This window comes from Antennarius striatus, chromosome 18 (genome assembly GCF_040054535.1).
Source record: "Antennarius striatus isolate MH-2024 chromosome 18, ASM4005453v1, whole genome shotgun sequence".
In the NCBI taxonomy this organism is placed as follows: Eukaryota; Metazoa; Chordata; class Actinopteri; order Lophiiformes; family Antennariidae; genus Antennarius; species Antennarius striatus.
This window is the reverse complement of record NC_090793.1, coordinates 20,291,567-20,358,031: the sequence shown is the minus strand read 5'-3', so window position 1 is coordinate 20,358,031 and position 66,465 is coordinate 20,291,567. Positions and strand designations below refer to the sequence as shown.

General features: G+C 44.0%; 8 protein-coding genes across 15 annotated transcripts; 4 read left to right on the top strand and 4 right to left on the bottom strand.

The window, feature by feature from the left end:
• The first annotated feature begins 8,528 nt into the window (after window positions 1–8,528).
• Window positions 8,529–14,110, top strand: bcl6ab (BCL6A transcription repressor b). 2 transcript variants are annotated; one of them, XM_068341593.1, is made up of 9 exons: window positions 8,529–8,654; window positions 10,255–10,426; window positions 10,504–10,725; window positions 10,996–11,775; window positions 11,869–11,975; window positions 12,052–12,219; window positions 12,310–12,440; window positions 12,526–12,663; window positions 12,883–14,110. In XM_068341593.1, the coding sequence occupies exons 1-9, from the start codon at window positions 8,624–8,626 to the stop codon at window positions 13,030–13,032; spliced, it is 1,899 nt and encodes a 632-aa protein (XP_068197694.1). In that variant the 5' UTR covers window positions 8,529–8,623; the 3' UTR covers window positions 13,033–14,110. The 2 variants fall into 2 exon arrangements, with proteins under 2 accessions (XP_068197694.1, XP_068197695.1); XM_068341594.1 differs by lacking the exon at window positions 8,529–8,654 and adding an exon at window positions 8,687–9,861.
• A 149-nt stretch (window positions 14,111–14,259) lies between these two features.
• On the bottom strand, window positions 14,260–18,993 carry cmpk (cytidylate kinase). Of its 2 annotated transcripts, none has more exons than XM_068341603.1 (6): window positions 18,746–18,993; window positions 16,854–17,000; window positions 16,571–16,723; window positions 16,400–16,476; window positions 16,079–16,175; window positions 14,260–15,089 (listed from the first exon to the last, which is right to left on the bottom strand). In XM_068341603.1, exons 1-6 carry the CDS (start codon window positions 18,887–18,889, stop codon window positions 15,048–15,050), a joined length of 660 nt encoding a protein of 219 aa, XP_068197704.1. In that variant the 5' UTR covers window positions 18,890–18,993; the 3' UTR covers window positions 14,260–15,047. The 2 variants fall into 2 exon arrangements, with proteins under 2 accessions (XP_068197704.1, XP_068197705.1); XM_068341604.1 differs by having other exon boundaries at window positions 16,854–17,095; window positions 18,746–18,882.
• A 143-nt stretch (window positions 18,994–19,136) lies between these two features.
• Window positions 19,137–22,458, top strand: fam78ba (family with sequence similarity 78 member Ba). Its single transcript, XM_068341601.1, has 4 exons — window positions 19,137–19,751; window positions 19,860–20,259; window positions 20,404–20,683; window positions 20,755–22,458. The coding sequence occupies exons 2-4, from the start codon at window positions 19,925–19,927 to the stop codon at window positions 20,995–20,997; spliced, it is 858 nt and encodes a 285-aa protein (XP_068197702.1). The 5' UTR covers window positions 19,137–19,751; window positions 19,860–19,924; the 3' UTR covers window positions 20,998–22,458.
• A 155-nt stretch (window positions 22,459–22,613) lies between these two features.
• On the bottom strand, window positions 22,614–31,621 carry slc35a3b (solute carrier family 35 member A3b). 6 transcript variants are annotated; one of them, XM_068341600.1, is made up of 9 exons: window positions 31,470–31,595; window positions 28,969–29,133; window positions 26,927–27,158; window positions 26,615–26,769; window positions 25,162–25,284; window positions 24,911–25,082; window positions 24,192–24,310; window positions 23,926–24,059; window positions 22,614–23,394 (listed from the first exon to the last, which is right to left on the bottom strand). In XM_068341600.1, the coding sequence occupies exons 3-9, from the start codon at window positions 27,126–27,128 to the stop codon at window positions 23,301–23,303; spliced, it is 999 nt and encodes a 332-aa protein (XP_068197701.1). In that variant the 5' UTR covers window positions 27,129–27,158; window positions 28,969–29,133; window positions 31,470–31,595; the 3' UTR covers window positions 22,614–23,300. The 6 variants fall into 6 exon arrangements, with proteins under 6 accessions (XP_068197701.1, XP_068197697.1, XP_068197700.1 ...); XM_068341596.1 differs by lacking the exon at window positions 28,969–29,133 and having other exon boundaries at window positions 31,470–31,621; XM_068341599.1 differs by lacking the exon at window positions 28,969–29,133 and having other exon boundaries at window positions 31,451–31,603.
• A 1,366-nt stretch (window positions 31,622–32,987) lies between these two features.
• Window positions 32,988–34,677, top strand: imp3 (IMP U3 small nucleolar ribonucleoprotein 3). Its single transcript, XM_068340781.1, has 7 exons — window positions 32,988–33,219; window positions 33,478–33,585; window positions 33,799–33,873; window positions 33,942–34,021; window positions 34,143–34,194; window positions 34,277–34,349; window positions 34,475–34,677. The coding sequence occupies exons 1-7, from the start codon at window positions 33,083–33,085 to the stop codon at window positions 34,499–34,501; spliced, it is 552 nt and encodes a 183-aa protein (XP_068196882.1). The 5' UTR covers window positions 32,988–33,082; the 3' UTR covers window positions 34,502–34,677.
• Window positions 34,678–34,821: 144 nt separating this feature from the next.
• On the bottom strand, window positions 34,822–37,083 carry sec22ba (SEC22 homolog B, vesicle trafficking protein a). Its single transcript, XM_068340780.1, has 5 exons — window positions 36,863–37,083; window positions 36,045–36,154; window positions 35,805–35,965; window positions 35,587–35,733; window positions 34,822–35,511 (listed from the first exon to the last, which is right to left on the bottom strand). Exons 1-5 carry the CDS (start codon window positions 36,935–36,937, stop codon window positions 35,357–35,359), a joined length of 648 nt encoding a protein of 215 aa, XP_068196881.1. The 5' UTR covers window positions 36,938–37,083; the 3' UTR covers window positions 34,822–35,356.
• A 4-nt stretch (window positions 37,084–37,087) lies between these two features.
• On the top strand, window positions 37,088–41,188 carry zgc:55943 (uncharacterized protein LOC406337 homolog). The gene is made up of 6 exons (XM_068340783.1): window positions 37,088–37,425; window positions 38,665–38,784; window positions 39,427–39,506; window positions 39,804–39,877; window positions 39,956–40,019; window positions 40,411–41,188. The coding sequence occupies exons 2-6, from the start codon at window positions 38,697–38,699 to the stop codon at window positions 40,447–40,449; spliced, it is 345 nt and encodes a 114-aa protein (XP_068196884.1). The 5' UTR covers window positions 37,088–37,425; window positions 38,665–38,696; the 3' UTR covers window positions 40,450–41,188.
• A 24-nt stretch (window positions 41,189–41,212) lies between these two features.
• Window positions 41,213–42,470, bottom strand: tsen15 (TSEN15 tRNA splicing endonuclease subunit). The gene is made up of 4 exons (XM_068340782.1): window positions 42,312–42,470; window positions 42,163–42,244; window positions 41,768–41,903; window positions 41,213–41,692 (listed from the first exon to the last, which is right to left on the bottom strand). Exons 1-4 carry the CDS (start codon window positions 42,351–42,353, stop codon window positions 41,521–41,523), a joined length of 432 nt encoding a protein of 143 aa, XP_068196883.1. The 5' UTR covers window positions 42,354–42,470; the 3' UTR covers window positions 41,213–41,520.
• Window positions 42,471–66,465: the final 23,995 nt, after the last annotated feature.

Here is a 66,465-nt window from a genome sequence, read left to right as displayed (position 1 = left end):
TCTGCTGCCAGTGGATATGATGTTCTTTAAAAGTTTCAAAGCAGCCATCTGTGTGACATTAACACAGGTTACACATTAACGATCCTCTGCCGCCGCAGCCTGTCAGTTCCACGGGCAGATGTTCTCTTCTCAGGACACGCAGTGAATCAGAAGTGGATGGAGCAGCTTATGAAACAGCCCAGACCTGGAGATGACTTCTCCCTCCAAGAGCTGCCATGAAGGACTGACGTGTTAGAAAATAGATTCTTTCGCCCCGTGACAAAAGGTGAGGGTCGTTCTGCAGCAGACGGGCTCTGAATCACACCGGTCACCGATGTTAAGGGTTCCACAGCGACAGATACGTGCAGCGGTCGCTAGGAGACCAGGACCGACCCTTCTGCATGCTGCTGAGCTGACAGCTCTACGTTAGCGTGGCTCAGGCTACCAATGCTAACCCGGGCTTAAGGTCAGAGGTCAGATCGGTGCCACGGTCAGGTGTGAAATGTGTCCCCTCGTGTTCCCAGGAACAAACTGAAGTAGAGTCATTACTATAAGCAGAGGACACTGCTTATAGTTTAATGTAATTATAAGGGTCTTTATCCTGACACACTTTTGTCTTTTTTTTGTTTGTTAAGATTTACAATCACCAGAGTTTTTTTGTTTTTTTTCTAAAATGCTTTCATGATTGCTAAAAACTTTTTTTGAATATTTTTCTCTTGCTGTAAATTGTTTAAACGCAGAAGTACAGCATAATAAAAAGTCACATTGAGAATAAATTGGGAAAAAATTAATTTATTTTGGGGCTTTTTGAATTTTCTTCGGTCATCTGACTATTCCCTCGGTGGCTAATGGCATTAGCTCCTGCTCTCCGTTAGCCTTATCTCCGAACTCAGATGGACCAATAGCAGCACAGCCTGAAGCAGATCCATCTGAATTCATAACAACCTTTAAAATATTAATGTTTGGCCACGAATAATGTCACTGCAGACAAATATTCAACGTGAATAAGGGTAAACATTTTCTCTCTATGAATGTTGCACACACACACACACACAGACACACACACACACACACACACACACACACACACACACACACACACACACACACACACACACACACACACACACACACACACACAGGATTGTGGAGTAAACAGAGAACTGATCTGCAGACGGATCTGCTCTGTGGGACGGTTTCGTCGTCTTCACGCTAACGTCTGCTCTGGAATCCTGCAAGAAGGTTTGTTTGAAATGCTTTAAAGTTTAAACGACAGCCGACATTCACACGCATGCTAGCGTGTGGGCTAGCGTGTAGCGTGTCCACACAGGCTGTGTGCTGACCCCACGCTGAAGTTCCCGTGTTGTTCTCTTATTTACACTCAACAACCCGACGGGGGCGTGGCTCGGCTCCAGCGTGTGAGTTCACACAAACTGCTAGCTGGTTTGCTAGCCACAGACCGGTAGCGTGTTCTAGGCGTGTGCTGGTCACTGTGATGTAAACAGCCAAACAACATGGCAGCAACATGGCAGACGACCCCCTCCCCAGCTGCTAGCATTCAGGCTAACGCCTCAGACTGTCTGTTCATTCATTCATTCATCTGGTTCAGCGGGGTCATCAGTCACCGCCACCACCAGGGTCTGGACTCCAACGGTTTACTGACACCACAATAAACGGCGGTTGGTGTGAACCACGACCTCACCTGTGTTATCTAGAAACACAGCGATGTGCATCAAAGGTCAAAGGTCACGCGTCCGGTTATTCTTTCAAAATCACAAACTTTATGAAGATACTATATTTTACGTAATGCAGCTCAGAATCTCAAATGATTACATATTCCTCAACGGGACAACCCCCCGTGGTTACTTACATGAGTCAGCACACACACACACACACACACACACACACACACACACACACACACACACACACACACACACACGGCCCGCCCCTCCCCCTTCACCGTCTTCCTCCCCCAAGGCTTTGCAGTAAAACAACATGGGAATCCACCAGGGCGACAGCGTTCTCTGGTACTTTTCCACAGATAACAGACGAAGCCGATGTGTTGCAATCAGTGTTTTTGTTCACGCCGCCGGGTCGGTTCTGCTGCTGCAGGTGGGTCAGGTGGGCCCAGGCGGGTCAGGTGGGTCAGGTGGGTCAGGTGGGTCAGGTGGGTCAGGTGGGCCCAGGTGGGCCCAGGTGGGTCGGGTAGGCGCCGTGCACGCCGAGGCCGCCTGCTTCCCCCTGCAGGAATCATCTGCCGATGAGCGTTAACTTTCCCCCGCTGGCTTCGGGACAGGAACTCATTCTTGCAGCACAAACTGGAAACATGATCAAATATTTCTCATTAAAGCGGCGCAAATAAAATCATAACAACATGCGGGTTGGGTTGCGCGCAGCGAGTCCTTGTCTTATTTTTAGTGAGCTCCTAATCAGAGGTATGCGTTCCAGCGCCCAGACGGGCAGACGTGACTCCCCACGTGTCTTCACGCACACATTGGTCCTCACTGTGGACTTTTCCTCCACACGTCCGAACCGTTCATCCGTTTACAACTGATGCATTCTTCACTTTACTGCCACAAAAGCCTCCATTGATGCGTCTCCTCTAAATATTTGTATTCAGTATTAAACCACAAAGGCTGGCTCTTGTCTTCCAGTGACCTGAAGCAAAGGCAGAGACCGAACGGCTTGATTCTATAAAGGTTTACGTCACAGGGGAGGAAAACGGTTTTCCGTGATGAAACTCGGCAGATGTGCATCTTCTCCTCCAGGTGGAGGAAACCGCAAATAACAACATGATGAACAACAGAATTCCTGATGGATGAACCAACCGAACCATGACGTCTTAATCTGAGGTGACACCGACCTGAGAAAGCTGCCAGCAGCTTTTACAATGAGGCGTTTTCATTTTTGAGTAAAATAAAAGATCAAATTACTTTAGGATGTAAATATCAGTGATATCATGGAAATGAGGATGTTTAGGTCTTTAACCAATCAGAAGATCTACATTTGGAAGAATCGATTTGTCTCTGAATAAAATTTAAGAGGCCAGAAAATGTGCCAGACCTTTCCCGGGGTGTCCAAAGTCTTACGTTGCTCCAATCTGATTCTGTTTGGAAAGAAGAGAAGAAGTGTTTTGCAACTCGAAGCTCTCCTGCAGCGCGTTGCTTTTTTTTTCTTTTTTCTCCTGCATTAACTCCATGAACTCTTCATCTGTTGGTGATAAGCGTGAGATGCTCGCTCGGTCCTTCTCTCCATATGTTTCCATGCATCCTTCCAGCAACACTTCAAATTAGGATATTAACTCCAAATTACCCTCACTGCAAACCATCCTGTTTATGCCAGGATTCTAAAATCTTTGATCTGGAAACATGAGATTAATTATCTTGTTTTTAAACTTGTTTTTTTGTTTTAGCCTTTAATTCTTCTTGACAACTAAACTCTTGCTGCACAGATGGATGATTTTATTCGTTTTAAGTCATTCTCTCCTCAAGTTCAGGATTTACTTCTGACGCTTCAGCTGCTTTTTCTTCCAGTCTAGACATTTAATGCCTTCTATATTATTCCCTCACACCAGAGGTTTGCTTCAGGGCTCGGTCCAGCGAAGCTCTGGTGTTCTGAAACGTGTGTGGGGGGGGTGTTTCCAGTGTGAAAAACATTTACAGAAGTGTGGGGATTGCTGGCCCCGGTACGTTTCTCAGTTTTTAGCGGTTTATCGAACCACGTTTGTGAAGTTCAAACACGGGGGGGGGGAGCTGACGGACGCGAGTCGCCAACAGAAGCGCGTTTGTGTGGCGCCCCCATAGGAGTCGGGCCTTTGACGTTTCTGGGTTTACTTGGGAGAATTCCACGCGAGGGTGAGGATGCGCCAGAGGAACGCCCCCTGTAGGGGCAGGGGGGGGCTTTATTTTCAGCTGCTGTGGTTGTGTGCACCAATGCATGCCTGCATAAATTACCATCATATGTTAGTTAGCATGCTACAGCAGCTAGCCCATGTTCTCACACTGTGAGTGATTGCATCATCGTGCTGTAAACAAAAACAAAACAAAAAGTCCATGTTCACGGGTTCAAAGCCATCACGGGTTCACATCCATCACGGGTTCAAACCCATCACGGGTTCACATCCATCACGGGTTCACATCCATCACGGGTTCACATCCATCACGGGTTCACATCCATCACGGGTTCACATCCATCACGGGTTCACATCCATCACGGGTTCACATCCAACATGGGTTCACATCCATCACGGGTTCAAACCCATCACGGGTTCACATCCATCACGGGTTCAAACCCATCACGGGTTCACATCCATCACGGGTTCACACCCATCACGGGTTCACACCCATCACGGGTTCACACCCATCACGGGTTCACATCCATCACGGGTTCACACCCATCACGGGTTCAAACCCATCACGGGTTCAAACCCATCACGGGTTCACATCCAACACGGGTTCAAACCCATCACGGGTTCACATCCATCACGGGTTCACATCCAACACGGGTTCACATCCATCACGGGTTCACATCCATCACGGGTTCAAACCCATCACGGGTTCACATCCAACACGGGTTCAAACCCATCACGGGTTCACATCCAACACGGGTTCACATCCATCACGGGTTCAAACCCATCACGGGTTCACATCCAACACGGGTTCATTATCTCAGCTCAAATTTCCAGAAGATGTTGTCTCTGAAACGAGACGAGTCAGCAGTTATCACGCAAAGGCTGCATTCCTCCTGCGGTTCAGATGCATGCTCCCCGAAATCCATACACAGACCACATGCAGGGAGGTCAAAGTTCACCACGTTAGGCTCACATGCACTCGTCCAGTGTTTCAGGTATGAGCAGTGTGTGTGTGTGTGTGTGTGTGTGTGTGTGTGTGTGTGTGTGTGTGTGTGTGTGTGTGTGTGTGTGTGTGTGTGTAACATCTTGTTTTAATCTGTAATCATTCTACTCACAAACAAGCCGTTTGGTTGTTTTCAGGGTTTCTGATGAAGCCCCCCCCAGCCTGCCCCCCCAGGAGCCTCCCTCCCTCCCGGCTGCATGTCAGTGATGACTGAGCCGGTTTGGGACTCATTTTTTACTGACATGACCTTTGAACCCTGTCAGGCAACCATGTGCCTGGGTCATGTTTTGGCACAGGCACGTCGATGTCCGCCTCGGGTCAGCAGGGTTCATGAGAGCGGGTGGGAGCGAGGTGGTGGGGGGGGCACAACAAACCGGTTCCTGGTTGGCTGCTCCTCAGAGAGAATCGACAGCATTTTAACATTTAAACACAAAAAAGACAAAACATTCTCCACTTCTTAACAGAAATAAAGACGTTGCAGACTTTCCCTTGGTCTTTTGGCGGTGGGGGGTGCGTTTGTTTCCGTTGCGCCGCTACATCGTAAGTTTGGTTGCATGGAAGCCAAAACCATCAAAAATCCTCTCCTAGAAGCAGGACATGAGAAGAATGAAGCGTTTTGAATGACAGCTAAAAGTTTTAAGTTATATTTAATTTTTTAATTTAATTTAATTGAAATTTAAAAATTAAACATAACTTGAAACTTTTAAAGTTTTAAGTTATGTTTAATTTTTTTTAATTTAATTTAAATTAAAAAACTAAATATAACTTAAAACTTTTAAAGTTTTAAGTTTTAAACTTTTAAAAATTTTAAGTTATAAAGCAGCTTCAGAAGTTTCAGGTGAGTTCATTCGGCTCGTTCTAGCTGAGGCTAGCTGAAGATTCCTGCCTGACCTCATTGTCTCAATATTGCCTTGAAAGCAAAAACCTGTTTCTGTTGAGACGAGCTTATTGACGACGAAGTGTGCGGCTTCTCGCCCTTAATTGTTTGGAGTCAGCCCGGGTCGCCCGGGTCGCCGGGTCGCCCGGCGGTCGATCCGTCTCTCCCTGCTGTCAATCTAAACAAACAACAAATTTCCTTAACTAGGACTCAGAGCTGAACCATTTATTACTCATCTTTTACATCTTAAAACCACCAACTTCCCCCAATCATTTCTCTAGTCGTGGTTAGATCCCCTCACCCGCTGAGAAGCTCATCTGTGGCTTCTTCAGCTTTTGGAAATAACCCTGATGGCGTCATGGTGATCAGGGTTTTTTTTGTTTTCTGGAGAGGCCCTTGAGTTTCTAAATTTATAAGAAATGTGGTGATTGGGTTTCGACCCATGGAAGAAGGAGGACGCAGGAAGTGAAGCCTCCTGATGTTCTTTTTTAATTTTATCTCCTGAAACACCAAAACAGTGCGTCAGAGCGAAGCGTAATTGTTCTGAACTGAACCCTTTAACCCGCCGGACAGAACGGCGGTCGTACCTCCAAACATTAGTGCTAACAAACAGCGCTCCTGCCTTCAGCAGCTAATGTCTGGTGAAGCAGCAGATTGAATGTTGTTCTGCAAATTCATCCGGGAGCGCCGTGTCCCTGTCGTTGCCTTTATTAGGCGCTTAAATGTACAAAATGCACCACGAGCAGCAGTTGGTGCTCCTCATGTAAACATGCGGCTCTGATCGAACCCTCCTCCAGAGGATGAGCGCCTCATCAGCAAAGGATTTTGTCTTTATTCTTCTCATTGGAGACGAGAAACCGACGCTTCGCCCAGAGGATGTGACGGTAGAACCCACACGAACTCTGAAGATAAGCGGCGGGGAAAACATTTGAAGAGAAAGCATTAACTAGAAATAGAGCTCTTTGTTGCCATAGCCACCTGAACGGCTGGAACGTGAACCTGTTGAGGTCGTCCGCGGGCGGAGCCTCAAATGGACAGGCTGCATTTTTCAGCTTCAAACAATTCAAGATGAAAGTGTGATTAAGATTGAACAAACACACACTTTAATGAAGCTACACAAAAATTTGATTTGAGCTGAAATTATCTTGTATTTCTTCTCCACCCATTTGCTAACAGTGGGGAAGAAGGGGATATTTTTAGCAGCAGTATAATTTATTTTTAGTCCGATTTGTCAATATTGACGAGTCGGATTCAAAGGAAATGACTTAGATAAAGGAATTGGTCAATATGAGACGTGCGCACCTCAGCGTCATGTCAGCTGAGTTCAGGCTGGATTAAATCCCTCATTTAGTAAAGTTAGAGCCTCTCAATCACTGTCGTTTCATCCCACTGGTCCAGTCTGAGTGTTTATTCAGTAAAGCCTCGCTGTGAGACTGAAGGGAACAGCAGCGGATTCCACCGGTGCATGAAAACACGTTTCACTTTTACGTCTCCTTCCTTTAGTTCAAACCGATGAGAGTGTTTTTCTACTTTAGATCCCACGTGACCCGCTGCCACGTCCAGAGACGCCGTTCAGCTGATGTTCTGCACACACAGATAAGCCACAGAACATATAAACTTTACAGAACGCACACATGACCCTGCAGAGTGACCCGACCACTGGAGAGTCACATGACCTGTAGGTGAAGAGGAGATTTATGTTCAACATTTAGGTTCTCTATTTTCTGGTGGGTAAAGGTTTCATGTCAGACGCATCAAAAGCAGCTGTGATGACAGGAAGTGGTTTGAACATTCACTCACACCCTCCCACTTCCCTTCCTTTAAATCATACAATAGTTATTGATCCGCAGAGATATTGAACTATTTAAAAAAAAATACAAGAAGACAATTATTTTTCCTTTTACAAATTGTATTTTACATCTATGTGCAGTTTGGAGGTTGGAGCAGACCTTGAGGAGGATTCCAGCAAATAATTCTCTATGATATAAAATACTGTTTATGTTACTATGGTTTCATTCTACGGTGATGCTGTTTAAAATGTTTGTGGTGTTTTTCCATTAAAACGAACCAAACAAAGACTTGAAGTTAATATTTGACCGTCACCTGAGAGGACCGACCAATCAGCGGCGGGGACAACACTGACCTGACCGGGTGTGGTCACACTGACCGGTTGTGTTTCTGATGTCCACCCCAAACAAACACAACAAAAGTGGACTTTATTGTCACGACAAGGATGGATGCAAAAAGTTAACCACCATTCTGGGGGTGTTTTATGAGGGGAGGGGGGCAAACCTGTTTGTGATCAGGAACATAATCATTACACGTTTGAAAATGAACACAATACAGATTATTATTATCATTATTATTATTATTATGAATGAACCGAGCAGTTTAAACACAGTGGAGTGTTTTAACGCCACCAGCAGGCAGCAGGATCCACGGACACGCAGGAAACGCTCCACGCATTGAAGGAACTGTTTACCAAAAGAAAAGCAGATGTTAAATGTGGGGTTGTGAGCAGGTGAAATAACTCGGTGACATTCCGTCCACCCTCCGCGGCTCCACACACCGTGTTGTGCTCCCACGGCTCAGGTTCCTCTCGGTATTTATAGCGGGTCAGCTGACCTTGTACTTGGACGCGTCCACTCCACGGAAACATTCGCTCCCTATGAATTAAACTAACTAAACCTGATGCAGCCTTGAGCGTAATACACAACAATGACGTGGTGACATGACGTCATATATAACCTGAATGCACAGATAGTTACTTCCTACAGCTGCGCCATGCAGTGGAAATGACGCACCGTGCGCCGCGCAGCTCCCCCACGCAGGACGTAATGGTACGGTCCCATGTTGAAATTCCGAGAATTGAGCTGCTGTGTTTCTTAGAACTGGATTCTCAGAACTGGTGATGCGCAGAGTTTCGAGGAAACTTTTACAAGGTGACTTTTTTTTCTTCCTCTTTCCTCGGTGTTCGTCCGGAGCGCAGCGGCGCGGCGCGGCGCGCCGGCGGCCGCCTCGGGCGGCAGTTTGGCGGAGTTTTTAATGCAGATTTGTGTCTAGAAGTGCACTAACAACTTTACAACTAAGAGTGTTTTTTGGACAGTTGTTCCTATTCGCGTTGAGACGCAGTTTGTGCAGGTTTAACGTGACGGATTCAAACTGGGTGCCCGCCGAGCGCGTCCTGGTGTTTTTGTGACGTCAGGCGTCGTTATTCCGTGGGTAACGTTTAGTTTTACTTGGATTAACGCGGCCAAACATTACCGATCCGCTGTGCCAATGTGGCGCAAACACGGACGGTCGCTGGGGGGTTCAGGCCGACACTTATTGGCTCTGTGCGCTCATTTCTGCTCCCGACAAACATTTCCCTTCATTACTTATCTGAACATCCGATCGCACAGATTTTCCAGACTAAACATTTAGGTGGATTATTCGGGGGATATAATCCCTGTTGACCAATCTAAACTTGTTGGCCTGTTTGCAGCAGAAGTTACGCAGCAACGACTAACCACTCCTTGAAAACAACGTCCTCGGAAATCACGCAGTCTCACTTCATTTATGTTTCTGCTTGTGACATTACTTTAAACATTTGTTTAGCAGGAGAGAAAGTTGTGTCGAATTGGAAGAAATAAATGAGTGCAGGACACAGAAAACCTCTCCGTGTTTTGGCAACCTAATCTGAGCGGCCGGGACGGAATGTGCTCAACGTCAGACGCGTTGGAGACGCACGGAATGGACACTTGGCTCAGTGACGCGCTCTGAAACTGAAACAGAAAGGGCGCCAGTGGTCGTTATGCAATAAATTTGACTCTGATTTTAACTTTAGAGGGCATTGTCGTGTTTTTCTGTGTTACTGACAGGGGTTGACGTTTGTTTTCGGGCTCCAGGATGACGCCAGTCGTCATTCTGAGTCACGCAGACTCGCTGGAAAGTATGAGATTATTATAATAACAGGTCCGATCCCAGCCTGAGTTACTGGACCGTCACTCAGGCCAAAAACAACCCAGCATGACAAATATTAGTGAAGGTTCTTGTTACTTTCTGCTTTGCAATGACGCCCCCCGGTGGTAGAAGGCCGTCAGGACGCCTGAGAGGTCGCGTTGGTGGCAGGTGGATGGTCCTGACTCACGGTGTCGGAATGAGCCGCAGGTGATGAAATGCAGTCCCGTCTGACTATTATCTGTAATTAATTATAAGTGATGACAGTTGAATTGTTTTCCTGGTGTGTTAGAAGAAAGTTAAAACTCATCTGAGAAGTGTGTGTGTGTGTGTGTGTGTGTGTATGAAAGGCGGTCTTTCTGTCCTCTGGATCAGAACCGTATTTATTCACTAAATATTCTGTACAACAGTCTGAAGTCAGGAATTTTGCCATTTATTTAAACCGTCTGTTTCCATGGTTACCATTTGGGCTTTGGTGTGTGCGTGCGTGTGTGTCAGATGAGGGTTCCTGACTTAATTTCATCAAACTCACACACTTCATTGGTTTCCCTTAAACTTCCAAACATCCCATAATCGTGATTCCGTCTGTCCTCCTGACCTCAGATTCCGACAGAATGGCCATGACCGCCGATGGCTGCATTCAGTTCACGCGTCACGCGGGCGACGTCCTGCTCAACTTCAACCGCCTGCGCACGCGGAACATGCTGACCGACGTGGCCATCCAGGTGGACGGCCAGCTCTTCCACGCCCACAAGGCCATCCTGGTGGCCTGCAGGTGGGTCAGCAGGTCGCAGCACGTTTGAGCCAAACGTCTTCATCATACGTAAACCGTGTCTCCGTCTCCCCCCTCAGTGGCTTCTTCTACTCCGTGTTCATGGACCCTGAGAATGTAAACCTGAGTGCCATCAGCTTGGACCCCAAAGTGGACCCCAAGGGGTTCTCCGTCCTGCTGGACTTCATGTACACGTCCTGTCTGAGCCTGAAGGACGGTCTGGTCCTGGCCATCATGAACACGGCCGTCTACCTGCAGATGGAGCACGTGGCCGACACCTGCCACCGCTTCCTCCAGTCCAGGTAGAACCAGAACCAGTCTGAGACATCCTGTGACACCCCTGAATTCCAAATGTTACTTACACAGGTCAAAGATCAAAGCTAGTGCTCTGACCTACTGTCACTGATCAAAGCAGTAGCTTTGATCTATGGTCTTCACACACTCAGGAACCTTATCCAGTTCCTGAATGTACAAAAGTTACATTTTGACCTTGACCTAGTTTTCTCAAGGTCACCATCTGATTTTTGTCCCCCCTGCTGCCTGAGTAACTCACCCTGATCCTGTCTCTGTAGGCACCTGTCTGTGAACATGGAGGGGGTGCAGACCAAATCGTTGCACCTGTCTGAGGACACGCCCTCCATGAGGCCGGGGCCAGATGTTCAACACAACTACACCGTGACCCCCTCCCCCCTGGGCGACGGCCGAGGGTACGTCCCCAGTGTGTTCAGAGGCATCAACACCTCCGGCTCCTACCACGTCTACGGCGACCATCACGCCCCGCTCGGCGACCTTCCCAGAGGGGGGGGGCGATGCTCCGATGTCCCCAGAACCATGACGGCTCACAGCGAACCCACAGCCACGGTGCCCCCCCACCCCAGCGTTTCCACCTACGTCACCCGGCCAGCAGGGGGCCACCAGAGGCCCGACACGCCCGCCGAGGAGAACGGGATTCAGCACCCGCAGACGGGCTGCCTCCGACTGTCCCCGGGTTTCATCAGGGGTGTGATCTGCAGCCCCCGGAGCCCCCTCAGGTCCGACTGCCAGCCCAACTCGCCCACCGAGTCCAACAGCAGCAGGAACGCCGCCCTGACCCTCAAGCAGCCCCCCGCCTGCCCCAAAGACGCCAAGGCCCGCAACTGGAAGAAGTACAAGCTGATCGTGATGAACCAGGCCCCCGATGGGAGCGCCAAGGAGGCTCAGGGCGAGGGCGCCGACGCTACAGACGCCTCGACCACGCCCGGCTCCTGCAGGATCAGTGCGACGGGGGGGCACGATGAGGTCCAGGAGGGCGTTGGCGAGCGTGGAGAAGAGACCCTGGCGTGTCGGAACGTGGACAGCTGCGTCAGCATCAGGTACGGCCTCAGCTCCACGCCCAGCTGGGGGCGTGGCGTTAGGGATGCTAATTAGCTCGATGCTAAACCTCCAGTCGTTTTCTCCTCACGCAGCCACCGGAGATGCTCCTCCTGCGGATGCGACAGCCCCCGGTGTGTGGAAACGGGTCACTTGTCTCCAGACGCCTACAGGCGGGACGACGCCACGCCCTCCAGCTGTGGTGAGTAGAAGCGCTCAGGCGTGAGGACGTCCTCACAAGCAACCGCGTGCTCTGACGCTCACGCCGTCTCTTCCAGAAAACAACACGTTCTTCTGCAACGGCTGCGACTCAAAGTTCGCGGAGGAGGACTCTCTGAAGGAGCACATGGCGCAGGTGCACAGCGACAAGCCCTACAGGTGTGACTGCTGCCAGGCCGCCTTCCGCTACAAGGGCAACCTGGTCAGCCACAAGACCGTTCACACCGGTACGAGGGGATCCCGTGCACGCGGCGCCGCCGCCTCCACCGCACGCGGGTGACGCCTTCGCTCACTGCATCACTGATCTTCCCCCGCAGGTGCGAAGCCGTATCACTGCAACATCTGCGGCGCCCAGTTCAACCGGCCGGCCAACCTGAAAACACACACCCGCATCCACTCGGGAGAGAAGCCCTACAAGTGTGAGACCTGCGGCTCCAGATTCGTGCAGGTAGGAGGGGGAAGGAAGAGCTGCAAACACATGTTTCTTTTGTTTGTTAAACGACTGTTTGGTTTTTTCCCCGTTTCTCCTGTAGGTGGCGCACCTCCGCGCCCACGTATTGATCCACACCGGAGAGAAGCCCTACCCCTGTGAGATCTGTGGGACGCACTTCCGCCACCTGCAGACGCTCAAGAGCCACATGCGCATCCATACAGGAGAGAAACCTTATCATGTAAGCCCACACACACACACACACACACACACACACACACACACACACACACTTACCTGGCTAAAAAGGGAGTAATCCCTTCTCCTCCATGTGTCTATGAGCGCTTATAAGTCTTGAGCCGTGATCCTGAAGAGCTGAGGTATAGCTGTGGTGGGCGGGGCAAGGGCGGGGCCCATCTGAAATACGATTCTGAATTATTCCTCCTCCTTCTCCCCCCAGTGTGAAAAATGTGACCTCCACTTCAGACACAAGAGCCAGCTGAGGCTTCACCTCCGTCAGAAGCACGGCGCCGTCACCAACACCAAGGTGCAGTACCGCAGGGCGTCCAGCGGGGGCGCCACCGCGGCGGGCCTGACCACCTCCTGCTGAGCCCCGCCCCCGTTCATCGCTTTCGTTTGCCTTTCATATCGACTGCCATGTTGTAAAAAATGTTCATTTTCCACCAATATTCACGTGAATATTACGAATGCTCTTCGGGGATGAACGCTCTCCGGTGTTTCAGAGGTAGCCGAACGCTTCCGTCGTGAATGTGAGACGTTTTTAATGTGAATCTGGTTTAAATTACTAACAGAATGTCAGCGCTGACAGTCCTCGTTCTGCCTGAGAATCACTGTTACCGCTCTTCTCTCCACGCTGGTGTGACATCATCAGTCATGTGATCACAGATCATGCCGTTGTTTGTCATTACGTTGTTTTGTACATAAGATAATTTATATTTTCAGATTGCCATCTGCTGGCAGAATATGAATATATTTCCATAGTATTTTCTGGAGTGAAGTCGGTGCGTCTTCACTGGCTGTCGATATGCAGTAACAAGAGCGTTACGACTCTTCATAGTTGATGGTACGTATTATTATATGTACAGATTTTAACTCACTTTAACATTTGCTACGCACATGTTTGTGTTACGAGTTTGTGGCTCTTTATTATTTTGCACATGTTTTAATTCATATAATTTCACTATTTCTTCTTAAAAAAACAAGAAGCTCAACATGTTTTGGTCGTCCCATGCCCAGCACCAGCAATGCCGGTGTTTTCTTTGCAGTATTGCTAAAAAAAAAGTGTTGCAATGACCTGATTTCCTTGGGCATTGTTAAAATTTACAGTTTATTTAATTTTATGGATTATAGTGCCTTGAATTGACTATTTGGCCACCTCCCCAGATTATTAACGCGTGTGAGTTTGACAGAATGTATGCCCCAGTAGTTGCTGCTTATATGGTGTCACATGGTCCCTGTTGTCAAGCGAGTGTGTATGAGTGTGTGTGTGTGTTAGGTACTATTGTTTTGAAAGCTAATCTGTTGTGTAGCTCTTCATGCAGGTAGACCAGGCCTCAAGCTAAACAATGCTCAGGAATATTCAGAATGTTAGAAAATGTCTTCATACCTGCAGATATGTATGAAAAATACTGTATATGACATGAAAATAAAATGTACATTAAGTAGCAGCTGCTGGAAAATGTCTCTACAGCTTATATAAGTGTGTGTGTGTGTGAGGAAACCATTCTCACTGTAGTCAAATCATGCAATGTAATGAAATATGCTAGGTTTCAAACATAATTGTTAAAGTATGTCATATTTAAAAGACAACTAAATAAGAAAAAAAGGGACAAAATGGATTTGTAAAAAATGTATTTACCCATTGAGATCATTTCATTATGCATTGGACAGCATTTATTTTACTACACAATTATTTATTCACTTAGTAATGAGTGACTTCTCATCCTGTACGGAATAACTAACCGGAATAATTTAAATAATCCTGGAACTAACTCCTTCAACGAGCACAGCGATGTGAAGCGCCCCCTACCGACCAAAGCGGTTTACAGCAACAAAAAAAACGAGGTTTGTAAGATCTTTTTAAATAACTTGACCAAAATACTTTCATGTAATGGACGACAGACATTTTTCAAGAGAAAGAACCAAACAAAAGCAAACGGTACAGGTTGGACAGATTTTCTTCACCATGTGTTTCATTGAGTGCTCCTCACAATGGTGATGCATCGGGGCATTCTGCTTTCTAAAGACCAGAATAAACCATTATTGCAGAGATTTACAGCCTTCAACCAGAAAGTATCGCTTGCAGCTCGTCATTATTTTTGTTCCTATGCAAAAATCTGAATCTTATGATGAAATGCAGTTCTTGTGAACATGATCCAGCTGATTCCAAGCATCCGTTCAGGCCCTACCTCTCATTCATACCAGTACATGTGTTGCGCACACACACACACACACACACTTTCAACCAGTGCAGCATTTACAAAAGAAATGTACACACACAAAAAAGTAACCAAAAGTAAAAAGCCACATGATGGACATATAAACTTTTTATAGCAAGTAAAAAGAAAGCTAAGGGATTAAACGAATGTTGTTGGCAGCAGAAACTCAGCCTTCCTTGTCAAAGATGGCTTTTACATCAGTAAACACCTGGAAGAGAAAGAAGAAACATCTCATTTTGTGATCTTAAGCAGTCACTTTATTTAAAAAAAAATACCTCACTGCTACTTTTTGGCTATTATAACAAATGTTAGCCCGTTGTTAATGGTCTATGAATCACTTCAGTCCAATATGCCTCCAGAACCAGCAGCAGTTCTTTCTCCTGTCGACTGACGGAACCATAAACTCTCTCAGTTCCATGTTGGAAGTTTTTTTATGGAGAACAAAAAAGTACAAAGACCAATATTTCCCAATCACACGTCAAACAAGAGGGTTAATGTTAAACTAGAAAGTGTCCTTTCCTGGGAGATCTAATGCCGTATCTTCCACACTTGAGTTAAATTCTGCTTTAAGTTAAATAAAGTTGATTTTTTGAACAATCCCCCCCAGGCAGGATTTGATAGAATGTAGTGCAATTAGATATGTTCCATGAAATGAACAACTGAAAATTGTTTCAGCCATTGAAACCCAAACTGAGGATTAGAGTGAAACGTCTGAAATGCACACACACACACACACACACACACACACACACACACACACACCCCTATCATTTGAACTCCGGTCTTCCTGTCGCTTCTCCTCCATCTAGTGGCCGTCAGACGAACTACACCTTTAGTTTTATTCATTCTATTGCTGATAGATTTTTCTCCTTTAAATCCAACATTATTTTATTAGTAGTATTTGGTTCATTCTTATTAAAATCCCTCAAGTCAAGTCATAAGCACAGGTCCTTACAATTTCCAGGAACACTGTGGAAACTGGAAGCAAATCCAAAAAGAACTAGAGTGGAGGCCACCAAGCCCTGGAGTCAGGCGTGGGTGAACACACGTCTGAATGTCTTTATTCCTCACTAGAGTAAAATCACTCAAATGACCAGAGTTTTGTTTTCAAATTAAACTTGACCTACAAGTTTATTTTTTTGTGTAAAAATTTAAAAAGCACGTTTTGTCACTAATTTAAAATTGACTTCCACTCACCTCCTCTACGCTGCGAGAGGCGTCTACAGAGCGAACCTTTCCCAGCTTTTCATACAGTTCAACAATTGGTCGCGTTGACATCAAGTAGGTTTTGATTCTGCGTCAGGAAAACATGCGTCAGTTTGGGGGTCACATAACCCAACCAATCCAAAAAAGGGGCAAACTAGGCAGAAAACATACACACAGGAAAAACGGCTCAGGCAGATATGCTGGCTGAACTTTGTTCTGGACACATGGAACTCAACAAAGAGCAGCTGTGTGTGTGCCTCATTCTAAAACCTGCGGTTCAGCATGGCTTCTGTTGGAGCTGCAGCGGCGTACCTTTTCTCCAGGCTCTCCCTGTTGTCGTCTGTGCGTCCGCTGCTCTTCCCTCTCTCTAGACATCTTCCAATGCAAACCTGTGGACGAACAGAAAGACCAGTTACACGCTCAGAGGAAAATCGCCCTGAGGAGCGTGCATCTAAAAGACGGTTTGTCCTGCCTGTGACCTACCTCGCTGTCGCAGTCAAAGAAAAGCACAAATTTGACGAGAGCCTTTTCATCCATGGTGGAATTCCACCCCTGGAGGTTGTCCTCATTGCGAGGGAAACCGTCGATGAGAAAGTGGAACATTTTCTCATCTTTCTCCATGGTCTGTTGCATCGCCTTATAAAAGAAAAAAAAACACAAACACAGAAATATTTCAGATACTCTTTCCGATCAAACTGGATCCAGCTGACAATCTGACACACGTTCTGTTAGCCTGCTGGTTCTGTCAGCCTGGATCTGATCCTACCTTCCAGAGTAGCTGGATGGTGATGTGCACAGGAACTATTTTGCCCTCCTTGATGTAGTTGGCGATGAGCTGCCCACACTCGGAGCCCTGTCGAGCTTGTTCCTCCCTCAGCAGGTCCCCGGCAGACAGATGGGTGTAGTTGTAGTGCTGGGAAACCACCATGAGGAGAAGTTTAGGAGAGTGTATGTAGCGCGATGGATTCTGTCAGCTGTTTGAAACGAGGCAGCAAGAATGAATCAACTCTGGTGAAGAGAAAGTGACAAGTGGAATTTTTTAAATGTGTGGATTTCCTTCAATCGTGAACCTCTGATTGTAAAAAGACGGGCCTTGAATCCTTGAGTCAAGAGCCAGACGGACGACAGTCCTGTGTGAATGAAAGGAGGTTCTGTGTGCTGCTGCCATTCAGGCCCGACCGCCGCCGGCCTTCAAGAATGGCAGCGACACCTAGGAAAAGTCCACGCACAGAATCGGCTCTTTTGGATCAGGAAAATGAGACGAGATAAAAAACATTTGCACCACTTTCCATTTTTCCAGGAACGTCCTACTTTTGTCTTTTATAATAAATATGGTGTAAACCCTCGGTTTACGACCGTGCACTTTCTCCCCTCTCTGAAAGGGAAACTCATTACTAAGGGTGTGGTGTGTTTAGTTTAGCTATGAGGGGAATCTGTTCAGAAAGAAAACGCTGCCTCTAAACGCATCACTGAGCTACTGAGATGATTGACCAACATTTACAAAAGTAATTAGAGTTAAGATTTGTTTCATTGTTGAGTTAGCCACAATCTGGGTGTGATGAGAACTTGGCAAACGTCCACCAGTCAATACAAGTCTGATTCAATACGTGTGTTTGTTCATGACGGTGGAGAGGTCAGGAGCTGAACGCTCGCCAACAGCCTCCACCAATGCCACGACATCCGGGAGCCGTATTTGTTCTGGGCTCCACCCGGGTGTAAAGAGACGCCTTCAGCGTTCTGTTCTGACGCAGCGTTTCTACGGTATGACAGGTGGATTGGGCCAAAAACACTAATACAAAGAGCATCAGGCAGAGCACTGGTGTTAACACAGCTGTCTGCTCAGCAGGTGGATGAAAAAGAACCAGAGACGTCAGGATAGCAGCAAGTGGGTCGACTCCTGTCAAAACATTTAAATCATTTTAAAGCAGGCAAATGTGCTATCTGTGTTAACACAGTTAATATCAGCTGGGCTAATGAAGTAAAAAGGTTATCTTCTGATCAGGTGATCATTATTAAACAGGTAAAATGGTATCGATACACAGCTAGGCCTTCAGACAATTAGAAAACAAAGTGGTTTAAGTGGGAAAAAAAGCAGTTAAAGTGTATAATAAATATGCATAATATTAAATACATTATGCACGTACTAACGTGGAACTGGCTGCAAGGGTTATTTTTGTTCCATATTAACCTGCAATTAATCTCAATTATAAAAGATTGAAAATTATTTAAAATAATAATAATAAGAAAATTAAACATAAAAAACGTGAAGTAAAGCATCGGTCTTCGTTTTTCACGGAACAACCGTTAAACCCTTCATTTACCCTCTAGAAATATTCAGATAACTTCCGTTAAGTGTTTTCCGGTAGGTTTCCGCGGTAGGCCTCTTCTGGAGGAGGGGACACCGGCTCGGTGACATCCCGCAGCCCCGGTTGACATCACGGAAACCGGCTGTGCGGCTAGCTAGCTAGCTAGCTGCTAACACCGGCCGGTTTAGAGGACAACCGGAAGTCCGAGTAATTCAAACACCACCGGGCGGAACCGGGACGTCAAAGCCCGGAGACCTCCCGGAATCCTCTCACGGTGACTCCGTCACCTCCCGGTACCCGTTCAGCACCGGAACGACCGGTTCTCGTTGTCCTTCCTCCCGTCATCTCTTACCTCCACTATCTTGGAGCACTGCGTCCCCTTCCCGGCGCCCGGCCCGCCCAGCACGAACACAACCTGCGGCTTCATCGTCAGCGACACCCGGGGACACAAGCGCGAAGCCTTCTGGGAGACGGTAGCACACAAACGCCTGATCATACACCGGCACCGGCGGCGGGACTGCGGCGGACGGACGGTGACTGCGTGTCAGCACCGGGCGATAGGAAGTCGAAGCGGGGCAGACACCACTTCCGCTGTTGATTCCAGCGACCAATGGGGTTGCACGTAGGATGACGCAGGCCTCTAAGCCCCGCCCAGGCGCACTTGTTATTTTTTCATTGCGGCGCTCGGTTGACGCCCCTCCCCTGCCTCCCCAGCATCAGCACCTCCACGCCGAGCCGGACGCCCCGCGGCGGAGAGAGGATGCTCCGCGGAGAGGAAGCTCCCCGGGGAACGTTCACGGCACCGACTGGGAGCCGCCGGTTACCGGCAGCCGTTCCCGCACGCTGTGCGCAGCTCCGATGCCTCCGTTCATGATGCACCGACACACGAACGGAAACACGTTAAAACCTCGGATTCCGGTCGGGTCCTCTCGCCGGTAGGCGGCACGTTCCCGCCCGTTCGGTTCTGTTCATGTGGGTCAAGGTGATGAAGAGGCTCACGTTGCGTTCTGAACAGATGCGGGGCTAACACGGGCGAGAAGCCGAGCAAACAAAAGGCATCCAACCCCCCCCCCCTCCTCTCCTCTGACGCACCTGGCCGCCCTGTCTCCGCCTGACATGACGGCCCGGAGCCGGGGGCAGAGCAGCAGCATCGAGGGGCATCAAGGGGAGTCTACGGACGCACGGCGGAGGAGCAGCAGCAGCCCACCGGAGGCCGGATTGCAGTTTCTGGGGACGAGCGCCAAGGGCAGTGCGGCAGTCAGCAGGCAGACCGGGGGGAGGAGGCTGCGAGGATCTGTGACACCTCCCTCTCTGGCCCCGCTGTGCTCTCACCTCCGCATCTCCCTCAAAATATGAAGGTGGATGCTTTTTTGGTGGATCAGTGGTGATTCTGATGCCCCCCACCCTCACCCCACCCCCCACCCACTACCACCATCACTTCCTGTGTTCATTTCCTTCCCAAACAGTCCGTGATGATGTGCTTTTGAAGGGTTAGCTCTGCTCTTCAGGAGGGTGGACCCCAGAGGGACCGATGTGCAGACTGGCCAGGTATCATTTGCGCCCTTCGTCTCTGGTTTTGCTCCTTCTGTTCGTCGCCTGCACTATGGGATGTATTCAGAGCATTGCATGCAAGCCCCGCATCAGACGGGAGAACATTGTGGTGTACGAGGTGTCCGCCTCCATCGACCAGTGCCCCACCATCATCGAGGAGAACTCCCCCATCGTGCTCCGGTACAAGACGCCGTACTTCAGGGCCTCAGCAGGAGTTGTGATGCCCCCGGTGCCCCGCAATGAGACCTGGGTGGTGGGCTGGATCCAGGCCTGCACCCAGATGGAGTTCTACAACACCTACGGTGACATCGGCATGTAGGTGTACCCCCCGTTTGTGAACTTTGTGTTCAGGTCGGTGGTTGGTGCTGCAGCTCTGTAACGCTATTCCTCCTCCTCCTCCTCCTCCTCCTCCTCCTCCTCCTCCTCCTCCTCCTCCTCCTCCTCCTCCTCCATCCACAGGTCCAGCTGGGAGTTACCAGAGCTGCGAGAGGGTCGAGTCAAGGCCATCAGCGACTCCGACGGCGTCAGCTACCCCTGGTACGGCAACACCACCGAGACGGTCACCCTGATCGGACCCACGTCCAAACCGTCCCGCCTGACGGTCGGCATGAACGACAACTTCTACCCCAGCGTGACCTGGGCGGTGCCCATCAGCAACAGCAACACGCCCATGCTGACCCACATCACCCGGGACCAGAGCTTCATCACCTGGCTGGTGGCCATGAACTCCGTCACCAAGGTAGGGCAGGAACAGAGACTACCTTTATGATCCCATCATGCACCTGGTAAACGTCGTGCTGTCCTCGCCAGGAGCGAATCGTGTTGCAGACGGTGCGGTGGCGGATGCGGGTGGACATCGCCGTGGACCCGGACATGCCCCTGGGCTCGCGAGCCTCCCTGGTGGGGCGACCCTACCAGGAGCAACCCAACATCCTCAACTACCAGGAACCCATCCCCCCGAACGCGTTGGGGAGGCCGAACGCCAACGACGCCCAAGTGCTGATGTGGCGGCCGCGGAGAGGGGCGCCGCTGGTGGTCATACCCCCAAAATAACAGGAGCAGGGGTAGTTTAACGGATAAATGCCACAGAAAAGGGAAAGCGAGGAGTCCTATGAGAGAAGAGACGACTCACGGTTTCCCTGAGCTGCCTTCAAGACGCCTGGAAGATGTAAGCGGACCAGACTGCATTTTACATCCTGGATGTGATGCTTAAGCTGTCAGAATGGAAGTTTACAATAATTTAATAAGGGCCACACTCATTTTGAGGATCATTTGTCTCCTTGACAAAGTTTGGAATGCATTTAAGGCTTTTTAGCGAAGAAGAAACAGTTTTTTATGGACTAACACAGAGGTGAAAACTGCATCCTGCATCCTTTACGTAGTTTTAATTGCATGAGAGAGCCAGAGAGATGTAAAAATTGACAATTTAAGAATAAGATGTTTTTTATGACTTGATTACCGAAGACATTTTGATTGAAAAGTCGGACAAAAAAAAAAAATTCCAACCTCATCAGTGCCAAGAAAGGCCTTTTTTTCAGCACATGCAGTACCAGAAGTTAAAGGATTTAATCAGAAGATTTAATGCACACATAGTATTATACGGATATTTTTAGTTTTGAGACTGCCTCCTACATCGATCAGATTTTACGAAGAGCGCCCACATTGCATAAAAGTCTGGAAGGGAAACAGATTTCACTTGATTTCTGCTGACACACCAACGGATTTCCAGTTTGCCTCTGCTGAGGCGCTCAGATGACTGGGGCAGATCGGAGACACGAGCCCCACCCGCCCGCATGTTGAATAAATAATGTCAGCGATACTTTTAATAAGTCTGACCTGGATGACTTGGAGAAGTGCCATAGGACCAACTTCAGACATGAGGCTGACCTGATGAGGCCATGTGGTGTCAAACACGCAGAAATCTACCGACTATCAGGGAATCTAAATATGCTTCATGGTTTCCTTGATGTGGGATTAAACCAGATTGCAGTTTGAAAATTCTATATTGAACTAGTGTCATTTTTCTGTCTTGTTTCATTCACTCGTATTACGTGACAGCAGATTTCTGCAGGTAATTCCGGATGAAGGCATCCTGTTCGGTCCACCGGATCACACTGCGCTCCGTCCTTGTCGCCGACCGGCGCTCCACCTGCAAGTCACATGACTCATCCTCCATCTGTGCTTCTCTCCAGGTTGTCAAATCCACAAGTATGTAAAGATTATTCCTGGTTCTGACCGGGACAGAAGACAGGCGTTCAGGAAGGACGTCTGGTTTTTGTTCATCTGCCTGCTGCCTTTGCTGCATGTCAGCCACCCAAAGGGTTAAAACAGGATGCTGGTGAATTCAGAGGGTCCACATTTGTTACGGCACCACACTTCATTCAACCATCTGTTGCTATAGAGACAGGGTTGGGATTTCTAAGTGCGCTGCAACTGGAAAAGAAAAAAATGTGCCAGTTCAAAAATATTCATGGGTGTGTTTGTCTCTGTTTGCATTCATTACTATGTATGTGTGTGTGAGTGTGTGTGTGTGTGTGTGTATGTATGTGTATGTACACACACATACACACACACCTGCAGCTGTGATTGAAGCATTGATTTCACTTTGAAGTAAGAGAAAAGATCAAGTAAAGCTGGTTGTTGCAGCGCTGGAAACGCTTTCTTTTATTCTTTTATTCTTCCATAGACATGCACACCCCCCCATCTGAATAACAGCAGAACAACTGCTTCGAACATATAAATACTCAGCAAGGTCAACAGAGTCCTTCGTCTTGTATTACCTCATATAAAAATGAACATTCAGCAACTTTGAAGGGGGGGTAACCCCGCCCCATTGCAGCAGATTCCCTTTTATTCCACCACTAGATGGTATGATGGAATATGCTGTTTTTATTTCCGCAGAACCCAAAACGTTAACACAAAACTAAACTATTGAATACAAAAAATACCTTTGTTGTTTTTCCACTCCTTATGGCTTTAAACTAAACTTACAGTTCAAGCTGTCACTCTATAATTTATTCTTACAGCGAGTTGGATTTGTCTGTTTGTATGGTTGTATGGTTATCCCCACTGTCCTCCTAGTGTTTCTTCATTATAAATTCACATATTCATATTATTCCTTCCCTTCTTTAGTAAAAAGCAGCATCTTTCCAGCGGAGATGGGAAGGGGTGCGTTCAATCCCAGCGGTGTCCGGCTGTGTTTGTGATGCAGTAACAGGTTTGATCGCCTCCACGTCACCCGCATGAATGATTCATGACATTTTCCTGAATGTCACAGCTCATAGAGGAATGCTCACTCTGCCGGTTCCCAGTCGTCACAACTCCTGTCAAGTTGCAAGGTTGCCAGATCTCTCTGTTTATATTTTGATGATGCTGCTGGCAACGGGTTGGCGCTCATAGCTGTAAAGAAATGTGGCTCCGATAACCACCGCCGAGCCCACGAAGAATATACTAAGAGAAGAAGCAGAAAATAAAGAAAGGCAATGAAGATCCAAAGGTCAGCTGATATCATTTGATGTCCTTGAGACTGTCCAGAAAAATTGTTCATATGTGCAATATTTATTTATGTTTCTTAATTTATATTTAATTAACTATTAACATTATCATTAATATTTCAATAATATTAATAATTTTTATTAATAGTTTTATATTACTACTAAAATTAATATTATTCAAATATTGTTAATATTTTAATAATATAATAATATATATTTTTAAATAATATAAATGTTATATAATAAGAAACTATATTATTATACAATTTTATATTATACAATAATATCAAAATATTACTAATTTTATATTATCATAAAAATATTATTGATTTACATAAATTATTATTTATTATTTATGCAACATTCTATAGGTTTGCATGCAGCGTAATCAGCACAGTGGAATGAGTCCTAGCTCTTTCTCCTGAGTTATTATTCACAAGTCAACACTGAGCCCTGAAGGAATGTGCATGAGCATGACTGTGTATACCTAGTGGGGTTGAAGTCCTCCAGAAGGACGTATGAAATGAATGCAGATATGATGATGGACACAGAGGTGGCAAATCCCTTGAGAATGTTGTCAGCATATTTAATGACTACGGCTACGATCAACCCGCCCACAGCCTGCAGACAGAGAACACAAGGACGGCTGGTGAGGTGTGAGCACCAAACACGTGCATTTCATCTGGATGGAGAAAACAAACACGACACACATGATGATGATGATGGGATGAGAACCAAAGAGGAGGGACGAACCTGCAGGACGACCACTGTGTAGGTGATGCTGGTGTAACCCTGGAACATTCCCAGCTGCCTCACCTTCTCTCCGTCATACGCCATCATTCCTCCCACGCCAAAGGCGAAGCCGAAAATACCTGAAAGAGGTGGAGGAGACGACTCCATTCAGCAGCAGTTCGCTCTGCCGTCTGCCGGCCAATAGGGGCCAGTGTGTTTCAGCTCACCGCTAAAGCCTCTTTACACAAAGCTCAATGGAGTGTAACACACAGACAAAGACACACACACACTGACACTGAGTTGCATTAGTGTGACTGACAAGTTCATCCACCCTGTCCCACACCCTGAAACCCTGTAAACACACACACGCCTGTAGTACGCCCGTCATCACTGGGGGGGTAGTCTTCATCAGCCCCAGCACCGGAGCAACATGTGGTATTAATAGATGGACTCTGCATTGATGCCCCCCCTTCATATCCTTCCACCCCCTCTGAGTAAACCACACAGTACTCATGTCAAGATGTTAAAATCCTCTGGAACACATTATAACATGTTCTAAATACGTTATAAACATAAAACTGGAACTCAGGCCTTTACATCATTTTGATTTTATAATGCATCACTTTCCCTTCAAATGGTTTGCAATTTGCTCTAATTATGAACCAGAAAACAAGAAAAAACATGGATAATACATAATTTAAAAAGTGCTAAGTCTGCTTTATTGTAGCTCTGATCCGTACCCAGCTGGACGTTACGAAGCCACACGCTCTGCTTGGTCTCCTTGAGGATCTTCTCAAAGTAAACCCCTGCGAAGCCGCTGGAGACACACGCCATCAGCACCGCCATCAGGCCCACCAGCTGGGACTGGTGACCCGGCTTAGGGTTGGGGTCGTCCTCATCGTCTGTGGGCCACTGTGAGAAGGTTAAAACACACGCAAACGTGAGGAACATATTGATTCTGTATTCATGCAGGAGTTCAGCCTGAGCGAACCTGAACCAAGGTGACGCCGGACATGAGGAGCAGCAGCGAGAACCACTGGTTGAGGTTCAGCTTCTTCCCCAGCATGGAGACGGAGAACAGCGCCGTGGTGAGGATCTTCAGCTGGTAGGTGACCTGTGTGGAACCAGCAGAACGTGAACGTGAATCAGAACATCCATCACATTCAATCTGACCTGAATGCAAGTTCAGGAACGAGGTTCAGGTTTCATTTGCCCTTAATATATGAAATGTCATCCTGACATTTATCGTAGGTCCTCCATGATAAAGTCTCCTCCTCTACTGCCTAATGAGTTCCAGTTCTCATGAAGCCTCTTTGGGAGCTTTTGTAAATCAGTGTTATCTCAGTAATGTAATCTCTCAACATTGCAGCGTTGACGTGCTGCACATGCCAAGCCTGTGACATGAAGACCAATCAGAACTGTTTGACCATGAGGCTGGGACAGGTTGGTCCAATGCTGAGGCAGAAGTCAGGATGTGTGGGGTCAGAGGGTGTTAACAGAGGTGGTACGGGGCTACCCCCCAGATAACGCCGGCTAGCTTCACGCTAACAGACTCTGAGCAGATCAGGAGTTATAACGAGCTGAGAAATAGTTCTGTTCACGACTCATGAGCTCATGAGTGTTTAAAAGTATTAAAGGTGGAAATATTCCAGATTTAAGGTGGCTTTAAATTCATGCCAGACATTTGGATCATGTGATAAAAACACTGTTTTAATGTGTTTCCTGTGATAAAACAACAGATCATTTACATTTATGTGAGAAAATTCTTTTCCTCTTCATCCTCCCACACTTCAGGGGCGTTGGCTGATGTAGCACGTATGCTAACCTATATGCTAACATGAAAGAACAGCACCTGAGTCAACATCCTTTATGGCACCTTTTAAAACTTATTAATCACTTCCATTAATGCGCCTTTGTGTTACTGAGTTAGCTTTTGATATGCTAACAATCTGGCTATTCTCTAAGGTTCCACTGTTTATGCTGATTTAAAGTAAGATGCTGACTTCCTACTTTACTGACTGTAAGTTATCAGGAGCCACTCCTTTGGTGACCTCAGTTCTCCCTTTTCTATCTCTTCATTTAGATCCACGTCTCCAGAGGTCATAACTTTGGTATGAAGCCAATCTGCTCTCAAGTGATTAAACCAATACCAGATAATGGTGAGCTGAGTATCACAGTTGTGTATAAGTTACCATAGCAACGGGTGGTTAGCGTTAGCACTTGAAAACACCATTTATCTGAACGGTGCTGTCATTTTATTTTGTGACAAACATAATGGAATCTGACCTCGGCTACACTTTGGGTTCATTTAGGTTTAGGTCAGAGTTCTCTTTTTAAAGAATGTCACTTGAGGAACAAATTAAGTTCCTGGTTGCATAAGCAAACATAAATACACACCCACACAACCACATGGCGCTGAACTTGACGTGTCAGGTTCACACTACCTGGTAGGTGGCCGCGTCCAGGTTGGATAAGGCCACGTAGAGCAGGTTGTTCTGCAGCGTGTAGATGCCTGCAGGAATAGCTAGCTTCAGCGTCTCCGCAGGTTTGCTGACGATCTCCTCCCTCAGCAGCTGCCTCACCGCCTGCACGCTGAAATCTGTCCGTAACAGAGGAGGTGTTGTCACCGATTCAACCGCCGGACCACCCGCGGGGCGAGACAGGAGAGGGCAGGGCGGGCGTGCTATTAAGAACACTGGCCACCATTTACATAGGGGTGCTACGTCCAGCCCCGACACGTCACCATAGCGACTCACTGTTCTCCATGATGACCAGGAAGGTGCAGGCGAGGATCTTGAGCACCTCAGCCGACACCACGGCAGACGAGGCGAGGTAGTGTTGGTCCGTCTTTAGCGTGCGGGAGTAACGCATGGTGAGCACCAGGGAGGTGGTCTGCAGCACCAGCACCCCCAGAGACGTGTACTTCAGCCGGTAGAGGTGCGACGTGACCAGCACCATGGTGCTGCAGCTGGGAGCCGATGATGGAGTCTTTGGGACAGACAAGAAGAGAACAGAAGAATCAGGAATGAACACGCAGACATTTTTAACACGTTAGTCAAAGATGGAGGATTGTTCTTGAGCAAGAAAACTACTTCTGCTTCAGGAAACCTGTAAATATAGTGAAACTGGGTTTAGAAGCACTACAAAGACAGTTATCCTGGGAATAGGGTGAGGGTCACAGACGGTTAGGAATCTGGGACGTGTTTGGGGGTGTTTGGAGATGAGTGGGTAATGATCAGGAATGCTGGATGGATGGTAGTTAAAGGGTTGTTAAACTAAAGTCCAGCCTCCAGACGTGGATCCACACAGCGAACAATATCAGACTTCCACACAGCTCCTACCTCTGTGTACTTACCGTTTAAGCCAGACTTTCACTTACCAAAAACAAAGCATCGCTTCAGGAAGAAGGAACTGATGAATCACCAACAGCACACACTCACCTGGCATTCATTACAACACGCACAACACTTCGTGTTTCAACAGAATACAATAGAATATAATGGCCTGGGAATAAAACAGGTTGGTGAAAAGCTTAGAGATTTAGAAATATGACAGCAGTAAAACCAGTTGTTCCACACATAAGGTTTAGAGTTCTCAAGGGTGACAGAATAAATCTGACATGAAGATCAGATGAAAAGAGGAAAAAATGAAATTCTGACACATGTATTCGCTGCTCTCCTATGTTGTGTTGAATATTTGGACCATTTTTGGGTCCTTTTTAAGTGGAAATCTGTCTTTGGTTGACAAAAGAGTTGACAACCAGCAGTTTAATCTGAATATTATATGAAACTAACTAGTCCTATAGATGAATCAAGCATCCCAATGTGATCTAGAACAAACCACAAACTTAAAGGTATTGGATTTTTGCCCGTTGTATTTCTGTGAACTTCTGCTGCATTCAGTCTGCAGCTGCAGTTGGTTTTCAGAATATGATTAAATGCATTTAGCTCAACATATGGACCCAATAAAACGCAGTTGTTAAAGATTAAACCAGCAGACTATTCTACAAAGTACAGCTGGAAAATGAGGTCTGGTTCGAGTTCTTCTCCCGACTAACTCATCAAACTGTTTCAGTTAATCAACTATCTTTAGGTCAATGAACCAAAATATTACAACATTTGACAAACAGCAGCATGAAGAGCAGAGATCTTCACACTGTAGTATTTGTACTTTACCCTAAACACAGGGACTGAGCATTAATTCACTGGTAGCACAAACAGACAAACGCCGTGTGGATTAATTATGAACTATTACCACTCCCAGAGCTCCGGTGTCCTGAGGGCTCGACGACAAACATCCTTCACTCGGGTTTCTTGTGCTTCCTGGCTGAGACATCTCCTCTGAGAACCCTCGCTGACTGCCCTCAACCTCACTTCATTGTCATTAAAATGACAGAAATGTTGGAAACCCTTGTGTGCAGAGGGCAAAGTGTCCAAACGGGCAACTAAAACCAAACATCTGCAGCGGCGTCAGTCCAGGATTTCTTACGGCCCCTTGAAACGACATCTTCTGTTTGCACTGGGCGACTTCCTTCTAAAGCCCTTAAACCATCTCCAAGCCCCGTATCTTTATTTACTGATCACAATAAACTATGTTTGTCAGACTTTAACTTTATTACAATGGTTATCATGTCATAGTTTTATCAGTTAAAGTGCACTGACGTGCACAGTGGTAAAAACACAGCATGGGAAGGAATGAGTCCATCTATCATCACTTATAAAGACGATCTGACAGGCCAAGTCCACAGTTCCCTGACATAAAGTGATCACATGAGTCGTGTGGAGCGTGTTCCACCCACCCTTGATGGAGGAAGCTGACGGCGATGAAGGCCAGAGACGTGTTGAGGTATCAGAGGGGGTGTGTGTTCACACACTGACCTCTTTATGGAGCGGCTGTGCCGAGCAGCGCCGCACAATCCCCCCCTATGTTCCCCTGCAGGGCTGAAAATACCCTCAACAGCCTCCTGCACGGAAAACGTGAAACGCAGGAGGAACTTTAAGAAAAAGAACTGGATCCTGTAAAATACTAGATGTTGAATCAAAGTTAAAAATGAATTGATTTGGCCTGTATTTAACGCAATGCGAACGGTTTTGTGAATGTGGACCAAATTAACTTTTTCAAGTTACATTAAATATGTATTAAATAATACATTGAATTTGTATGCAGATTAAACTTTTTCAATTTTTAAAATTTAAGTCATTTTTGAAGGGAAACTAAAATAAATGGTTTTTTTTCATCTTCAAGAACTAGTCTTCATGGCGTTAAAGGAAAGTGATTTAAATACAATAATTTTCAGGGGAAGGTAAATGGTGAAGGTGTTGGTTTGATCATCAGATGATCAATACTTTACAGGACCTCTGCTTCGTCTCATTAACGTCTCGTTCACTCAGTCACTCATTCGTTCTGCAGGTTCTGGTGGACTGTGATTGGACGAACTGCTGGTATGGTTGACAACCACTGACGTCGTCAATATCACAATCATCACCATTATTATTATTAATATCTGTGATGTAACTGCAATTTAGAATAAATGCTACAATTATTTTTTTCTATGTTTTTATGCTATAACTCACACTAGACCTTGTGCTACAACTCATGTTATAACTCACGTTATTAACTATATTCTAACTCCTGCTATATGCTATAGTTAACATGTACTGACAGTAGCCGTGAACTGGGTTCTGGGCGTTGCCCTGATTCTTCATAGACCTGCATCATGACTGTGTTGTCAAAATACACCACTGATTAAAACACACACACACACGACTGATTAACACACACACACACGACTGATTAACACACACACACACGACTGATTAAAACACACACACACACACACACGCACACGCACACACACACACACACACACACACACGACTGTTTAAAACACACACACACACACACACGACTGATTAAAACACACACACACACACACACACACACACACACGACTGATTAAAACACACACACTTTTAAACCAACAAACACTCTGTGACTAAACAAAACTTAAAAAACAAATGTTAAAGAAGCTAAAGTCAATGTATCACCACAGATGACTCCTCACTGTCACACTGTCTGTGTGTGTGTGTGTGTGTGTGTGTGTGTGTGTGTGTGTATACAGTATATATATATATATAATAATGATAATAATGGACTGATTTTACTACTAAAGTTTGAACTCAGAGTTTAAACAAGAGAAACGTGTGAAAATGTTCATGCCTGTCTGAAAAAAATGTATAATGTGTGTAGTGAGATGTTAGACAGCCTTAAAACATTTTTGATTGTCATAAATAACTCTGACTACTTCAATGAATTCCACCAGAATCTCATTCTGGAGGAATTCATTCAATATGATTCAGTAGCACAATGAGCAGCTGTCAAACCACCAGGTAAAGATCTCATAGGGAGTGGAAAGATCAGCAGAAAATGTGCAGAGGAGAAAGACACACACACACACACACACACACACACACACACACACACACACACACACACACACACACACACACACACACACACACACACACACACACACACACACACACACACACACACACACACACACACACACACACACACACACACTGCACCACCAGAACCTCCCAGCCAATCAATCGGTCCGGATCCTGATTCAGGTGTCATTTCAGCTCCATTAAACTGGTTTCTTAGTGCGTCAGCAACATTTCAAACAAGCTAATCTGTAAAATAATCCTGTGGCTGAAACCTGTGAAAGGCAGCTGGAGGAGTGTGCGTGGAGCATCCACCCATAACCTACCGTTCACTGCTTTTACCAGCGCAGAAAGAGCGTCAGATAACGCGGAGCGGCTCCCGGTGGGACGGCGCGTCCATCACCCCGCGCTCCTCCGGGACGCGGCTGTCAGATCCACGGGACTCAAACCCGACATCCTGTCGGGTTTTAGCGTTTGTCGTGTTTTAGCGTTTGGGCGATGACGTTTTAGAAGTGTACAAAGAATGAGGAATAACGAGTCACTCAGAAAAGACGGCGTGACGCGTGGGAAGAGAACTGTTTGGGATTCCAGAAAGGAATCAGTTGTTCAGTTTAAAGCAGCCGACTTTGATCAATTTTAAAATCCAGATATTTAACAGGACGTGGATCAATCAGCGCCTGACTGAACAAACTGATTCTCTTCGTTAATTGATCCCTTTAATTGATGGTGATCAGGTATTTTGAGCAAACTGTCAGTTTTTGGTTTTTAGTGGGCTAAAAGATTTCTCTGTCTGGGGTCGTTCATCAAACGCTTCAGCGCACAGTGTCTTACCTGTGGGACTGGATCTCACCTGAAGACACGTAGATGATAGCCTCCGGGTTAACGTTCCACGCTCCAATCTGTGCGCCTATCATAGCACTCCCCACCGTCAAACACCAAACTACCGCTACTGACAGAAACTCTCGCCAAAACGCACTGCGTGGGGGTTGAGGGGAATGCTCTTAACTACGTACGTACCCACGGAAGGGTTTCAGAGGCTTCCCTCTCCGTGGAAGATGAATAGAACTACAGTCGTCCAATCGCTGCTGACGCCTGCTGGAGAAAATCCACTTCCCCAGTTTGACGAGCTTTTTCTTCATTCCTTTGGGGAGTCTTCTGCAAGTTTTTAGGACGCAGTGAAGATAATGATAATGATGATGATAATAATAATAATAATAATAATAATAATAATAATAATAATAATAATAATAATAATAATAATAATAATAATTTATAATAATATTAATAATAATAATAATAATAATAATAATAATTTATAATAATAATAATAATAATAATAATAATGTGACTACAATAATGGTGATGGATAGGCTGACAGACGAGGTTAGACAGGAATTTCCATGGACTATGATGTTTGCAGATGACATTGTGATCTGCAGTGAGAGCAGGGAACAGGTGGAGGAGAAGCTAGAGAGGTGGAGGTTTGTCCTGGAAAGGAGAGGAATGAAGGTTAGCCGCAGTAAGACAGAGTACATGTGTGTGAATGAGAGGGACCCAAGTGGAAGAGTGAGGTTACAGGGAGAATAGATCAAGAAGGTGGAGGATTTGAAGTACTTAGGGTCAACAGTCCAGAGCAATGGAGAGTGTGGAAAAGAGGTGAAGAAGCGTGTCCAGGCAGGATGGAACGGGTGGAGGAAAGTGTCAGGTGTGATGTGTGATAGAAGAGTTTCAGCTAAAATGAAAGGAAAGGTGTACAAAACTGTGGTGAGACCAGCGATGTTGTTTGGTCTAGAGACAGTGTCACTGAGGAAAAGACAGGAGACAGAGCTGGAGGTAGCAGAGATGAAGATGCTGAGGTTCTCTCTGGGAGTGACCAGGAAGGATAGGATCAGGAATGAGTACATCAGAGGGACAGCACATGTTAGAGGTTCTGGAGATAAAGTCAGAGAGGCCAGACTGAGATGGTTTGGACATGTCCAGAGGAGAGATAGTGAATATATTGGTAGAAGGATGCTGAGTTTTGAACTGCCAGGCAGGAGGCCTAGAGGAAGACCAAAGAGGAGGTTTATGGATGTAGTGAAAGAGGACATGAAGGTAGTTGGTGTGAGAGAAGAGGATGAGAAGACAGGGTTAGATGGAGGACACTGATTGGCTGTGGAGACCCTGAAAGGAAAAGCTGAAAGGAGAAGAAGAAGAAGAAGATTGTTATTATTACTATTTTTATTGTTAGTACTACTATTACAATCATTATGACTACTATTACTATTATGATTGCAGTATTATCATTAGTTACTGTTATTGTTGTTATTATTTGGCCGAAGCGATAGATGGCGCTGTAGCGGAAATAGACCTGACGACCGAACCTCATTTACCACAGAGGAGCATGGCCCACACGTGCTTCCTGTTTCCGGTTTACCCAGCTAGCTGCCTGCCTTGAGCTAGCGAGCGGGGAACGGCGTGAAGATGGTTCGTAAACTGAAGTTCCACGAGCAGAAGCTGCTGAAGAAGGTCGACTTCATCAACTGGGAGGTGGACAACAACCTGCACGAGGTGCGGGTCCTGCGGCGGTACCGCATCGAGCGGAGGGAGGACTACACCAAGTAAGGAACAGCCAGGCGGCGCTGCGCTGCTGTACCGGAAAAAAGTAATGCCTTAAAATGCGGTACCGTTGAAATCAGGCAAACGGTATCCAGATCGAATGTTATAAGAACGATGAAGTGTTTTTAAATTATTTTTAGTATTTTAAATCTAAACGGGCACCGCTCTTTGTTGAGTCAACACCGGAAGACGGTACAGGTACAGCCACAGGTGAGCGTTCACATTCGCTGCTGATCGGGATTGTTCCTCGTGGGTTTCAGGTACAACAAGCTGAGTCGGAACATCAGAGATCTGGCTCAGAAGATCCGAGACCTGGACGAGAAGGACGGCTTCAGGGCTCAGAGCTCTCACCGGCTGCTGGAGAAGCTGTGAGCTCACCTGCACGCACCGGGAGCACATTAGGCTGACATCTACATCCTATATGTCAGAAACTTACCAACAATACACCTCCCATGACTATAAATGTCACAGACAATATTAGAGTAGTAATACAATAATTAGTGTTCAGGGATTATTAGTTTGGGCTCAGTTGTCTTGTTTAAACTCTGTCCTTCGCTGTGATTGGTTTGTTTCTCCATCAGGTACGGCATTGGCCTCATCCCCACCAAACAGAATCTGTCGCTCACAGAGAAAGTCACCGCCTCATCGTTTTGCAGGTAAACTTGTCGTCTTCTAGTTGAATCCGGTGTGCCTTCTGAGCTTCACGTGTGACCCCCTCCCCCAGGCGGAGGCTGCCCAGCGTCATGCTGAACCTGCGTATGGCTCAGAACCTGAAGACGGCCATCACCTTCATCGAACAGGGACGTATCCTTCACGTCTGCAGGCTTTAGGTTGTAGCGTCTTCTTTTTTCCAGGGGCCTCTATAGTTACTAATCCGCCTCAATCTGTGGGTGTGAATCGTGTTGTGTCCTTGACTCAATCCCAGATGTGCGTGTCGGCACAGACGTTGTCACAGACCCGGCGTTCCTGGTCACAAGGTGACGACCTGCTGTTACTTTTGTCACCTGCTCATTTCTTTAGCATCCCTCTGATCAAACATTCTCCCGTGGACTTTTTCAGAAACATGGAAGACTTTGTCACGTGGGTAGACTCGTCCAAGATCAAGCAGCACGTCGTGAATTATAACGACGAGGTGAGTTTTATGTCTTATATGTGATCTCATCTTCACTGAAGTGAAAGCAGATGAACATCTGATGGAATCAGGTAATAAATCCTACAGATGTCTGACTGCAGCTTTAAATGTCGGTTCTTTTGCAGAGGGACGACTTTGATCTGGTGGAGTAACTGTTGTCAGACATTCATTCATCATCCAGGATGAATGAACGTCTGACTCATAAATCAGCTCGTGGAACGGACGAGAGGAGATCCAGAGACGTCGCCCTGAAAGCACTCAGAATACACACCCATTTGTGAAACTTGTACAGCTGGAAAGTTCCTCTGCCTGACAGCATTTGAGACTGACGGAACGCTCCTGCTGTGTGGCCTCAGGTCGTCTCACCGTGAGGTAAATTTTGTAAATATGCGCCCTGGAGAGACATCACTCAGATCTGCCTCATTCTGGATTAATGGAATTAATGGAATGGAACCAGCTCTTCATGCTTGGGGACTTTTAAAAAAAAAACGTTTTTTATTGGCAAGTTAGTTTTCATGTTTCACCAAGAAAAGGAAAATGTTTTTCAAGATATGAGGTCATGAGGGAAGCAAGTGAGGTCATGTGACCTCCAACTGTCACTGGTGGAAGCAGTGGTAGCTCAACGCACATGATCGTGGGAATGCTGGATTCTAAGTGTGAACACAGACTTTTCATCAATTCAGATTTAAACTAGAAACTTAGAATTTAATATTTGCAGTAAGACTTTGAAACGGTGTAAACAATAAATGTGTAACAACAAAAGAAACCCCGACACCAGTGCGTGAACGTTATCGACTCCTTCGCTCCACATTCAGTAGATGAGCTCACCGTGAACCAACATCACGTCCCGTCACAGATTCATGGCTCAGTTTAGACTGAATACCAACAAAAGCTGAGAAGTGTTTCAGCGTCGCCGAGGTGTTCGTGACCCCGTCACCAAGCCCTGGTGGTACAGGATTAGGCTGAAATAGCTGCTCCTAATGTCAGAGTCCATGTGCGAGGGTCCGTTAGAGCCACCAGAAACGCACGTAGATGATGATGGTGATGAAGAACACGGCCACTGCGGCCACCTTGGCATACGTGGAGCGGGTGTTGAGGTATTTGGCGTCGCTGCGATACTTCTTGGACAGGGACGACAGGTTGCTGGCTTTGGTGTCTAGAGCTGAAGGAAACACACGTCATGGGGGCGACCTGCGGGTGTTTTCTCTGTCACGTGTTTTTAACTCGCTGCTCTTACCAGAAAGAGATTCTCCTCTCTGCAGGACTTCCTCAATGTTTGCCACCATGATTCTCTGGACATCTTGCAGCTCTGTGTTAATACTACCCAAGTTCCTCCTGGCCCTGATGTCAACGTACGTCTTCTTGGTTTTCTGGATGTATGTGTCTGAAACATCGTGAGAGAGAGGCTTCAGCAGCAGCGTGTTTGTTGAACACACCAGCTCACAGACAACTCACCAAACTCGATGAAGGAGTACGGCCGTACCACCACAGGCATTCTCCCTCCATACCGGTCGTAGAATTCACTGTGGAGATCTTCGAGGTATGCAAAAGCGATCTTTTTGGGAAAGGTAGCCTCACACAGGAACAGGTAGCAAACTCCCTGAGCTATGAGGTAACTGAAAACAAGAAACACCGCTTTGTATTATAGATTAGAAGAAATTATCAGTGGGAAAACACTGCAGATGGACGACTCACTGGAAGTTCATGTCCCCAGCCTCCAGTGTGCAGCGGTCCGGGCTTTGAGCCGTCAGTTTGCGGAACAGCTGCTTGGCTTGGTTCTGGTACTGCTGGAGGTCTCTGCCTGACTGTCAAGGAGAACCTGCATGTTAGTGTGGAAACACGACGTGGGAAGACTGAGAATAACACAGCACACCTACCCTTAATGACATAAATATAAAAGATTAAATCAGCTCCAGTAATTAAAACCATTTTTTTAAAAATTAATAACATACAAAAAACAATTCCCCACCTCTTTGGTCAAACAAAACATCAAAATTTTAAGTGAACTTAGATTACTGACAATGAACCACGAATGACGTCATAACCTCCAACGCGCATTGGTGGGGACGGAATCTATCCAAAAACCGTGACTTTAATATAACTACAGTTTACATTTACATATTTTGATGGGCAAATAAAATGTCTTAATTTAAAAAAAAACATTAGTTTCATAAAGAATTACGTTGATTTGTTTCGTTGTTTGGATTCTCTTCGTTTTGGCACATTTGCGCCGACATCACCCGCAAATCCCCCCCGCAGGGGCCCCTTCCAGCCGCACATCCAGGGGCAAACATTGACGTCGGGCTACCTCATTTGGCACGAGACCGAATCAGAGGAGTGACGTCACCCAGGTGATGGAACGACAAAGCTGTTCCTTACATGCTAACGTTTACCACGCTCCTCTTCATCCTGCTCGTCGGTGCGGTGTGTTGACCGGACCACTGCGGACACGCCCCTGGTAAACGATCACAACTGTCCCCTCGCTACGCGGCTAAGCTAACTTTCGTTCATACCTGTTCGTCTTCCTGTATCGACGCCGCGAGCGGCAGTCCGTCCGTCACGCGAGCGATCATCGTGAGTGACGTCATGTTCAAAGGGTCAAAAATCGGCGGCGTCAGCCGTCGGTTTTGTCGAACGCCGGAGAAACTTTGTGTGTTTTGCTGTCAACTTTAACGCCCGGGCGGCGAGATCGACGGAAGTTCATGGTGCGTCGACGAAAAGGGTCCGGGCGGAAACGGATGAAATTCAACCCCCCCCCCCCCGTCACATTTCCATCACGCAGAGAGCCCACAAAGACTCCAGTGGATTTTGTTGTTTCTGGCTGCAAATACCGCAGAACCACTGAGAGAAACCTGCTGCGGAAATCCGACGAGTGAGCGGCGCGTTTCTTTTACCACCACCAGGCGCTACCGAAGAGCTTTCCGGAGCAGCGGGGCCCTGGTCTGCAGACTGCTGGCAGATGGACGGACCGCATCTCTGATGCCTCCATGGAGCAGACGCGGTCATTCTGGGTCGCGCTCCTCAAATCAACAGGAAACCTTTCGAAGGACCCGATCACCATGGACAATTTAGCGAGGTAGGTCAGCTTTTACTCAGCGTTAATTTTAAAATCTATCCTTTTTCTTTTCTTTCTTTTTTTTTTTTTGGTTCCGCATAATCAATGCCGTCTCGTCGTTTCCAGCTGGTCGCTGAATGGCTGCTGATTTCTCATCTTTTGTTATCACCGAGACGCTCATCAGTATTCTGTGTGTCTGCTGTAATGATATTAGGCAGCATTAGATGAACGCGTTGACACACACACACACACACACACACACACACACACACACACACACACACACACACACACACACACACACACACACACACACACACACACACACACCTGGGCTGCCGTTGAATCAGCTGCTGTCTGTATGAACGCGCATTGCGGGCTCATTGCCGGGTCTGATGCGCACCGGTGTGATCGGTGGGTTACCGATCAAGCGGACCGGCTGCTGTCCGTCGGTGGGCCTCGGTGCATCATCCGTTGAGCCGGGGGGACGGGGGCTCCGATCGATGGGTAGACTCCCATATCTCCACCAAGGACGTGTGCTGTTCTATCAGCAGCATCACAATAAAACCACCGGATGATTCCCCTGAAAACTGTAGGGGAAGAACTCTAAAAGTCGCTTTCTTTACAAATTTCTGTGAAACTTTGTGAAGGAATTCAGACCCAGTTGCATTTTGTGTGTGTGTAAGTTCAAGGATAATTCTACCTGCTTTTGTCCTTTATCTTACACTTAAACTACTTACCGTGTTACCCTGAAGGTGGGTGAAAAGGTGGGAGTTGCCTCATGTATCTAAATCATTACATTTTAAAGGCGATGAGAAAGTGGAGGACACACCTGTACCTGTGAGACATCCAGAGAGTGTGATTGGATGAAATCTGGTGTTTTGTGGCGTGTGTGTGTGTGTGTGTGTATGTGTGTGTGTGTGTGTGTGTGTGTGTGTGTGTGTGTGTGTGTGTGTGTGTGTGTGTGTGTAAACGGAGCCGTTATGTCACCATATGGCTACTATAACAGCAGAGATGGAGCACTTATGGACAGCCACAAAATTAATCTAGTGAATACCAAAGAATACCCCCCCCCCACACACACACACATAAACACAGACTGGGCGGGGGGGCACAGTGGCATCCTTAACAGCTTGAAAGGCATCATTGTTGGACATAGCTGGCCCCACCATGCACAGTGTGTGTGTGAGTGTGTTGTGACTCATTCAGTGTGTGCCTTGTGCCCCCCCCACCCCCCATACCTGCCCCCCTGCCCCCCAGGAGTGAGGAGGAGACCAGCTGAGGAGGAGGAGATGGGCTGCACCTCTGCCAAGCAGGTATCTGCCGTGACCAATGGTGAGGAGGGCCAGAGTAAAGCCTACAGCAACGGGGACCTGTCGGGTCAGTACCTTCATGCCCCCCTCCCTTCCCCCCGTGTTTCCGTGTCCAGAAACACGTTTAAATCCGTGAGTGTGTGTCAGAACACACACAAGATTTAAAAAGCTGCTCAAGTTTTGTGATCTGACCTGAAATATCCAATCACTGGACCCAAAATAGTGGATTTATAACTGATTTTTCCACCAATTTGGCTCAACCTAAGCTGTTGAAGCACCATGTGACACATGTTAACACTGTTGTTTTATATGAAATGCACAAAACAGCACATTTATGTGTGTGCGCACCAAACGTGTTAAAATCACCACACAGATGAGGATCCACCACCAGCTGCTGCTCTTCTATGTATTTAGATTTAGAGTGTCCTGAAAGCCTGGGAGTGGGGCAGAGGGGTGGGGGAGGCGGGTGTCGGGGGGGTTGCGTGTGTGAGAGAGAAGATGGAGCGGTGGAGGAACCGGGTGGAATCAGGCTGACAGCTCGTTCATTCGCTGCTCGCCAGCCGCGGTGATGAGAGGATTTATTCTGGAGCGTGAGAATTCCGGCGCATAATTAACAAACTGTGAGAACCATTAACCCAAAGGATTGTGGGCCGCCGCCGCGCATTAATGTGAGGAGATGTGCTTCTGTGTGTCTGCCTCTCCCCCACAGACGAGTACAAGATGAAGGGAGTGGAGAAAGTCAAGTACGTCAGCGGGGAGGAGGGCGGCGAGGACGGCCAGGACAGCACAGTGGGTCCCTCTGTCCCTCTGTCCCTCTCCGTGTTTGTTTGTTTGTCTCTTTGTTTGTTTGTTTGTGAAACAGTGCATTCAGACACACACTAGTGCATGCACCAGTCTAATAAATGAGGAACTAATTTTAGCTCAATATTTCTATCACTAGAACACACTTGTGAGTTTAAGCAGCTGTTGGTTAAAGTGCAGCGTTTAGAAAACTCTCGGAGGACCTTCCTGTTTGTTCCTCTGCTGATTGGTCGTTTAGGACACTACTTGATCACATGGTTGATTGTGTGTTTGGATGTCCTGCAGGAGAAAAGTGCTCTTCTTGGTAAAGGTCAACACACGGACGACACGCAGTCAAACGGAGAAGAGGGAAAAATCCTGTAGGTTGCCATGACGATCGTCGCCTGTATGCAGCGTGTTCTGCTCCAGGCTAACCTGCTGTGTGTTTCCTCCTGCAGGAGCATCCACTCCTCAGAGAGTCAGCAGGAGTTCTTCAGGATGCTGGATGAGAAAATTGAGAAAGTAAGAAACGCCTGTTATTACAGCTTGATTTGATGTTTCAAACAAAAAGCTCCTGCTAAGTGACATTATGGGGTTTGACCCTGTCGCTGCATCAAATCTGTGACAAGTGACGACCGACACGGCAGATGAGCTGATAATAAGGTCATTCTGTTACGTCCAGTCTGTTCTATCATTGTGGTGATTTTAAGTTGTGTTGTTGGGAGTATGCAGACAGTGTAAAACAGTAGAAAACTTTTATGTAAAATTTAATAAAATATCTTGGTTGAAGGTCTGACTTTCAATTTAATTGATTTTTCTTTTCGTACTGTAACCATAAAATGATAGAAAATTTGATTATATTATTATTATTAATAATAATAATAAAATTAATAATTGTGTGTTCTGTCCACAGGGCCGGGATTATTACTCGGAGGAAGACGATTTGACATAACACCGGAAACGAACAGCCGCCACTTCCGTGTTCCACATGGACCGTACCAAGTGTTCACCTGTCCGAGGGGGGAGGCTTCTGTATAGGAGCCGGAGAAAAAGAGATTAGTGACTTTTTAAAAGCACATTTCTCTTTCCTTCGTAAAAGAAGACCTTTGTCTAAAACCAGGAAAGGAATTACTGAGGTGGAGTAATAGGTTGTTAGGATTCTACAACGGGAGAGAACTCGGGATTCCCCCTTCATGAAGTCGCTTTAGGAGCGCGCTAGGGCGGCCTCAGCCTGCTTCTCTGCGCCGGTCTGGAGTGAGTTTCCACGGGGCTCACATAGACACGTTTACCGACACACAGCTAACTGCTAATGGACATTTCCAGCTGCAGAAACAAGCAGCGATCTTCTCTAAAGTATTTCCTCCTTGAGCGCCTCCCTGTGAAGTCCAGGGATCGGACCCTTCCAGCATTCCACACACGCAGTCCGAACCTGTGGTCTCGTCCGTTTCAGCTGTGATGTATTTATTCTGAATGAGGCTCAGGGTTGAAGTGTTGTGATCTCTGTAACCATGACGACGCCGTTTCACCGTCACAAAAGAACCCGGTGCCGGGTTGTTGATGTCTGCTGCTTCGGTCCCGCTTCACGCTGACCCACTCACCAGTGTGAGGTCATCCTGTTCAGTGTTCCTGTTCGTTTTTTGTTTTGTTTTTTAGAATAAAGTGTTTTCAGCAACTCATCCACACACCTGTCAGTGTTCTTACTGTAAAAACAGCCATCAGAATAAGAGTCTTTATTCAGAATCCAAAAGGACAGCTGTGGAATATCTGAGATCAAATCACATTCAGATACAAACACGTCCTTTATTCTTAGTTATTGCATTATTAATTTCAAGTGACATTCAAATGAAACTCCTTGATCGACCTGCTCTCAGAAAACAGACTCGAGTGATGAGTCAGAATGTCTGGAAACCTCCTTCTCTGATGGGATGTCAGAGGTGTCCTCCCACCTTGACCTCTGACCTCCTCGGGAGCATCTCCACCTGAACGATCCTCTGGGGTTCACCAGCAGCTCCAGGGCCTCCTCTCAGCGCTGCAGCCGTCTCTTACGATGCTGCCGGCGGTCCACGTCCTGGAAGGGCCCCGTGGGGGGGTCGGGGGTCACCAAGCCGTCGGTCATCCTCTGGTAAACCAGGGTGGAGTCAGAAGCCACGGCACACAGTAGCGCTGGGAAGCCTCTGTCCAGAACCTGGCGAATGCTGGACAGAGCAGACAGCTGCAGGTGAGGGGCGTGTGGGACGGAGAGGAAATGGTTTGCGGCCGTCGCCTCTTACCGCTTATGACTCAGAGATCGATGAACAGGCAGCGGGAGGATCGTCTGCGTGGGGGCACCCTCCTTCTCCTTCCCCTCCAGCAAAACCAGCTGCAGCTCCGAACTCTTGACACAAGACACTTGGGTCCATTTACGCACTGCAGAGGACAGGAGATGCAAGTGTGAGGAGACATTACCGAATACCGATGGAGATAATTATTAAAAAATATAACTTATCATTGCAAAAGTTATTAGAAAAACAACAACATCCAAACTATTGCCTGATAGACTCCTGTCTCCTCACTGCACTTTTTCAAACGGTTTGGCTTCTGCTAAGCTTTTATTATTATTATTATATTACTTCTTTATTATTATTATTTTATATTGAATTAAAGATTAATTTATTAATCGACGCACCCTCTGACAGATCCATGTACACCAGGAGGGCTGCGTGGATCTGCTCACTGTCCTCCACCTCCAGAGTCTTCATCAGCTGGTACTGGAGAGACGAACGGTTAGCATTAGCCGTTAGCACCGGACCGGAACCGGACGGGTCGGACACTCACCGCGGGATGCCGAAGCATCCAGTTCTGTCCTCCTGACGACATTTAATCAGAGACACGTGTAGAGACTCAAAAACACTGCTGGAGAAGCGTTGGCTGACGTCACGACTGGTAGCTGTCGTCACGTTTCCTCATTTACGAGAGGGTTTGCTAGTGTGCTACGATATCACCTGTCCGGGTGGAAATTGTTGGTTATATTAGTGTTCCGCCTCAGGTAAGATCAACGTTTATGAGAATAGAATAGAATAGAATAGAATAGAATAGAATAGAATAGAATAGAATAGAATAGAATAGAATAGAATAGATCTCTATTGTCATTTACAGCGGTACAGAACAATACAGTTTTCTAGCGTCTGCTAATAAAATACAATAAAATACATTAAGAAAAATAAATATGATAATAACAACTTAGCTGAAATTTAACATTAAGCACATTCATAGTTGAGCACGTATTGTATGACATTAAATGAATGATAAATTAAATTAATAAAAACAAAACAAAATATGATATGATTTAATAGCTGTGTGCACACAAACAATAGCTCTTCTGTGCATTTTGTCTCGCTTTTCGCGTGTGCGTGTGTGTGCGTGTGTTGCTGAATACTGCAGCCATAGGCATATGAACCCGGGGGGGTGGAGGGTACGTGTCCCCTACAATATTGGGGGAGAAAAATATTAGATTTTGAAATTTCATTCATTACTCAGCTATTCTCTCACCACGACAGACCTATACAGACCAGACTCTCTTCGGATCACAAATCACTTCCCTATAATGTATGTCTGACCACCCTGCTCAGCTGGTTGGATCAGGAATGGCTCAGGAGTCGAGATTGATGGACCAGCTGCGTATTTTCTCCAATTAACAACAATCAGTCACACAAGAATAAACTGAGCGTTGGTCGGGACACAGGCTCCAACACCACAGCATGCCAGCTTCTCTCTGTAGGTTACTCACAGTGATCGTATAGAGGGTTTGTGTTTACTTAAAATAACATTATACTTCCACAATAATCACATTCAACATTCACATTCAGTCACATGTATTTGTAAATCACAGCCAGCTCAACGTGACTCCATACCGCGGTGCTCTGCTGCCACCCTGTGGCGGTAGTAAAACATAGCAGTCACCCTCTAACACAAACGATGAGCTAAAAACAAATCCAATCACAATGACTAACCATCTAAACATATGCAAACACGCATTAGTTCCTTCGATTAAAATTATTTTGATACTCACAACTGGAAGCTATTGACAGTCTAACTACATTTAACCTTATTTAAATGTTTTGTAGTTACCCACTACGTCCACAGGAGGTCATCGCGATTACATATCAATCAAAAACGTAGAATAAAATTGACACGTCTTTCGAAATGACTTTGTTGTGTAGTTTTCCATGGAATAATTTAATAGATGTAAAGCTAGGAAATTCAACGTTACTATTACCTATTGCCTTACACTGTTGGTGATTTAGCACTCAAATAATATAAAAATACTTTTAATTTAATTGCATACAATTTCCTCCGGGATTAATAAAGTATCTATCTATCTATCTATCTATCTATCTATCTATCTATCTATCTATCTATCTATCTATCTATCTATCTATCTATCTATCTATCTATCTATCTATCTATCTATCTATCTATCTATCTATCTATCTATCTATCTATCTATCTATCTATCTATCTATCTATCTATCTATCTAAAGGTATGTATTACTGCTGTTATAGTTATGAGGAGAGTAGGAAATGTATTCACTGAGCAGGAAGTGATTTGAGTAAATTTATCCGAGGTCAGGGCTTGAATGTGTTATTATGCGTGTAGTTTCTGTCCTTTAGAGGGTTTTGTGTCTTTCTCTTTGAGTTTTTGTGTTGTTTTTGGTCGTTTAGTTCAACTCAGGACTCACATCCTTTGATTGATGCTTTAACCTATCCAGCAATGAAGAATGTTGCTCGTTGAAATGATAATTCCCCATTTACAACGATCAAACAGCGTCATCAATGGAGTTTAAAACGCCTTACTGTTTGAAATGTATACAATCATTAAACTGCCTGAAATGCTAACCAGTAGTAGCCCCCCTCTGCTTTCTTGTTAGAGTGTCTTAAAGGTAAGGTAGATAGTACTTCGTCTGGGTTTGGAGACGCACTCCCATGTCACAGTAAGAATGGGAAAAGCTAAAATATGTAATACGGCTATTAACCACAGGAGGGCAGTGTAGGCACAACGTAGGTACAGTTGGATTTAATCACCGAAAAAGTTACATTTCCGGTTAGCTCTCAAAATAAAAGCATCAAAATAAGGAAATATAAATACGCGAAATATTCCAATGATGCGTTTTTAACCTTTTTTATTACATCGGTTTTGAAGAAATACTACAACCGAACATATAGACGATTTTTCACATAGAAAGAGTCAGCTGGTGAAAAAGTCTGGTAGCGCTAAAGCTACTGCTAACTCTGTCGGGGAGATGAGTGTAGTATCTTCTACACACCTCGAAGTAAGAGGAGATATAGTAATGCAAACAACTAATTTAGAAGTTTGTACTGCGTACAAAATTGTATTCGTTTTTAGGGGGAGAGGGGGGGGCAAGTACGCAATCGTTCGGTTCTTAAAATTAATTTGAAAGTCACAGCCGGAAGCTATTAACAATATAACAAAGTCTAACTTTGTCTCAATGTTTTTGTAGGAACCCACTATTACCACCAGGGGGCGACACGATCACAGATCACTCAAGAATGTATAATACATTAATTGTCACGTCTTCCGAAACTTTGTTGTGTAGTTTTTCACCGAACACTTTAACAGTGAAGGAAAATATAATCAAATATATTCTCAGGTTTTGTTTTTACTTTGTATTTCATCCAATAATGATATAGCTAAATACGTTGTGTAATGGGCGTCCACCGTTTAGCGGCGGACGCCGGCTGTGTAATTTGTTTGGCTCTTTGTTGTAGGTGGAGACACTGGAGACTGGTACGGGAGACTGGTATGTGAGACTGATACTGGTGACTGACACTGGAGAACCAAATAAGGAAAAACAACCAGCCAGAGAAAGACACGATGCATATGTGTTAATGTATAGCGGCTCATCCTTAAGGTGGAGCCTGGAGACGGGCATAATAAATATCTGAGGTTCTCTGGAATGTGTTGTTCCTGCCCCTTGTCACGGTTCAGACAACACCAGATTTTGTGTTAGGGACAGAGAACCCAGATCTGCTTAGAAATGTTGTATTAGGATAAAAATACACATTTGATCAACGAAACGGTTTGTTTCTTGTTCTTCCTTCCGGTTTTGAACACGCACAACTGCTCTGGGTGGACTTCGGGATAAAAGTCTGTTTACCTAACAACAGATAAAAAGCTAGGAAATTCAACGTTACCCTTATGTTTGCCTTGCACTGTTGGTGATTTTGTACTCAAATCATAGAAAAATACTGCTTTTAATTTAATTGCGTAAAGGTATGTATTACTGCTGTTATAGTTATGAGGAGAGTAGGAAATGTATTCACTGAGCAGGAAGTGATTTGAGTAAATTTATCCGAGGTCAGGGCTTGAATGTGTTATTATGCCTGTAGTTTCTGTCCTTTAGAGGGTTTTGTGTCTTTCTCTTTGAGTTTTTGTGTTGTTTTTGGTCGTTTAGTTCACCTCAGGAGTCAAATCCTTTGATTGATGCTTTAACCTATCCAGCAATGAAGAATGTTGCTCGTTGAAATGATAATTCCCCATTTACAACGATCAAACAGCGTCATCAATGGAGTTTAAAATGCCTTACTGTTTGAAATGTATACAATCATTAAACTGCCTGAAATGCTAACCAGTAGTAGCCCCCCTCTGCTTTCTTGTTAGAGTGTCTTAAAGGTAAGGTAGATAGTACTTCGTCTGGGTTTGGAGACGCACTCCCATGTCACAGTAAGAATGGGAAAAGCTAAAATATGTAATACGGCTATTAACCACAGGAGGGCAGTGTAGGCACAACGTAGGTACAGTTGGATTTAATCACCGAAGAAGTTACATTTCCGGTTAGCTCTCAAAATAAAAGCATCAAAATAAGGAAATATAAATACGCGAAATATTCCAATGATGCGTTTTTAACCTTTTTTATTACATCGGTTTTGAAGAAATACTACAACCGAACATATAGACGATTTTTCACATAGAAAGAGTCAGCTGGTGAAAAAGTCTGGTAGCGCTAAAGCTACTGCTAACTCTGTCGGGGAGATGAGTGTAGTATCTTCTACACACCTCGAAGTAAGAGGAGATATAGTAATGCAAACAACTAATTTAGAAGTTTGTACTGCGTACAAAATTGTATTCGTTTTTAGGGGGAGAGGGGGGGCAAGTACGCAATCGTTCGGTTCTTAAAATTAATTTGAAAGTCACAGCCGGAAGCTATTAACAATATAACAAAGTCTAACTTTGTCTCAATGTTTTTGTAGGAACCCACTATTACCACCAGGGGGCGACACGATCACAGATCACTCAAGAATGTATAATACATTAATTGTCACGTCTTCCGAAACTTTGTTGTGTAGTTTTTCACCGAACACTTTAACAGTGAAGGAAAATATAATCAAATATATTCTCAGGTTTTGTTTTTACTTTGTATTTCATCCAATAATGATATAGCTAAATACGTTGTGTAATGGGCGTCCACCGTTTAGCGGCGGACGCCGGCTGTGTAATTTGTTTGGCTCTTTGTTGTAGGTGGAGACACTGGAGACCGGTACGGGAGACTGGTATGTGACACTGATACTGGTGACTGACACTGGAGAACCAAATAAGGAAAAACAACCAGCCAGAGAAAGACACGAAGCATATGTGTTAATGTATAGCGGCTCATCCTTAAGGTGGAGCCTAGAGACGGGCATAATAAATATCTGAGGTTCTCTGGAATGTGTTGTTCCTGCCCCTTGTCACGGTTCAGACAACACCAGATTTTGTGTTAGGGACAGAGAACCCAGATCTGCTTAGAAATGTTGTATTAGGATAAAAATACACATTTGATGAACGAAACGGTTTGTTTCTTGTTCTTCCTTCCGGTTTTGAACACACACAACTGCTGTGGGTGGACTTCGGGATAAAAGTCCGTTTACCTAACAACAGATAAAAAGCTAGGAAATTCAACGTTACCATTATGTTCGCCTTGCACTGTTGGTGATTTTGTACTCAAATCATAGAAAAATACTGCTTTTAATTTAATTGCATAAAGGTATGTATTACTGCTGTTATAGTTATGAGAAGAGTAGGAAATGTATTCACTGAGCAGGAAGTGATTTGAGTAAATTTATCCGAGGTCAGGGCTTGAATATGAATTCAGCATACATGTGTTATTATGCGTGTAGTTTCTGTCCTTTAGAGGGTTTTGTATCTTTCTCTTTGAGTTTTTGTGTTGTTTTTGGTCGTTTAGTTCAACTCAGGACTCACATCCTTTGATTGATGCTTTAACCTATCCAGCAATGAAGAATGTTGCTCGTTGAAATGATAATTCCCCATTTACAACGATCAAACAGCGTCATCAATGGAGTTTAAAATGCCTTACTGTTTGAAATGTATACAATCATTAAACTGCCTGAAATGCTAACCAGTAGTAGCCCCCCTCTGCTTTCTTGTTAGAGTGTCTTAAAGGTAAGGTAGATAGTACTTCGTCTGGGTTTGGAGACGCACTCCCATGTCACAGTAAGAATGGGAAAAGCTAAAATATGTAATACGGCTATTAACCACAGGAGGGCAGTGTAGGCACAACGTAGGTACAGTTGGATTTAATCACCGAAGAAGTTACATTTCCGGTTAGCTCTCAAAATAAAAGCATCAAAATAAGGAAATATAAATACGCGAAATATTCCAATGATGTGTTTTTAACCTTTTTTATTACATCGGTTTTGAAGAAATACTACAACCGAACATATAGACGATTTTTCACATAGAAAGAGTCAGCTGGTGAAAAAGTCTGGTAGCGCTAAAGCTACTGCTAACTCTGTCGGGGAGATGAGTGTAGTATCTTCTACACACCTCGAAGTAAGAGGAGATATAGTAATGCAAACAACTAATTTAGAAGTTTGTACTGCGTACAAAATTGTATTCGTTTTTAGGGGGAGAGGGGGGGCAAGTACGCAATCGTTCGGTTCTTAAAATTAATTTGAAAGTCACAGCCGGAAGCTATTAACAATATAACAAAGTCTAACTTTGTCTCAATGTTTTTGTAGGAACCCACTATTACCACCAGGGGGCGACACGATCACAGATCACTCAAGAATGTATAATACATTAATTGTCACGTCTTCCGAAACTTTGTTGTGTAGTTTTTCACCGAACACTTTAACAGTGAAGGAAAATATAATCAAATATATTCTCAGGTTTTGTTTTTACTTTGTATTTCATCCAATAATGATATAGCTAAATACGTTGTGTAATGGGCGTCCACCGTTTAGCGGCGGACGCCGGCTGTGTAATTTGTTTGGCTCTTTGTTGTAGGTGGAGACACTGGAGACTGGTACGGGAGACTGGTATGTGAGACTGATACTGGTGACTGACACTGGAGAACCAAATAAGGAAAAACAACCAGCCAGAGAAAGACACGATGCATATGTGTTAATGTATAGCGGCTCATCCTTAAGGTGGAGCCTGGAGACGGGCATAATAAATATCTGAGGTTCTCTGGAATGTGTTGTTCCTGCCCCTTGTCACGGTTCAGACAACACCAGATTTTGTGTTAGGGACAGAGAACCCAGATCTGCTTAGAAATGTTGTATTAGGATAAAAATACACATTTGATGAACGAAACGGTTTGTTTCTTGTTCTTCCTTCCGGTTTTGAACACACACAACTGCTGTGGGTGGACTTCGGGATAAAAGTCCGTTTACCTAACAACAGATAAAAAGCTAGGAAATTCAACGTTACCATTATGTTCGCCTTGCACTGTTGGTGATTTTGTACTCAAATCATAGAAAAATACTGCTTTTAATTTAATTGCATAAAGGTATGTATTACTGCTGTTATAGTTATGAGAAGAGTAGGAAATGTATTCACTGAGCAGGAAGTGATTTGAGTAAATTTATCCGAGGTCAGGGCTTGAATATGAATTCAGCATACATGTGTTATTATGCGTGTAGTTTCTGTCCTTTAGAGGGTTTTGTATCTTTCTCTTTGAGTTTTTGTGTTGTTTTTGGTCGTTTAGTTCAACTCAGGACTCACATCCTTTGATTGATGCTTTAACCTATCCAGCAATGAAGAATGTTGCTCGTTGAAATGATAATTCCCCATTTACAACGATCAAACAGCGTCATCAATGGAGTTTAAAATGCCTTACTGTTTGAAATGTATACAATCATTAAACTGCCTGAAATGCTAACCAGTAGTAGCCCCCCTCTGCTTTCTTGTTAGAGTGTCTTAAAGGTAAGGTAGATAGTACTTCGTCTGGGTTTGGAGACGCACTCCCATGTCACAGTAAGAATGGGAAAAGCTAAAATATGTAATACGGCTATTAACCACAGGAGGGCAGTGTAGGCACAACGTAGGTACAGTTGGATTTAATCACCGAAGAAGTTACATTTCCGGTTAGCTCTCAAAATAAAAGCATCAAAATAAGGAAATATAAATACGCGAAATATTCCAATGATGCGTTTTTAACCTTTTTTATTACATCGGTTTTGAAGAAATACTACAACCGAACATATAGACGATTTTTCACATAGAAAGAGTCAGCTGGTGAAAAAGTCTGGTAGCGCTAAAGCTACTGCTAACTCTGTCGGGGAGATGAGTGTAGTATCTTCTACACACCTCGAAGTAAGAGGAGATATAGTAATGCAAACAACTAATTTAGAAGTTTGTACTGCGTACAAAATTGTATTCGTTTTTAGGGGGAGAGGGGGGGCAAGTACGCAATCGTTCGGTTCTTAAAATTAATTTGAAAGTCACAGCCGGAAGCTATTAACAATATAACAAAGTCTAACTTTGTCTCAATGTTTTTGTAGGAACCCACTATTACCACCAGGGGGCGACACGATCACAGATCACTCAAGAATGTATAATACATTAATTGTCACGTCTTCCGAAACTTTGTTGTGTAGTTTTTCACCGAACACTTTAACAGTGAAGGAAAATATAATCAAATATATTCTCAGGTTTTGTTTTTACTTTGTATTTCATCCAATAATGATATAGCTAAATACGTTGTGTAATGGGCGTCCACCGTTTAGCGGCGGACGCCGGCTGTGTAATTTGTTTGGCTCTTTGTTGTAGGTGGAGACACTGGAGACTGGTACGGGAGACTGGTATGTGAGACTGATACTGGTGACTGACACTGGAGAACCAAATAAGGAAAAACAACCAGCCAGAGAAAGACACGATGCATATGTGTTAATGTATAGCGGCTCATCCTTAAGGTGGAGCCTGGAGACGGGCATAATAAATATCTGAGGTTCTCTGGAATGTGTTGTTCCTGCCCCTTGTCACGGTTCAGACAACACCAGATTTTGTGTTAGGGACAGAGAACCCAGATCTGCTTAGAAATGTTGTATTAGGATAAAAATACACATTTGATGAACGAAACGGTTTGTTTCTTGTTCTTCCTTCCGGTTTTGAACACACACAACTGCTGTGGGTGGACTTCGGGATAAAAGTCCGTTTACCTAACAACAGATAAAAAGCTAGGAAATTCAACGTTACCATTATGTTCGCCTTGCACTGTTGGTGATTTTGTACTCAAATCATAGAAAAATACTGCTTTTAATTTAATTGCATAAAGGTATGTATTACTGCTGTTATAGTTATGAGAAGAGTAGGAAATGTATTCACTGAGCAGGAAGTGATTTGAGTAAATTTATCCGAGGTCAGGGCTTGAATATGAATTCAGCATACATGTGTTATTATGCGTGTAGTTTCTGTCCTTTAGAGGGTTTTGTATCTTTCTCTTTGAGTTTTTGTGTTGTTTTTGGTCGTTTAGTTCAACTCAGGACTCACATCCTTTGATTGATGCTTTAACCTATCCAGCAATGAAGAATGTTGCTCGTTGAAATGATAATTCCCCATTTACAACGATCAAACAGCGTCATCAATGGAGTTTAAAATGCCTTACTGTTTGAAATGTATACAATCATTAAACTGCCTGAAATGCTAACCAGTAGTAGCCCCCCTCTGCTTTCTTGTTAGAGTGTCTTAAAGGTAAGGTAGATAGTACTTCGTCTGGGTTTGGAGACGCACTCCCATGTCACAGTAAGAATGGGAAAAGCTAAAATATGTAATACGGCTATTAACCACAGGAGGGCAGTGTAGGCACAACGTAGGTACAGTTGGATTTAATCACCGAAGAAGTTACATTTCCGGTTAGCTCTCAAAATAAAAGCATCAAAATAAGGAAATATAAATACGCGAAATATTCCAATGATGCGTTTTTAACCTTTTTTATTACATCGGTTTTGAAGAAATACTACAACCGAACATATAGACGATTTTTCACATAGAAAGAGTCAGCTGGTGAAAAAGTCTGGTAGCGCTAAAGCTACTGCTAACTCTGTCGGGGAGATGAGTGTAGTATCTTCTACACACCTCGAAGTAAGAGGAGATATAGTAATGCAAACAACTAATTTAGAAGTTTGTACTGCGTACAAAATTGTATTCGTTTTTAGGGGGAGAGGGGGGGCAAGTACGCAATCGTTCGGTTCTTAAAATTAATTTGAAAGTCACAGCCGGAAGCTATTAACAATATAACAAAGTCTAACTTTGTCTCAATGTTTTTGTAGGAACCCACTATTACCACCAGGGGGCGACACGATCACAGATCACTCAAGAATGTATAATACATTAATTGTCACGTCTTCCGAAACTTTGTTGTGTAGTTTTTCACCGAACACTTTAACAGTGAAGGAAAATATAATCAAATATATTCTCAGGTTTTGTTTTTACTTTGTATTTCATCCAATAATGATATAGCTAAATACGTTGTGTAATGGGCGTCCACCGTTTAGCGGCGGACGCCGGCTGTGTAATTTGTTTGGCTCTTTGTTGTAGGTGGAGACACTGGAGACTGGTACGGGAGACTGGTATGTGAGACTGATACTGGTGACTGACACTGGAGAACCAAATAAGGAAAAACAACCAGCCAGAGAAAGACACGATGCATATGTGTTAATGTATAGCGGCTCATCCTTAAGGTGGAGCCTGGAGACGGGCATAATAAATATCTGAGGTTCTCTGGAATGTGTTGTTCCTGCCCCTTGTCACGGTTCAGACAACACCAGATTTTGTGTTAGGGACAGAGAACCCAGATCTGCTTAGAAATGTTGTATTAGGATAAAAATACACATTTGATGAACGAAACGGTTTGTTTCTTGTTCTTCCTTCCGGTTTTGAACACACACAACTGCTGTGGGTGGACTTCGGGATAAAAGTCCGTTTACCTAACAACAGATAAAAAGCTAGGAAATTCAACGTTACCATTATGTTCGCCTTGCACTGTTGGTGATTTTGTACTCAAATCATAGAAAAATACTGCTTTTAATTTAATTGCATAAAGGTATGTATTACTGCTGTTATAGTTATGAGAAGAGTAGGAAATGTATTCACTGAGCAGGAAGTGATTTGAGTAAATTTATCCGAGGTCAGGGCTTGAATGTGTTATTATGCCTGTAGTTTCTGTCCTTTAGAGGGTTTTGTGTCTTTCTCTTTGAGTTTTTGTGTTGTTTTTGGTCGTTTAGTTCAACTCAGGACTCACATCCTTTGATTGATGCTTTAACCTATCCAGCAATGAAGAATGTTGCTCGTTGAAATGATAATTCCCCATTTACAACGATCAAACAGCGTCATCAATGGAGTTTAAAATGCCTTACTGTTTGAAATGTATACAATCATTAAACTGCCTGAAATGCTAACCAGTAGTAGCCCCCCTCTGCTTTCTTGTTAGAGTGTCTTAAAGGTAAGGTAGATAGTACTTCGTCTGGGTTTGGAGACGCACTCCCATGTCACAGTAAGAATGGGAAAAGCTAAAATATGTAATACGGCTATTAACCACAGGAGGGCAGTGTAGGCACAACGTAGGTACAGTTGGATTTAATCACCGAAAAAGTTACATTTCCGGTTAGCTCTCAAAATAAAAGCATCAAAATAAGGAAATATAAATACGCGAAATATTCCAATGATGCGTTTTTAACCTTTTTTATTACATCGGTTTTGAAGAAATACTACAACCGAACATATAGACGATTTTTCACATAGAAAGAGTCAGCTGGTGAAAAAGTCTGGTAGCGCTAAAGCTACTGCTAACTCTGTCGGGGAGATGAGTGTAGTATCTTCTACACACCTCGAAGTAAGAGGAGATATAGTAATGCAAACAACTAATTTAGAAGTTTGTACTGCGTACAAAATTGTATTCGTTTTTAGGGGGAGAGGGGGGGGCAAGTACGCAATCGTTCGGTTCTTAAAATTAATTTGAAAGTCACAGCCGGAAGCTATTAACAATATAACAAAGTCTAACTTTGTCTCAATGTTTTTGTAGGAACCCACTATTACCACCAGGGGGCGACACGATCACAGATCACTCAAGAATGTATAATACATTAATTGTCACGTCTTCCGAAACTTTGTTGTGTAGTTTTTCACCGAACACTTTAACAGTGAAGGAAAATATAATCAAATATATTCTCAGGTTTTGTTTTTACTTTGTATTTCATCCAATAATGATATAGCTAAGTACGTTGTGTAATGGGCGTCCACCGTTTAGCGGCGGACGCCGGCTGTGTAATTTGTTTGGCTCTTTGTTGTAGGTGGAGACACTGGAGACTGGTACGGGAGACTGGTATGTGAGACTGATACTGGTGACTGACACTGGAGAACCAAATAAGGAAAAACAACCAGCCAGAGAAAGACACGATGCATATGTGTTAATGTATAGCGGCTCATCCTTAAGGTGGAGCCTAGAGACGGGCATAATAAATATCTGAGGTTCTCTGGAATGTGTTGTTCCTGCCCCTTGTCACGGTTCAGACAACACCAGATTTTGTGTTAGGGACAGAGAACCCAGATCTGCTTAGAAATGTTGTATTAGGATAAAAATACACATTTGATGAACGAAACGGTTTGTTTCTTGTTCTTCCTTCCGGTTTTGAACACACACAACTGCTGTGGGTGGACTTCGGGATAAAAGTCCGTTTACCTAACAACAGATAAAAAGCTAGGAAATTCAACGTTACCATTATGTTCGCCTTGCACTGTTGGTGATTTTGTACTCAAATCATAGAAAAATACTGCTTTTAATTTAATTGCATAAAGGTATGTATTACTGCTGTTATAGTTATGAGAAGAGTAGGAAATGTATTCACTGAGCAGGAAGTGATTTGAGTAAATTTATCCGAGGTCAGGGCTTGAATATGAATTCAGCATACATGTGTTATTATGCGTGTAGTTTCTGTCCTTTAGAGGGTTTTGTGTCTTTCTCTTTGAGTTTTTGTGTTGTTTTTGGTCGTTTAGTTCAACTCAGGACTCACATCCTTTGATTGATGCTTTAACCTATCCAGCAATGAAGAATGTTGCTCGTTGAAATGATAATTCCCCATTTACAACGATCAAACAGCGTCATCAATGGAGTTTAAAACGCCTTACTGTTTGAAATGTATACAATCATTAAACTGCCTGAAATGCTAACCAGTAGTAGCCCCCCTCTGCTTTCTTGTTAGAGTGTCTTAAAGGTAAGGTAGATAGTACTTCGTCTGGGTTTGGAGACGCACTCCCATGTCACAGTAAGAATGGGAAAAGCTAAAATATGTAATACGGCTATTAACCACAGGAGGGCAGTGTAGGCACAACGTAGGTACAGTTGGATTTAATCACCGAAAAAGTTACATTTCCGGTTAGCTCTCAAAATAAAAGCATCAAAATAAGGAAATATAAATACGCGAAATATTCCAATGATGCGTTTTTAACCTTTTTTATTACATCGGTTTTGAAGAAATACTACAACCGAACATATAGACGATTTTTCACATAGAAAGAGTCAGCTGGTGAAAAAGTCTGGTAGCGCTAAAGCTACTGCTAACTCTGTCGGGGAGATGAGTGTAGTATCTTCTACACACCTCGAAGTAAGAGGAGATATAGTAATGCAAACAACTAATTTAGAAGTTTGTACTGCGTACAAAATTGTATTCGTTTTTAGGGGGAGAGGGGGGGGCAAGTACGCAATCGTTCGGTTCTTAAAATTAATTTGAAAGTCACAGCCGGAAGCTATTAACAATATAACAAAGTCTAACTTTGTCTCAATGTTTTTGTAGGAACCCACTATTACCACCAGGGGGCGACACGATCACAGATCACTCAAGAATGTATAATACATTAATTGTCACGTCTTCCGAAACTTTGTTGTGTAGTTTTTCACCGAACACTTTAACAGTGAAGGAAAATATAATCAAATATATTCTCAGGTTTTGTTTTTACTTTGTATTTCATCCAATAATGATATAGCTAAATACGTTGTGTAATGGGCGTCCACCGTTTAGCGGCGGACGCCGGCTGTGTAATTTGTTTGGCTCTTTGTTGTAGGTGGAGACACTGGAGACTGGTACGGGAGACTGGTATGTGAGACTGATACTGGTGACTGACACTGGAGAACCAAATAAGGAAAAACAACCAGCCAGAGAAAGACACGATGCATATGTGTTAATGTATAGCGGCTCATCCTTAAGGTGGAGCCTGGAGACGGGCATAATAAATATCTGAGGTTCTCTGGAATGTGTTGTTCCTGCCCCTTGTCACGGTTCAGACAACACCAGATTTTGTGTTAGGGACAGAGAACCCAGATTTGCTTAGAAATGTTGTATTAGGATAAAAATACACATTTGATCAACGAAACGGTTTGTTTCTTGTTCTTCCTTCCGGTTTTGAACACGCACAACTGCTCTGGGTGGACTTCGGGATAAAAGTCTGTTTACCTAACAACAGATAAAAAGCTAGGAAATTCAACGTTACCCTTATGTTTGCCTTGCACTGTTGGTGATTTTGTACTCAAATCATAGAAAAATACTGCTTTTAATTTAATTGCGTAAAGGTATGTATTACTGCTGTTATAGTTATGAGGAGAGTAGGAAATGTATTCACTGAGCAGGAAGTGATTTGAGTAAATTTATCCGAGGTCAGGGCTTGAATGTGTTATTATGCCTGTAGTTTCTGTCCTTTAGAGGGTTTTGTGTCTTTCTCTTTGAGTTTTTGTGTTGTTTTTGGTCGTTTAGTTCACCTCAGGAGTCAAATCCTTTGATTGATGCTTTAACCTATCCAGCAATGAAGAATGTTGCTCGTTGAAATGATAATTCCCCATTTACAACGATCAAACAGCGTCATCAATGGAGTTTAAAATGCCTTACTGTTTGAAATGTATACAATCATTAAACTGCCTGAAATGCTAACCAGTAGTAGCCCCCCTCTGCTTTCTTGTTAGAGTGTCTTAAAGGTAAGGTAGATAGTACTTCGTCTGGGTTTGGAGACGCACTCCCATGTCACAGTAAGAATGGGAAAAGCTAAAATATGTAATACGGCTATTAACCACAGGAGGGCAGTGTAGGCACAACGTAGGTACAGTTGGATTTAATCACCGAAGAAGTTACATTTCCGGTTAGCTCTCAAAATAAAAGCATCAAAATAAGGAAATATAAATACGCGAAATATTCCAATGATGCGTTTTTAACCTTTTTTATTACATCGGTTTTGAAGAAATACTACAACCGAACATATAGACGATTTTTCACATAGAAAGAGTCAGCTGGTGAAAAAGTCTGGTAGCGCTAAAGCTACTGCTAACTCTGTCGGGGAGATGAGTGTAGTATCTTCTACACACCTCGAAGTAAGAGGAGATATAGTAATGCAAACAACTAATTTAGAAGTTTGTACTGCGTACAAAATTGTATTCGTTTTTAGGGGGAGAGGGGGGGGGCAAGTACGCAATCGTTCGGTTCTTAAAATTAATTTGAAAGTCACAGCCGGAAGCTATTAACAATATAACAAAGTCTAACTTTGTCTCAATGTTTTTGTAGGAACCCACTATTACCACCAGGGGGCGACACGATCACAGATCACTCAAGAATGTATAATACATTAATTGTCACGTCTTCCGAAACTTTGTTGTGTAGTTTTTCACCGAACACTTTAACAGTGAAGGAAAATATAATCAAATATATTCTCAGGTTTTGTTTTTACTTTGTATTTCATCCAATAATGATATAGCTAAATACGTTGTGTAATGGGCGTCCACCGTTTAGCGGCGGACGCCGGCTGTGTAATTTGTTTGGCTCTTTGTTGTAGGTGGAGACACTGGAGACTGGTACGGGAGACTGGTATGTGAGACTGATACTGGTGACTGACACTGGAGAACCAAATAAGGAAAAACAACCAGCCAGAGAAAGACACGATGCATATGTGTTAATGTATAGCGGCTCATCCTTAAGGTGGAGCCTGGAGACGGGCATAATAAATATCTGAGGTTCTCTGGAATGTGTTGTTCCTGCCCCTTGTCACGGTTCAGACAACACCAGATTTTGTGTTAGGGACAGAGAACCCAGATCTGCTTAGAAATGTTGTATTAGGATAAAAATACACATTTGATCAACGAAACGGTTTGTTTCTTGTTCTTCCTTCCGGTTTTGAACACGCACAACTGCTCTGGGTGGACTTCGGGATAAAAGTCTGTTTACCTAACAACAGATAAAAAGCTAGGAAATTCAACGTTACCCTTATGTTTGCCTTGCACTGTTGGTGATTTTGTACTCAAATCATAGAAAAATACTGCTTTTAATTTAATTGCGTAAAGGTATGTATTACTGCTGTTATAGTTATGAGGAGAGTAGGAAATGTATTCACTGAGCAGCAAGTGATTTGAGTAAATTTATCCGAGGTCAGGGCTTGAATGTGTTATTATGCCTGTAGTTTCTGTCCTTTAGAGGGTTTTGTGTCTTTCTCTTTGAGTTTTTGTGTTGTTTTTGGTCGTTTAGTTCACCTCAGGAGTCAAATCCTTTGATTGATGCTTTAACCTGTCCAGCAATGAAGAATGTTGCTCGTTGAAATGATAATTCCCCATTTACAACGATCAAACAGCGTCATCAATGGAGTTTAAAATGCCTTACTGTTTGAAATGTATACAATCATTAAACTGCCTGAAATGCTAACCAGTAGTAGCCCCCCTCTGCTTTCTTGTTAGAGTGTCTTAAAGGTAAGGTAGATAGTACTTCGTCTGGGTTTGGAGACGCACTCCCATGTCACAGTAAGAATGGGAAAAGCTAAAATATGTAATACGGCTATTAACCACAGGAGGGCAGTGTAGGCACAACGTAGGTACAGTTGGATTTAATCACCGAAGAAGTTACATTTCCGGTTAGCTCTCAAAATAAAAGCATCAAAATAAGGAAATATAAATACGCGAAATATTCCAATGATGCGTTTTTAACCTTTTTTATTACATCGGTTTTGAAGAAATACTACAACCGAACATATAGACGATTTTTCACATAGAAAGAGTCAGCTGGTGAAAAAGTCTGGTAGCGCTAAAGCTACTGCTAACTCTGTCGGGGAGATGAGTGTAGTATCTTCTACACACCTCGAAGTAAGAGGAGATATAGTAATGCAAACAACTAATTTAGAAGTTTGTACTGCGTACAAAATTGTATTCGTTTTTAGGGGGAGAGGGGGGGGCAAGTACGCAATCGTTCGGTTCTTAAAATTAATTTGAAAGTCACAGCCGGAAGCTATTAACAATATAACAAAGTCTAACTTTGTCTCAATGTTTTTGTAGGAACCCACTATTACCACCAGGGGGCGACACGATCACAGATCACTCAAGAATGTATAATACATTAATTGTCACGTCTTCCGAAACTTTGTTGTGTAGTTTTTCACCGAACACTTTAACAGTGAAGGAAAATATAATCAAATATATTCTCAGGTTTTGTTTTTACTTTGTATTTCATCCAATAATGATATAGCTAAATACGTTGTGTAATGGGCGTCCACCGTTTAGCGGCGGACGCCGGCTGTGTAATTTGTTTGGCTCTTTGTTGTAGGTGGAGACACTGGAGACTGGTACGGGAGACTGGTATGTGAGACTGATACTGGTGACTGACACTGGAGAACCAAATAAGGAAAAACAACCAGCCAGAGAAAGACACGATGCATATGTGTTAATGTATAGCGGCTCATCCTTAAGGTGGAGCCTGGAGACGGGCATAATAAATATCTGAGGTTCTCTGGAATGTGTTGTTCCTGCCCCTTGTCACGGTTCAGACAACACCAGATTTTGTGTTAGGGACAGAGAACCCAGATCTGCTTAGAAATGTTGTATTAGGATAAAAATACACATTTGATCAACGAAACGGTTTGTTTCTTGTTCTTCCTTCCGGTTTTGAACACGCACAACTGCTCTGGGTGGACTTCGGGATAAAAGTCTGTTTACCTAACAACAGATAAAAAGCTAGGAAATTCAACGTTACCCTTATGTTTGCCTTGCACTGTTGGTGATTTTGTACTCAAATCATAGAAAAATACTGCTTTTAATTTAATTGCGTAAAGGTATGTATTACTGCTGTTATAGTTATGAGGAGAGTAGGAAATGTATTCACTGAGCAGGAAGTGATTTGAGTAAATTTATCCGAGGTCAGGGCTTGAATGTGTTATTATGCCTGTAGTTTCTGTCCTTTAGAGGGTTTTGTGTCTTTCTCTTTGAGTTTTTGTGTTGTTTTTGGTCGTTTAGTTCACCTCAGGAGTCAAATCCTTTGATTGATGCTTTAACCTATCCAGCAATGAAGAATGTTGCTCGTTGAAATGATAATTCCCCATTTACAACGATCAAACAGCGTCATCAATGGAGTTTAAAATGCCTTACTGTTTGAAATTTATACAATCATTAAACTGCCTGAAATGCTAACCAGTAGTAGCCCCCCTCTGCTTTCTTGTTAGAGTGTCTTAAAGGTAAGGTAGATAGTACTTCGTCTGGGTTTGGAGACGCACTCCCATGTCACAGTAAGAATGGGAAAAGCTAAAATATGTAATACGGCTATTAACCACAGGAGGGCAGTGTAGGCACAACGTAGGTACAGTTGGATTTAATCACCGAAGAAGTTACATTTCCGGTTAGCTCTCAAAATAAAAGCATCAAAATAAGGAAATATAAATACGCGAAATATTCCAATGATGCGTTTTTAACCTTTTTTATTACATCGGTTTTGAAGAAATACTACAACCGAACATATAGACGATTTTTCACATAGAAAGAGTCAGCTGGTGAAAAAGTCTGGTAGCGCTAAAGCTACTGCTAACTCTGTCGGGGAGATGAGTGTAGTATCTTCTACACACCTCGAAGTAAGAGGAGATATAGTAATGCAAACAACTAATTTAGAAGTTTGTACTGCGTACAAAATTGTATTCGTTTTTAGGGGGAGAGGGGGGGGCAAGTACGCAATCGTTCGGTTCTTAAAATTAATTTGAAAGTCACAGCCGGAAGCTATTAACAATATAACAAAGTCTAACTTTGTCTCAATGTTTTTGTAGGAACCCACTATTACCACCAGGGGGCGACACGATCACAGATCACTCAAGAATGTATAATACATTAATTGTCACGTCTTCCGAAACTTTGTTGTGTAGTTTTTCACCGAACACTTTAACAGTGAAGGAAAATATAATCAAATATATTCTCAGGTTTTGTCTTTACTTTGTATTTCATCCAATAATGATATAGCTAAATACGTTGTGTAATGGGCGTCCACCGTTTAGCGGCGGACGCCGGCTGTGTAATTTGTTTGGCTCTTTGTTGTAGGTGGAGACACTGGAGACTGGTACGGGAGACTGGTATGTGAGACTGATACTGGTGACTGACACTGGAGAACCAAATAAGGAAAAACAACCAGCCAGAGAAAGACACGATGCATATGTGTTAATGTATAGCGGCTCATCCTTAAGGTGGAGCCTGGAGACGGGCATAATAAATATCTGAGGTTCTCTGGAATGTGTTGTTCCTGCCCCTTGTCACGGTTCAGACAACACCAGATTTTGTGTTAGGGACAGAGAACCCAGATCTGCTTAGAAATGTTGTATTAGGATAAAAATACACATTTGATCAACGAAACGGTTTGTTTCTTGTTCTTCCTTCCGGTTTTGAACACGCACAACTGCTCTGGGTGGACTTCGGGATAAAAGTCTGTTTACCTAACAACAGATAAAAAGCTAGGAAATTCAACGTTACCCTTATGTTTGCCTTGCACTGTTGGTGATTTTGTACTCAAATCATAGAAAAATACTGCTTTTAATTTAATTGCGTAAAGGTATGTATTACTGCTGTTATAGTTATGAGGAGAGTAGGAAATGTATTCACTGAGCAGGAAGTGATTTGAGTAAATTTATCCGAGGTCAGGGCTTGAATGTGTTATTATGCCTGTAGTTTCTGTCCTTTAGAGGGTTTTGTGTCTTTCTCTTTGAGTTTTTGTGTTGTTTTTGGTCGTTTAGTTCACCTCAGGAGTCAAATCCTTTGATTGATGCTTTAACCTATCCAGCAATGAAGAATGTTGCTCGTTGAAATGATAATTCCCCATTTACAACGATCAAACAGCGTCATCAATGGAGTTTAAAATGCCTTACTGTTTGAAATTTATACAATCATTAAACTGCCTGAAATGCTAACCAGTAGTAGCCCCCCTCTGCTTTCTTGTTAGAGTGTCTTAAAGGTAAGGTAGATAGTACTTCGTCTGGGTTTGGAGACGCACTCCCATGTCACAGTAAGAATGGGAAAAGCTAAAATATGTAATACGGCTATTAACCACAGGAGGGCAGTGTAGGCACAACGTAGGTACAGTTGGATTTAATCACCGAAGAAGTTACATTTCCGGTTAGCTCTCAAAATAAAAGCATCAAAATAAGGAAATATAAATACGCGAAATATTCCAATGATGCGTTTTTAACCTTTTTTATTACATCGGTTTTGAAGAAATACTACAACCGAACATATAGACGATTTTTCACATAGAAAGAGTCAGCTGGTGAAAAAGTCTGGTAGCGCTAAAGCTACTGCTAACTCTGTCGGGGAGATGAGTGTAGTATCTTCTACACACCTCGAAGTAAGAGGAGATATAGTAATGCAAACAACTAATTTAGAAGTTTGTACTGCGTACAAAATTGTATTCGTTTTTAGGGGGAGAGGGGGGGGCAAGTACGCAATCGTTCGGTTCTTAAAATTAATTTGAAAGTCACAGCCGGAAGCTATTAACAATATAACAAAGTCTAACTTTGTCTCAATGTTTTTGTAGGAACCCACTATTACCACCAGGGGGCGACACGATCACAGATCACTCAAGAATGTATAATACATTAATTGTCACGTCTTCCGAAACTTTGTTGTGTAGTTTTTCACCGAACACTTTAACAGTGAAGGAAAATATAATCAAATATATTCTCAGGTTTTGTCTTTACTTTGTATTTCATCCAATAATGATATAGCTAAATACGTTGTGTAATGGGCGTCCACCGTTTAGCGGCGGACGCCGGCTGTGTAATTTGTTTGGCTCTTTGTTGTAGGTGGAGACACTGGAGACTGGTACGGGAGACTGGTATGTGAGACTGATACTGGTGACTGACACTGGAGAACCAAATAAGGAAAAACAACCAGCCAGAGAAAGACACGATGCATATGTGTTAATGTATAGCGGCTCATCCTTAAGGTGGAGCCTGGAGACGGGCATAATAAATATCTGAGGTTCTCTGGAATGTGTTGTTCCTGCCCCTTGTCACGGTTCAGACAACACCAGATTTTGTGTTAGGGACAGAGAACCCAGATCTGCTTAGAAATGTTGTATTAGGATAAAAATACACATTTGATCAACGAAACGGTTTGTTTCTTGTTCTTCCTTCCGGTTTTGAACACGCACAACTGCTCTGGGTGGACTTCGGGATAAAAGTCTGTTTACCTAACAACAGATAAAAAGCTAGGAAATTCAACGTTACCCTTATGTTTGCCTTGCACTGTTGGTGATTTTGTACTCAAATCATAGAAAAATACTGCTTTTAATTTAATTGCGTAAAGGTATGTATTACTGCTGTTATAGTTATGAGGAGAGTAGGAAATGTATTCACTGAGCAGGAAGTGATTTGAGTAAATTTATCCGAGGTCAGGGCTTGAATGTGTTATTATGCCTGTAGTTTCTGTCCTTTAGAGGGTTTTGTGTCTTTCTCTTTGAGTTTTTGTGTTGTTTTTGGTCGTTTAGTTCACCTCAGGAGTCAAATCCTTTGATTGATGCTTTAACCTATCCAGCAATGAAGAATGTTGCTCGTTGAAATGATAATTCCCCATTTACAACGATCAAACAGCGTCATCAATGGAGTTTAAAATGCCTTACTGTTTGAAATTTATACAATCATTAAACTGCCTGAAATGCTAACCAGTAGTAGCCCCCCTCTGCTTTCTTGTTAGAGTGTCTTAAAGGTAAGGTAGATAGTACTTCGTCTGGGTTTGGAGACGCACTCCCATGTCACAGTAAGAATGGGAAAAGCTAAAATATGTAATACGGCTATTAACCACAGGAGGGCAGTGTAGGCACAACGTAGGTACAGTTGGATTTAATCACCGAAGAAGTTACATTTCCGGTTAGCTCTCAAAATAAAAGCATCAAAATAAGGAAATATAAATACGCGAAATATTCCAATGATGCGTTTTTAACCTTTTTTATTACATCGGTTTTGAAGAAATACTACAACCGAACATATAGACGATTTTTCACATAGAAAGAGTCAGCTGGTGAAAAAGTCTGGTAGCGCTAAAGCTACTGCTAACTCTGTCGGGGAGATGAGTGTAGTATCTTCTACACACCTCGAAGTAAGAGGAGATATAGTAATGCAAACAACTAATTTAGAAGTTTGTACTGCGTACAAAATTGTATTCGTTTTTAGGGGGAGAGGGGGGGGCAAGTACGCAATCGTTCGGTTCTTAAAATTAATTTGAAAGTCACAGCCGGAAGCTATTAACAATATAACAAAGTCTAACTTTGTCTCAATGTTTTTGTAGGAACCCACTATTACCACCAGGGGGCGACACGATCACAGATCACTCAAGAATGTATAATACATTAATTGTCACGTCTTCCGAAACTTTGTTGTGTAGTTTTTCACCGAACACTTTAACAGTGAAGGAAAATATAATCAAATATATTCTCAGGTTTTGTCTTTACTTTGTATTTCATCCAATAATGATATAGCTAAATACGTTGTGTAATGGGCGTCCACCGTTTAGCGGCGGACGCCGGCTGTGTAATTTGTTTGGCTCTTTGTTGTAGGTGGAGACACTGGAGACTGGTACGGGAGACTGGTATGTGAGACTGATACTGGTGACTGACACTGGAGAACCAAATAAGGAAAAACAACCAGCCAGAGAAAGACACGATGCATATGTGTTAATGTATAGCGGCTCATCCTTAAGGTGGAGCCTGGAGACGGGCATAATAAATATCTGAGGTTCTCTGGAATGTGTTGTTCCTGCCCCTTGTCACGGTTCAGACAACACCAGATTTTGTGTTAGGGACAGAGAACCCAGATCTGCTTAGAAATGTTGTATTAGGATAAAAATACACATTTGATCAACGAAACGGTTTGTTTCTTGTTCTTCCTTCCGGTTTTGAACACGCACAACTGCTCTGGGTGGACTTCGGGATAAAAGTCTGTTTACCTAACAACAGATAAAAAGCTAGGAAATTCAACGTTACCCTTATGTTTGCCTTGCACTGTTGGTGATTTTGTACTCAAATCATAGAAAAATACTGCTTTTAATTTAATTGCGTAAAGGTATGTATTACTGCTGTTATAGTTATGAGGAGAGTAGGAAATGTATTCACTGAGCAGGAAGTGATTTGAGTAAATTTATCCGAGGTCAGGGCTTGAATGTGTTATTATGCCTGTAGTTTCTGTCCTTTAGAGGGTTTTGTGTCTTTCTCTTTGAGTTTTTGTGTTGTTTTTGGTCGTTTAGTTCACCTCAGGAGTCAAATCCTTTGATTGATGCTTTAACCTATCCAGCAATGAAGAATGTTGCTCGTTGAAATGATAATTCCCCATTTACAACGATCAAACAGCGTCATCAATGGAGTTTAAAATGCCTTACTGTTTGAAATTTATACAATCATTAAACTGCCTGAAATGCTAACCAGTAGTAGCCCCCCTCTGCTTTCTTGTTAGAGTGTCTTAAAGGTAAGGTAGATAGTACTTCGTCTGGGTTTGGAGACGCACTCCCATGTCACAGTAAGAATGGGAAAAGCTAAAATATGTAATACGGCTATTAACCACAGGAGGGCAGTGTAGGCACAACGTAGGTACAGTTGGATTTAATCACCGAAGAAGTTACATTTCCGGTTAGCTCTCAAAATAAAAGCATCAAAATAAGGAAATATAAATACGCGAAATATTCCAATGATGCGTTTTTAACCTTTTTTATTACATCGGTTTTGAAGAAATACTACAACCGAACATATAGACGATTTTTCACATAGAAAGAGTCAGCTGGTGAAAAAGTCTGGTAGCGCTAAAGCTACTGCTAACTCTGTCGGGGAGATGAGTGTAGTATCTTCTACACACCTCGAAGTAAGAGGAGATATAGTAATGCAAACAACTAATTTAGAAGTTTGTACTGCGTACAAAATTGTATTCGTTTTTAGGGGGAGAGGGGGGGGGCAAGTACGCAATCGTTCGGTTCTTAAAATTAATTTGAAAGTCACAGCCGGAAGCTATTAACAATATAACAAAGTCTAACTTTGTCTCAATGTTTTTGTAGGAACCCACTATTACCACCAGGGGGCGACACGATCACAGATCACTCAAGAATGTATAATACATTAATTGTCACGTCTTCCGAAACTTTGTTGTGTAGTTTTTCACCGAACACTTTAACAGTGAAGGAAAATATAATCAAATATATTCTCAGGTTTTGTTTTTACTTTGTATTTCATCCAATAATGATATAGCTAAATACGTTGTGTAATGGGCGTCCACCGTTTAGCGGCGGACGCCGGCTGTGTAATTTGTTTGGCTCTTTGTTGTAGGTGGAGACACTGGAGACTGGTACGGGAGACTGGTATGTGAGACTGATACTGGTGACTGACACTGGAGAACCAAATAAGGAAAAACAACCAGCCAGAGAAAGACACGATGCATATGTGTTAATGT

What these genes read in the sequence shown, in the direction of transcription:
- bcl6ab (XM_068341593.1), top strand. Translation starts at nt 8,624, where the DNA reads ATGCGCAGAGTTTCGAGGAAACTTTTACAAG. An exon ending in TTCGAGGAAACTTTTACAAG is followed by an intron (nt 8,655 to 10,254) that starts GTGACTTTTTTT and finishes TCCTGACCTCAG; the next exon opens with ATTCCGACAGAATGGCCATG. An exon ending in GCGGCTCCAGATTCGTGCAG is followed by an intron (nt 12,441 to 12,525) that starts GTAGGAGGGGGA and finishes TTTCTCCTGTAG; the next exon opens with GTGGCGCACCTCCGCGCCCA.
- fam78ba (XM_068341601.1), top strand. Translation starts at nt 19,925, where the DNA reads ATGTGCAGACTGGCCAGGTATCATTTGCGCCCTTCGTCTCTGGTTTTG. An exon ending in ACCTACGGTGACATCGGCAT is followed by an intron (nt 20,260 to 20,403) that starts GTAGGTGTACCC and finishes CTCCATCCACAG; the next exon opens with GTCCAGCTGGGAGTTACCAG. An exon ending in CCATGAACTCCGTCACCAAG is followed by an intron (nt 20,684 to 20,754) that starts GTAGGGCAGGAA and finishes TGTCCTCGCCAG; the next exon opens with GAGCGAATCGTGTTGCAGAC.
- cmpk (XM_068341603.1), bottom strand. Translation starts at nt 18,889, where the DNA reads ATGATCAGGCGTTTGTGTGCTACCGTCTCCCAGAAGGCTTCGCGCTTG. An exon ending in CCATCCAGCTACTCTGGAAG is followed by an intron (nt 16,724 to 16,853) that starts GTAGGATCAGAT and finishes TTCTTTTATAAG; the next exon opens with GCGATGCAACAGACCATGGA. An exon ending in CCTCTCGCAGCGTAGAGGAG is followed by an intron (nt 15,090 to 16,078) that starts GTGAGTGGAAGT and finishes TTTCTCTTCCAG; the next exon opens with GTGTTTACTGATGTAAAAGC.
- imp3 (XM_068340781.1), top strand. Translation starts at nt 33,083, where the DNA reads ATGGTTCGTAAACTGAAGTTCCACGAGCAGAAGCTGCTGAAGAAGGTC. An exon ending in ACCGCCTCATCGTTTTGCAG is followed by an intron (nt 33,874 to 33,941) that starts GTAAACTTGTCG and finishes CCCCTCCCCCAG; the next exon opens with GCGGAGGCTGCCCAGCGTCA. An exon ending in CCGGCGTTCCTGGTCACAAG is followed by an intron (nt 34,195 to 34,276) that starts GTGACGACCTGC and finishes GGACTTTTTCAG; the next exon opens with AAACATGGAAGACTTTGTCA.
- tsen15 (XM_068340782.1), bottom strand. Translation starts at nt 42,353, where the DNA reads ATGTCGTCAGGAGGACAGAACTGGATGCTTCGGCATCCCGCG. An exon ending in GGATGCTTCGGCATCCCGCG is followed by an intron (nt 42,245 to 42,311) that starts GTGAGTGTCCGA and finishes TCGTCTCTCCAG; the next exon opens with TACCAGCTGATGAAGACTCT. An exon ending in CGATCTCTGAGTCATAAGCG is followed by an intron (nt 41,693 to 41,767) that starts GTAAGAGGCGAC and finishes TGCTCTGTCCAG; the next exon opens with CATTCGCCAGGTTCTGGACA.
- sec22ba (XM_068340780.1), bottom strand. Translation starts at nt 36,937, where the DNA reads ATGACGTCACTCACGATGATCGCTCGCGTGACGGACGGACTGCCGCTC. An exon ending in GCTGGGGACATGAACTTCCA is followed by an intron (nt 35,966 to 36,044) that starts GTGAGTCGTCCA and finishes TCTTGTTTTCAG; the next exon opens with TTACCTCATAGCTCAGGGAG. An exon ending in GTACTCCTTCATCGAGTTTG is followed by an intron (nt 35,734 to 35,804) that starts GTGAGTTGTCTG and finishes ACGATGTTTCAG; the next exon opens with ACACATACATCCAGAAAACC.
- slc35a3b (XM_068341596.1), bottom strand. Translation starts at nt 27,128, where the DNA reads ATGGTGCTGGTCACGTCGCACCTCTACCGGCTGAAGTACACGTCTCTG. An exon ending in GCTTCGTAACGTCCAGCTGG is followed by an intron (nt 24,311 to 24,910) that starts GTACGGATCAGA and finishes CACCTCTTTCAG; the next exon opens with GTATTTTCGGCTTCGCCTTT. An exon ending in ACACAGTGGTCGTCCTGCAG is followed by an intron (nt 24,060 to 24,191) that starts GTTCGTCCCTCC and finishes CTCTGTCTGCAG; the next exon opens with GCTGTGGGCGGGTTGATCGT.
- zgc:55943 (XM_068340783.1), top strand. Translation starts at nt 38,697, where the DNA reads ATGGGCTGCACCTCTGCCAAGCAGGTATCTGCCGTGACCAATGGTGAG. An exon ending in CAGCAACGGGGACCTGTCGG is followed by an intron (nt 38,785 to 39,426) that starts GTCAGTACCTTC and finishes TCTCCCCCACAG; the next exon opens with ACGAGTACAAGATGAAGGGA. An exon ending in AGGACGGCCAGGACAGCACA is followed by an intron (nt 39,507 to 39,803) that starts GTGGGTCCCTCT and finishes GATGTCCTGCAG; the next exon opens with GAGAAAAGTGCTCTTCTTGG.